Genomic DNA, 70740 nt, shown 5'->3' on the forward strand with positions numbered 1-70740 from the left:
GGTAAAAGTCGTAAACGATTTTCATATAAATTTTGTGTACGGGAACGCAAAATGTGTAAAAGTGGAAAATTGTAAAAACTTTTTTTAATTCTGGAACAGAGCTATAAACTCAACGAGTTCCCATGAACTCCACCAGTTCCTATGAACTCAACGATTTCCAATGAACTCCACCAGTTCCTATGAACTCAACGATTTCCAATGAACTCCGAGAGTTCCTATGAACTCCACTAGTTCCTATGAACTCCACTAGTTCCTATGAACTCCACTAGTTCCTATGAACTCCACGAGTTCTTTATTATGAACTCCACGAGTTCCTATGAACTCCACGAGTTCTTTATTATGAACTCCACGAGTTCTTTATTATGAACTCCACGAGTTCCTATGAACTCCACGAGTTCCTATGAACTCCACGAGTTCCTATGAACTCCACGAGTTCCTATGAACTCCACGAGTTCTTTATTATGAACTCCACGAGTTCCTATGAACTCCACGAGTTCTTTATTATGAACTCCACGAGTTCCTATGAACTCCACGAGTTCTTTATTATGAACTCCACGAGTTCTTTATTATGAACTCCACGAGTTCTTTCTTATGAACTCCACGAGTTCTTTCTTATGAACTCCACGAGTTCTTTCTTATGAACTCCACGAGTTCTTTCTTATGAACTCCACGAGTTCTTTCTTATGAACTCCACGAGTTCTTTCTTATGAACTCCACGAGTTCTTTCTTATGAACTCCACGAGTTCTTTCTTATGAACTCCACGAGTTCTTTCTTATGAACTCCACGAGTTCTTTCTTATGAACTCCACGAGTTCTTTCTTATGAAATCCACGAGTTCTTTCTTATGAACTCCACGAGTTCTTTCTTATGAACTCCACGAGTTCTTTCTTATGAACTCCACGAGTTCTTTCTTATGAACTCCACGAGTTCTTTCTTATGAACTCCACGAGTTCTTTCTTATGAACTCCACGAGTTCTTTCTTATGAACTCCACGAGTTCTTTCTTATGAACTCCACGAGTTCTTTCTTATGAACTCCACGAGTTCTTTCTTATGAACTCCACGAGTTCTTTCTTATGAACTCCACGAGTTCTTTCTTATGAACTCCACGAGTTCTTTCTTATGAACTCCACCAGTTCTTTCTTATGAACTCCACGAGTTCTTTCTTATGAACTCCACGAGTTCTTTCTTATGAACTCCACGAGTTCTTTCTTATGAACTCCACGAGTTCATTCTTATGAACTCCACAAGTTCTTTCTTATGAACTCCACGAGTTCTTTCTTATGAACTCCACGAGTTCTTTCTTATGAACTCCACGAGTTCTTTCTTATGAACTCCACGAGTTCTTTCTTATGAACTCCACGAGTTCTTTCTTATGAACTCCACGAGTTCTTTCTTATGAACTCCACGAGTTCTTTCTTATGAACTCCACGAGTTCTTTCTTATGAACTCCACGAGTTCTTTCTTATGAACTCCACGAGTTCTTTCTTATGAACTCCACGAGTTCTTTCTTATGAACTCCACGAGTTCTTTCTTATGAACTCCACGAGTTCTTTCTTATGAACTCCACGAGTTCCTATGAACTCCACGAATTCCTATGAACTCCACGAGTTCTTTCTTATGAACTCCACGAGTTCTTTCTTATGAACTCCACGAGTTCTTTCTTATGAACTCCACGAGTTCTTTCTTATGAACTCCACGAGTTCTTTCTTATGAACTCCACGAGTTCTTTCTTATGAACTCCACGAGTTCTTTCTTATGAACACCACGAGTTCTTTCTTATGAACTCCACGAGTTCTTTCTTATGAACTCCACGAGTTCTTTCTTATGAACTGCACGAGTTCTTTCTTATGAACTCCACGAGTTCTTTCTTATGAACTCCACGAGTTCTTTCTTATGAACTCCACGAGTTCTTTCTTATGAACTCCACGAGTTCTTTCTTATGAACTCCACGAGTTCCTATGAACTCCACGAATTCCTATGAACTCCACGAGTTCTTTCTTATGAACTCCACGAGTTCTTTCTTATGAACTCCACGAGTTCTTTCTTATGAACTCCACGAGTTCTTTCTTATGAACTCCACGAGTTCTTTCTTATGAACTCCACGAGTTCTTTCTTATGAACTCCACGAGTTCTTTCTTATTAACTCCACGAGTTCTTTCTTATGAACTCCACGAGTTCTTTCTTATTAACTCCACGAGTTCTTTCTTATGAACTCCACGAGTTCTTTGTTATGAACTCCACGAGTTCTTTCTTATGAACTCCACGAGTTCTTTCTTATGAACTCCACGAGTTCTTTCTTATTAACTCCACGAGTTCTTTCTTATGAACTCCACGAGTTCTTTCTTATTAACTCCACGAGTTCTTTCTTATGAACTCCACGAGTTCTTTGTTATGAACTCCACGAGTTCTTTCTTATGAACTCCACGAGTTCTTTCTTATGAACTCCACGAGTTCTTTCTTATGAACTCCACGTGTTCTTTCTTATGAACTCCACGAGTTCTTTCTTATGAACTCCACGAGTTCTTTCTTATGAACTCCACGAGTTCTTTCTTATGAACTCCACGAGTTCTTTCTTATGAACTCCACGAGTTCTTTCTTATGAACTCCACGAGTTCTTTCTTATGAACTCCACGAGTTCTTTCTTATGAACTCCACGAGTTCTTTCTTATGAACTCCACGAGTTCTTTCTTATGAACTCCACGAGTTCTTTCTTATGAACTCCACGAGTTCTTTCTTATGAACTCCACGAGTTCTTTCTTATGAACTCCACGAGTTCTTTCTTATGAACTCCACGAGTTCTTTCTTATGAACTCCACGAGTTCTTTCTTATGAACTCCACGAGTTCTTTCTTATGAACTCCACGAGTTCTTTCTTATGAACTCCACGAGTTCTTTCTTATGAACTCCACGAGTTCTTTCTTATGAACTCCACGAGTTCTTTCTTATGAACTCCACGAGTTCTTTCTTATGAACTCCACGAGTTCTTTCTTATGAACTCCACGAGTTCTTTCTTATGAACTCCACGAGTTCTTTCTTATGAACTCCACGAGTTCTTTCTTATGAACTCCACGAGTTCTTTCTTATGAACTCCACGAGTTCTTTCTTATGAACTCCACGAGTTCTTTCTTATGAACTCCACGAGTTCTTTCTTATGAACTCCACGAGTTCTTTCTTATGAACTCCACGAGTTCTTTCTTATGAACTCCACGAGTTCTTTCTTATGAACTCCACGAGTTCTTTCTTATGAACTCCACGAGTTCTTTCTTATGAACTCCACGAGTTCTTTCTTATGAACTCCACGAGTTCTTTCTTATGAACTCCACGAGTTCTTTCTTATGAACTCCACGAGTTCTTTCTTATGAACTCCACGAGTTCTTTCTTATGAACTCCACGAGTTCTTTCTTATGAACTCCACGAGTTCTTTCTTATGAACTCCACGAGTTCTTTCTTATGAACTCCACGAGTTCTTTCTTATGAACTCCACGAGTTCTTTCTTATGAACTCCACGAGTTCTTTCTTATGAACTCCACGAGTTCTTTCTTATGAACTCCACGAGTTCTTTCTTATGAACTCTACGAGTTCTTTCTTATGAACTCCACGAGTTCTTTCTTATGAACTCCACGAGTTCTTTCTTATGAACTCCACGAGTTCTTTCTTATGAACTCCACGAGTTCTTTCTTATTAACTCCACGAGTTCTTTCTTATGAACTCCACGAGTTCTTTCTTATGAACTCCACGAGTTCCTTCTTATGAACTCCACGAGTTCTTTCTTATGAACTCCACGAGTTCTTTCTTATGAACTCCACGAGTTCTTTCTTATGAACTCCACGAGTTCCTTCTTATGAACTCCACGAGTTCTTTCTTATGAACTCCACGAGTTCCTTCTTATGAAATCCACGAGTTCTTTCTTATGAAATCCACGAGTCCCTATGAACTCAACGAGTTCCAATGAACTCCACGAGTTCCTATGAATTTCACCAGTTCCTATGAACTCCACGAGTTCCTATGAATTTCACCAGTACCTATGAACTCCACGAGTTTCTATGAGCTCCACTAGTTCTCTTGAACCCGACGAGTTCTCTTGAACTCCACGAGTTCTCTTGAACTCCACGAGTTCTCTTGAACTCCACGAGTTCTCTTGAACTCCACGAGTTCTCTTGAACTCCACGAGTTACTATGAATTCCACGAGTATTTTTCGGACGCCTCGAGTTCACACGAACTTTCATGAGGTCCTGTGAACTCCAGCAGTCCATATGAACTAAATCAGTTGCAATGAACTGTATGAGTTCCTATGAACTACACGAGTTCATGGTGAAATCTACGACTTAACGAGTTTTTGGTGAACTCTATGCGAACGGTTAAACTCTGATCCTATCCCAATACAAGTAACTTTCTTCCATAACCTACCTCACATCATCATAGCTGCAACCCGATAAGCAAGATATTCATCATTGTTGATTTCCAGAGTTATAAATCAAAGTTTATTTGTTAATTTTGAACAATTTAAAGCGAGCACACAAATCTACATACATACAGACAAATATAATACAATTCACACACGCACACAAAGGCAAACATAAATCATGCATTAATGAATAGCCGCCATCATCTCCCACAATGAAAGCTTTTTACAAACTGTTGAACAATTCTCGGTGGAAGGCAGCCGAGCTGAATTCGACGTGCTTTAGGTTTCATATTTTTTCACATTAATGACAGTTTGGCGTTTACGCTTACGTTCACTGGCGTAGTGATAGAAATTTTCACTGTGATTTTCTTCGTTTCCATTCAATGTGGCGGGGGTAGGGCCAAATTTGGTATTGGTTCTGAAAAGGCAAGGAAAAGTAGGGGTTATGAGAAGGTAGGAAAGCAGTAAATTATGGTGGAAGGCCCATAAGGAAGAGATTCAAGTCTTAGTATATCTTTCAACCTTGGTCTTCCACATGTTTTGGTTTGTCTTGAAAGCTTTATGGGACTTTAACGGAAAACTTTGAAGTATCGCTGGATTCAATACCATGAGGTTCTATATTGAAATACATACTTAAACTATGTACAAAGTATAAATTAAATTTTAAAACTCCCACTTGAACATACCCATAAAGCTTTCAAGCTGTAATTTAGGATGTAAAAATATGCTTACTTCATTTTCTGTTTGTTTTTAATGTTATAAAATATAATTCGTATAAAAAATAGATTATTTTTTGGGGCGTTTGGAACATTCCAAAGTTTTCCGTTATCGTGTCCGATTTTCATATTGCATTAGGAAAGAATTTTGATAATGTTGTTCATAGATTTTTCTATAAGCAATAAATATTTGCATAAATAATATACTCAAATCTACGCCACAACACACAAAAAGCTTACATGGTCTGTTTCAAATGGGCAATATCTTCTTCGAGGCGGCCGATTTTCTCCTCCTGTTGCACCCGCAACATTTGACTACGTTCGTTACTCTCCTCCAAAAGCTTCAGCATGTGTTCTTGATTTGAAAGTTCCAATTGTTTGTTGTTGATGTTCGTATAGAGATTTTGAAATTCTTCCGATTTGGCTCGCAACTCATTTTGTAGCTATGAAAATGAATTCAATTTTGGAACGAGGAATGCTTTGGAGTTATCTCGCTAACTTACCTCATTTATGATGCTGTTCTTTTCACCCACCTGGGCCATAAGTTCCTCCAAATGTATCCTTTGATTGGTTTCATTTGTTTGCAGAGAATTCACCAAATCGCTGCGTATTTCCAACAGTTGTTGATCCCTTTGTATTTGTTCTTCCAGTTTGGTAAGATTAAATTGGCATTTGGACAATTCCACTTTAAGCTTTTTAATTTCACGACATTTTTCCGTTTCCGATTGACGTAATTTTGCAACCTAATTTATATTAGGAAAGAGGAAATGAAAGGGGGGAAAAGAATAAAAAATCTACTGCTAGGAGAAGTCATATCCGATTTTCTTATGAACTCCACTAGTTCCTATGAAATCCATGAGTTCCTATAAACCCCACGAGATACTATGAACTTCAAGATTTCCTATGAACTTCTCGAATTGTTATAAACTCTCCGAGATTTTATGAACTCTTTGAATTCCTGGGAACTTCACGAGTTCGTGTTCCTATAAACACCATGAGTTGAAATGTGAACTTTACTGAGTTCATAAGAACTCGTGTAGTTCAGAAGAACTCGTGGAGTTCACAAGAACTCGTAGAGTTTACAAGAACTCGTAGAGCTTACAAGAACTCGTGGAGTTCATAAGAACTCCGTGGAGTTCATAAGAACTCCGTGGAGTTCATAAAAACTCGTGGAGTTCATAAGAAAGAACTCGTGGAGTTCATAAGAAAGAACTCGTGGAGTTCATAAGAAAGAACTCGAGGAGTTCATAAGAAAGAACTCGTGGAGTTCATAAGAAAGAACTCGTGGAGTTCATAAGAAAGAACTCGTGGAGTTCATAAGAAAGAACTCGTGGAGTTCATAAGAAAGAACTCGTGGAGTTCATAAGAAAGAACTCGTGGAGTTCATAAGAAAGAACTCGTGGAGTTCATAAGAAAGAACTCGTGGAGTTCATAAGAAAGAACTCGTGGAGTTCATAAGAAAGAACTCGTGGAGTTCATAAGAAAGAACTCGTGGAGTTCTAGTAGGATAAGAAAGAACTTGTCGAGTTCATAATAAAGAACTCCTGGAGTTCCTTAGAACTTGTGGAGTTCTTAAGAACTTGTGAAGTTCAAAAGAACTCGTGGAGTTCCTAACAACTCGAGGAGTTCATAAGAAAGAACTCGTGGAGTTCTTACTAAGAGTTGTCCAAGACTTCCAGTCGAAATCGAGCTAGACTTCTATTGGGTGTTGTGCCAAACCTTCACTATACATCGTGTCAGATTTCTATTAGAAGTCGTCTCAGACTTCTACTACAAGTTGCAAAGAACTTCTACCAGAAGTCATCTCAAACTTCTAGAAGTTGTCTCAGACTACTTCTAGAAGTTGTCTCAAACATCTAGTAGAAGAAGTCTCCGACTTCACCTAGGAGATACCTCAGACTTCCACCAAGACTTATACTAGAAGTTGTCTCAGACTTATGCTAAAAATAATCGCGGACTTCCACTAGAAGATGCCTCAAACCTCAATTTGAAGTTATTCAAAACTTCTACTAGAAGCTGTCCCAGACTTAGTTTAGAAGTTGTCTCAGACTTTCACTGGAAGTTGTCCCAGACTTCAACTTGAAATCATGCCAGACTACAATTGGAAATCATGTCGAACTTCAACTAGAAGTCGTGCCATACTTCTTCTATAAGTTGGCTCAGACTCCTACTAAAAGTTGTTCTAGACTTCTTCTAGAATTTCTCTCAGATTACGTCTAGAAATTGTGTCAAAACTTATACTAGTAATCGTCTCAAACGCATACTAGTAGTCGTCTCAGACTTCACCTAGAAGTTGTCACTTCACTTCGGCTAGAAGTTGTCCCAGACTTCTTCTAGAAATTGTCTCAAACTTCTACGGGAAGTTGTCTCAGACTCATACTAGAAGTTGTCTCAAACTTCTACTAGTAGTCGGTTCAGACTTCTACCAGAAGTCGTCCCAGACTTCTTCTAGAAATTGTCTCAGACTTCTACTAGAAGTTGTCCCAGACTTCTACTAGTAGTCGTCACAGACATCTACTACAAGTTGTCTCAAACTTCTACTAGTAGTCGTCTCAGACATCTACTACAAGTTGTCTCAGACTTCTTCTAGAAGTTGTCTCAGACTTCTACTAGAAGTTGTCCCAGACTTCTTCTAGAAATTGTCTCAGACTACTTCTAGAAGTTGTCTCAAACTTCTACTAGTAGTCGTCTCAGACATATACTACAAGTTGTCTCAGACTTCTACTAGAAGTCGTCCCAGACTTCTTCTAGAAATTGTCTCAGGCTACTTCTAGAAGTTGTGTCAAACTTCTACGGGAAGTTGTCTCAGACTCCTACTAGAAGTTGTCTAAAACTTCTACTAGTAGTCGGTTCAAACTTCTACTACAAGTTGTCTCAGACTTCTACTTCAAGTTGTCTCAGACTACTTCTAGAAGTTGTCTCAATCTTAACTAGACTTCAAGAAGAAGTCATCCAAGACTTATGTATATTAGAAGTTGCCTCAGACTTCTGCCAAAAATAAAATCAGACTTCCACTACATGTAGTCTCAGACTTCCACCAGAAGTTGCTCAGACTTTTACTAGAAGTTGTCCCAGTCTTCTAGAAATTGTATCAGGCTACTTCTAGAAGTTGTCTTAAACTTCTACGGGAAGTTGTCTCAGACTCCTACTAGAAGTTGTCTAAAACTTCTACTAGTAGTCGGTTCAGACTTCTAATACAAGTTCTACTACAAGTTGTCTCAAACTTAACTAGACTTCAAGTAGTTGTCTCAGACTTGTGCTAAAAATAAAATCAGACTTCCACTGCATGCAGTCTCAGACTTCCACCAGAAGTTGCTCAGACTTTTACTAGAAGCTGTCCCAGTCTTCTAGAAATTGTGTCAGGATACTTGTAGAAGTTGTCTCAAACTTCTACGAGAAGTAGTCTCAGACTTTCACTAGAAGTTGTCCAGACTTAAATTTGAAATAGTGCCAGACTTCTATTAAAAATCATGTCAAACTTCAACTAGAAGTCGTGCCATACTTCTTCTAGAAGTTGTCTCAGACTCCTACTAGAAATTGTCCTAGACTTCTTCTAGAACTTGCATGAGACTACATCTAGAAGTTGTCTCAAACTTCTATTAGAAGTCGTCTCAGACATCTACTACAAGTTGTCTCAGACTTGTTTTGGAAGTTGTCTCAAACTTCTACTTCTCTTCTACTAGAAGTTGTATCAGACTTCTTCTAGAAATTACATCACACTACATCTAAGAGTGGTCTCGAACTTCCAGTAGAAGTCGTCTTAGACTTCTACTCCAAGTTGTCTCAGACTACTTCCACAAGTTGTCTCAAACTTTCACATACAATTAGAAGTTATCCAATACTTAATACAGATTTCTGCTAGAAATGATCTCAGATATCCACTAGATGTAGTCTCAGACTTCCACCAAAAGTTGTCTCAGACTTCTTCTACAAAATGTGCCAGACTTCCATTCGAAATCGTGCCAAAATTCCACTCGTATTCGAGCCAGACCTCCACCCGAAGTCGTGTCAAGCTTCAACTAGAAGTCTTGCCGGATTTCTACAAGAAGTCGTTTCAGACTTCTTCTAGAAGTCGTGCCAGAAGTGATAAACCACTCCAGGAAGACGTGCTAGATTTCTGCTGAAAACCATTCTGAACATTTACTTAGGATAATCTCTTAAAACAACTTCTAGCCTTCAAAAAGGGAAGATCAGTTGGAAAATCTTCTGAACCAGACGTGCCCTTCAATTACTCCTTGAGTGGACTTTCCAGAATTTAATGCAATATACATTGTAGTCTTCATATAGGAACAAACTCTTACCTCCATTTGAACATCCTTAGGCTGATCCGATTTGAGTTTTTCCAGAACGGCATCTTTTGCGGAGAGTTGTTCTTTTAAATCCCTGAAAATAAATGGTTGTCTTTATCTATTATTTCCACAAAAACAAGGTAATTTTTTGGTAAACCTACTTTATTTCTTTCTGCGCAGCTTGGAACTTTGCCTTCATGTCCTTGTTAGTACTCAACTCCTGCAAGAGAGATAAATAGACGTTATAGGTGGGGATACACCAGTTGGAGCTTTCGATCAATCGCTTAGACGATGTGTTACTCTTTTAACAGACGCTAAAGTATTTCATGAGAATTGTTCATGTTTAAGTGTAAGAAGAGAGAGAGAGAGGCAAGAGAGTGTTTTATCTGCGCCCACTCACTCGAAAATGTCTTATTAGATATTTTGGCGCCCGACGTAAGACTTATGGAGGAAGTTTTGCGATAATAGCACTACCAGTTAACAACAATAAAGGCCTCGACACATAAGATGTCATATCTTTTAAAAGGCTAAAGACGAAGTTCGACCTAATAAAAAAGATTTCAGAATCACATTTGAATTAGGTCGAACTTGATCTTTAGTCATTTACCAGATATGACTTAAGCAAGAATGCTATGCTTCTTATGTGTCGAGGCCTTAATTTGTGTTAAGGCCTCGATACATAAGTTGTTTAAGTAATTTCTGATAAAGGGCAACTTAGTTGCGAATTCTGGTCAGTTGTTCTTTATTCTCTTTGCAGTAATAACTTAAGCTAGAATGATATGCGGCTTATATACCCTTCTAGAAGACGCTGGAATATTTCATGGCAATTTATTGGCAAGAATGGAGAGGATTTTATACGAGGCAATGTATCGAAAATCGATAACAATATCATTTGACATAAATTCCTTCAAATGGTCGAATATTATTTGTGCGGCAAAAATCTGTCGAATATGCCTCCTAATTAAATTTCACACACATTACAATTATTAATAGAATTTCCAGAAATTACCCCTTTCAAATTGTGGTTATTTTTTTCAAGCGTTGATTTCTCCAGCTCCAACTTTTCAATCTTTTGTCTTAGCCCCTCAATTTCCTTAGAACTTTCAGCATTATTCGACGACGATTGTTCTTCCAATTTGCCGGTTAATTCCTGTACTTCATTTTGTAATTTCTTTATGACCACAGTTTTGGTTTCATTTTCAAGTCTCTCCACTTTGAATTGCTCTTGAAGTTGCATAAAATTATTTTGCATGGCGTGGGTACTAAAAGGAATGGGGGCAATGCTTTTGTAATTATAGTGAAATCAAATAAAGCAAAACCCACCTTTCTTGACTTTTCCGAAGACTTTCCTTTAATGCATTGATTTCCTCTTCCTTCTCTGTGTCCACATCCAGAGCTTGAAGTTGGGTTTTAAGGAAAATATTTTCTTGTTCGTAGATTTTCATTTTATTTTGTAACTGAAACATAAGCTCTGAGGAGTGCCGAATTTTTCGAAAATCATCTTTTAAATTTACCTCTGTAATTTCAAATTTCCTTTGGGCAATTTCTTCAATTTTCGTAGAAGCAAATTGATTCTTCAGTGCCATTAAGTCTGTTTCATGTTGTTGCTTAAGTTCCAAGATTTTGTTTTCTGAAGCTACAACCATATCTTTATATTCCTAAAAGCAAATTTAGAAGAATTTTGTTAGGAATTATAAACCCAAATAGGCTAGGGAAAGTTGAAGAAAAGTCTATAGAAGCACCATTTCTTTCAGAAAGATGCTATAGAAGCACCCTTTCTTTCAGAAAGATGCTATAGAAGCACCCTTTCTTTCAGAAAGATGCTATAGAAGCACCCTTTCTTTCAGAAAGATGCTATAGAAGCACCCTTTCTTTCAGAAAGATGCTATAGAAGCACCCTTTCTTTCAGAAAGATGCTATAGAAGCACCCTTTCTTTCAGAAAGATGCTATAGAAGCACCCTTTCTTTCAGAAAGATGCTATAGAAGCACCCTTTCTTTCAGAAAGATGCTATAGAAGCACCCTTTCTTTCAGAAAGATGCTATAGAAGCACCCTTTCTTTCAGAAAGATGCTATAGAAGCACCCTTTCTTTCAGAAAGATGCTATAGAAGTACCCTTTCTTTCAGAAAGATGCTATAGAAGCACCCTTTCTTTCAAAAAGATGCTATAGAAGCACCCTTTCTTTCAGAAAGATGCTATAGAAGCAACCTCTCTTTCAGAAAGATGCTATAGAAGCACCCTTTCTTTCAGAAAGATGCTATAGAAGCACCCTTTCTTTCAGAAAGATGCTATAGAAGCACCCTTTCTTTCAGAAAGATGCTATAGAAGTACCCTTTCTTTCAGAAAGATGCTATAGAAGCAACCTTTCTTTCAGAAAGATGCTATAGAAGCACCCTTTCTTTCAGAAAGATGCTATAGAAGCACCCTTTCTTTCAGAAAGATGCTATAGAAGCACCCTTTCTTTCAGAAAGATGCTATAGAAGCAACCTTTCTTTCAGAAAGATGCTATAGAAGCAACCTTTCTTTCAGAAAGATGCTATAGAAGCAACCTTTCTTTCAGAAAGATGCTATAGAAGCACCCTTTCTTTCAGAAAGATGCTATAGAAGCACCCTTTCTTTCAGAAAGATGCTATAGAAGCACCCTTTCTTTCAGAAAGATGCTATAGAAGCACCCTTTCTTTCAGAAAGATGCTATAGAAGCACCCTTTCTTTCAGAAAGATGCTATAGAAGCAACCTTTCTTTCAGAAAGATGCTATAGAAGCACCCTTTCTTTCAGAAAGATGCTATAGAAGCAACCTTTCTTTCAGAAAGATGCTATAGAAGCACCCTTTCTTTCAGAAAGATGCTATAGAAGCACCCTTTTTTTCAGAAAGATGCTATAGAAGCAACCTTTCTTTCAGAAAGATGCTATAGAAGCACCCTTTCTTTCAGAAAGATTCTATAGAAGCACCCTTTCTTTCAGAAAGATGCTATAGAAGCACCCTTTCTTTCAGAAAGATGCTATAGAAGCACCCTTTCTTTCAGAAAGATGCTATAGAAGCACCCTTTCTTTCAGAAAGATGCTATAGAAGCACCCTTTCTTTCAGAAAGATGCTATAGAAGCAACCTTTCTTTCAGAAAGATGCTATAGAAGCAACCTTTCTTTCAGAAAGATGCTATAGAAGCAACCTTTCTTTCAGAAAGATGCTATAGAAGCACCCTTTCTTTCAGAAAGATGCTATAGAAGCAACCTTTCTTTCAGAAAGATGCTATAGAAGCAACCTTTCTTTCAGAAAGATGCTATAGAAGCACCCTTTCATTCAGAAAGATGCTATAGAAGCACCCTTTCTTTCAGAAAGATGCTATAGAAGCAACCTTTCTTTCAGAAAGATGCTATAGAAGCAACCTTTCTTTCAGAAAGATGCTATAGAAGCACCCTTTCATTCAGAAAGATGCTATAGAAGCACCCTTTCTTTCAGAAAGATGCTATAGAAGCACCCTTTCTTTCAGAAAGATGCTATAAAAGCAACCTTTCTTTCAGAAAGATGCTATAGAAGCAACCTTTCTTTCAGAAAGATGCTATAGAAGCAACCTTTTTTCAGAAAGATGCTATAGAAGCACCCTTTCTTTCAGAAAGATGCTATAGAAGCAACCTTTCTTTCAGAAAGATGCTATAGAAGCAACCTTTCTTTCAGAAAGATGCTATAGAAGCAACCTTTCTTTCAGAAAGATGCTATAGAAGCACCCTTTCTTTCAGAAAGATGCTATAGAAGCACCCTTTCTTTAAGAAAGATGCTATAGAAGCACCCTTTCTTTCAGAAAGATGCTATAGAAGCAACCTTTCTTTCAGAAAGATGCTATAGAAGCAACCTTTCTTTCAGAAAGATGCTATAGAAGCAACCTTTCTTTCAGAAAGATGCTATAGAAGCACCCTTTCTTTCAGAAAGATGCTATAGAAGCACCCTTTCTTTCAGAAAGATGCTATAGAAGCAACCTTTCTTTCAGAAAGATGCTATAGAAGCAACCTTTCTTTCAGAAAGATGCTATAGAAGCAACCTTTCTTTCAGAAAGATGCTATAGAAGCACCCTTTCTTTCAGAAAGATGCTATAGAAGCAACCTTTCTTTCAGAAAGATGCTATAGAAGCAACCTTTCTTTCAGAAAGATGCTATAGAAGCACCCTATCTTTCAGAAAGATGCTATAGAAGCACCCTTTCTTTCAGAAAGATGCTATAGAAGCACCCTTTCTTTCAGAAAGATGATATAGAAGCAACCTTTCTTTCAGAAAGATGCTATAGAAGCAACCTTTCTTTCAGAAAGATGCTATAGAAGCAACCTTTCTTTCAGAAAGATGCTATAGAAGCAACCTTTCTTTCAGAAAGATGCTATAGAAGCACCCTTTCTTTCAGAAAGATGCTATAGAAGCACCCTTTCTTTCAGAAAGATGCTATAGAAGCACCCTTTCTTTCAGAAAGATGCTATAGAAGCAACCTTTCTTTCAGAAATATGCTATAGAAGCACCCTTTCTTTCAGAAAGATGCTATAGAAGCAACCTTTCTTTCAGAAATATGCTATAGAAGCACCCTTTCTTTCAGAAAGATGCTATAGAAGCACCCTTTCTTTCAGAAAGGTGCTATAGAAGCACCCTTTCTTTCAGAAAGATGCTATAGACGCACCCTTTCTTTCAGAAAGATGCTATAGAAGCACCCTTTCTTTCAGAAAGATGCTATAGAAGCACCCTTTCTTTCAGAAAGATGCTATAGAAGCACCCTTTCTTTCAGAAAGATGCTATAGAAGCACCCTTTCTTTCAGAAAGATGCTATAGAAGCACCCTTTCTTTCAGAAAGATGCTATAGAAGCACCCTTTCTTTCAGAAAAATGCTATAGAAGCACCCTTTCTTTCAGAAAGATGCAATAGAAGCACCATTTCTTTCAGAAAGATGCTATAGAAGCACCCTTTCTTTCAGAAAGATGCTATAGAAGCACCCTTTCTTTCAGAAAAATGCTATAGAAGCACCCTTTCTTTCAGAAAGATGCAATAGAAGCACCATTTCTTTCAGAAAGATGCTATAGAAGCACCCTTTCTTTCAGAAAGGTGCTATAGAAGTACCCCTTCTTTCAGAAAGGTGCTATAGAAGTACCCCTTCTTTCAGAAAGTTGCTATAGAAGCACCCTTTCTTTCAGAAAGGTGTTATAGAAGCACCCTTTCTTTCAGAAAGGTGCTATAGAAGCACCCTTTCTTTCAGAAAGGTGCTATAAAAGCACCCTTTCTTTCAGAAAGGTGCTATAGAAGCACCCTTTCTTTCAAAAAGATGCTATAGAAGCACCCTTTCTTTCAGAAAGGTGCTATAGAAGCACCCTTTCTTTCAGAAAGGTGCTGTAGAAGCACCCTTTCCTTCAGAAAGGTGCTGTAGAAGCACACTTTCTTTCAGAAAGGTGCTATAGAAGCACCCTTTCTTTCAGAAAGGTGCTGTAGAAGCACCCTTTCTTTCAGAAAGGTGCTGTAGAAGCACCCTTTCTTTCAGAAAGGCTCTATAGAAGCACCCTTTCTTTCAGCAAGGTTCTATATAAGCACCCTTTCTTTCAGCAAGGGTCTATAGAAGCACCCTTTCTTTCAGAAAGGTGCTATCGAAAGGGTCTATGGAATTTACGCAAAGCTTCCCAGAAATGACGCAAAGTTTTACTCAAACATTGTGTTTTCGGCTTAAAAGCCCGAACTAGACATTAACTACCCCTTTGAAGTCCCATATGATGTGAATCTGCCTTTACAAACAGAAGTTTTTGGATTTTCTCCATAAACAAATGTGGACTTCTATTTTTAGACTTTTCGACACACAAAGTCGACTAACCGAGAGTCGGTCTACATATCCCTAGCATCTATAAGAAATCGTTGCAAGACTTCTACGAGAAGATGCACCCTTTCTTTCAGAAAGATGCTATAGAAGCACCCTTTCTTTCAGAAAGAAGCACCCTTTCTTTCAGAAAGATGCACCCTTTCTTTCAGAAAGATGCTATAGAAGCACCCTTTCTTTCAGAAAGAAGCACCCTTTCTTTCAGAAAGATGCACCCTTTCTTTCAGAAAGATGCACCCTTTCTTTCAGGAAGATGCTATAAAAGCACCCTTTCTTTCAGGAAGATGCTATAAAAGCACCCTTTCTTTCAGGAAGATGCTATAGAAGCACCCTTTCTTTCAGAAAGATGCTATAGAGGCACCCTTTCTTTCAGAAAGATGCTATAGAAGCACCCTTTCTTTCAGAAAGATGCTATAGAAGCACCCTTTCTTTCAGAAAGATGCTATAGAAGCACCCTTTCTTTCAGAAAGATGCTATAGAAGCACCCTTTCTTTCAGAAAGATGCTATAGAAGCACCCTTTCTTTCAGAAAGATGCTATAGAAGCACCCTTTCTTTCAGAAAGATGCTATAGAAGCACCCTTTCTTTCAGAAAGATGCTATAGAAGCACCCTTTCTTTCAGAAAGATGCTATAGAAGCACCCTTTCTTTCAGAAAGATGCTATAGAAGCACCCTTTCTTTCAGAAAGATGCTATAGAAGCACCCTTTCTTTCAGAAAGATGCTATAGAAGCACCCTTTCTTTCAGAAAGGTGCTGTAGAAGCACCCTTTCTTTCAGAAAGGTGCTGTAGAAGCACCCTTTCTTTCAGAAAGGCTCTATAGAAGCACCCTTTCTTTCAGCAAGGTTCTATATAAGCACCCTTTCTTTCAGCAAGGGTCTATAGAAGCACCCTTTCTTTCAGAAAGGTGCTATCGAAAGGGTCTATGGAATTTACGCAAAGCTTCCCAGAAATGACGCAAAGTTTTACTCAAACATTGTGTTTTCGGCTTAAAAGCCCGAACTAGACATTAACTACCCCTTTGAAGTCCCATATGATGTGAATCTGCCTTTACAAACAGAAGTTTTTGGATTTTCTCCATAAACAAATGTGGACTTCTATTTTTAGACTTTTCGACACACAAAGTCGACTAACCGAGAGTCGGTCTACATATCCCTAGCATCTATAAGAAATCGTTGCAAGACTTCTACGAGAAGTCGAATCAAACATCTACGAGAAGTGAATTCTTCGAGAAGTCTTATAGGATTATATAGAAAGTTCTATTATATATACGACAAATGAATCCTCATAAAGGAGGTCAACCCGACTAAAAGTTCAAATGCAAACAAGGCTTAGCACACAGTAGACTCTCTATGTTTTGTATCCGACTAATCGAAACCTCAATAAGTCGTTGTAAAATATCCGAAGGGATATAAGAGGAATATCCCATATATATTTTAAAACAGGTCTTCTGTCGATTAAACTTACCTTTAATTCCTTCTTCAAGTTGGACATCTCTGAATCAGGTAATGGGGGTTCTTTATAGGATCTGCACAAATCATCAATATAGCTGAACAATGCTTTCGTATTTGAATCCTAGAAGAAAAATAAATTTTAATAATGGAAATGTAAAATCTGCAAATCAGCTGAGCATACCTGTAAATCTCTTATCTTCTCCAGGCTAGCAGTGTCACTCTTGGCTTCTGTGTTACTCGCCATAAGTTGTGTAAAACTTTCATTCATATACTGCATGATTTTCTCTTTGAAATCATTAACCGAATTGGGAGCTGTCAAATGAGAAAATTTTAGAAGGCAATCACATGGTCAGTCGGCCTTAAACTTACCAAGTTTTGGCAGTTCTTTTTCTGTGTCTTTTAACAAAAGTTTGTGTTCACCACCCTGACGTACTAGGCTAACTAACTTATATTCATAACGTTTAGTGGGATCGGTTTCGGAAGTTTGTAGCATAGTTTCGGTTTTGTTAAGGAATTCACTTTGTAATTCGACCAGTTGCTTTTCCAGAACGTCTAAAGAATTTTGATCACCTGCTGTGGAGGTAATTTTACGCAAATTTGATTTGAGTTCAGGCTTTTGGTTGCCAGTCGCAGTGCTACCTGCTCGGGTTGCTGCAATGTTTGCTGAAAATAGAAGGCATACGAGAGGTTTTGAAAGATTTGGATCAAAATTACGATTATGACAGGCAAACACTCACGATCATCGGAGTCGAAGTGTCAAAAAATTGAACTGAAAAGGTGGAAAAAGCTTTCTATTTTTAGAAGAGAATCAAAAGTTGATCTTATGGGCGCCGAGTCCACGACTATAATGGAAGATTTAGTGTACCTCCTTTACCGTCAATATTCCAATATTCCAAACAATTTTCAAATTTTCTTTATGATATTTGAATAGCCTTAGGACCATCTTGAAAGATTTCGGTTGCCTCGTTTATATTGTACCGGTCGATATTAATTGCATATACGTCAACTCGTCCACTTGATAAACCTTTTTTTTCAATTTTAAGAAATAAAAAAAAAACAAACCAGCCCCTCTCTATTCAGTAACTTTTTAACGACTTTACTCATTGTTTATTTTAAAACAATTTCATTTGTTTGTTTTGTAGTTGTTACAAAAGAAATTTTAACAACTTTTCAATCGTTTTAAGTTACAGAATATGTCTTCAGAAGATTCATTGTAACGCCGAAAGTGGTACCAGATGGCGCCCAACGTGAGGCACGAACTTAAGATTCTGAAATTTCCTATTAAAATTCCCGAAGAAACTAGGAACACTTCTTTCATATCTCTTTGATTGAACCGGCATTCATATTAGCTCAAGCATATGCCTCGAGTCCGAACAGCTAGTCTTAAAAAAATTTCCACATGACTGAAGAATACTCAGGAAATTGGCTTACATTTCCTGAGTATTCTCCAGTCATGTACGAAATGGGTTATTGCCAACGTTGAATAATTATTTTTGATTTTGTCTGTTGGGAATTCTGTAACTCATTTTTCGAGTTACCGACAAAAATCGGTCAAATTAAAATGGTTTTAATTTCGACAATAAGCGAAAATTTTTGGTGAGTTAACAACCAAAATAAAGTTGTCGCTAAGCTTCAGTGTTGTCAACTTTTATTGATATTTTTCATTCATAATTTTGCGTTTTAATATTACCGATTTTTGTCGGTAACTCAAAAAATGAGTTACATAATTCCACTACTGCCCCCCTATTCCGTAACTTTTTAACAACTTTACTCATTGTTTAATTTACAACAATTGCTTTTGTTTGTTTTGTAGTTGTTACAAAAACAAAAGAAATTTTAACAACTTTTTAACGACAGTCGATATTGTTATTTTTTCGAAAAACTCATTTTAACAACATATGGTATGTTCCAGAACTGCAAGAATCTACTATTTTTTACTATTTTCTCCGATAACATAAAGAAGAAAATGTTATCGTAGTAAAAAATAGTAGCTTCTTGCAGGTTCTGGAACAGAGCTAAAATTAACAACCTTTGTATTCTGTAAACAAACTTTAACAACTTTTGTTAATAATGTCGTTATGAAAACAACACAAAAATAGTAGTTGCTATAAAATCGTCAAAAATATTCAATATTGGATTTGCCTTTGGTTTGTGTGTATGTTTTGTTTATAAATACATTCAAAATTGAAAGCTATTGAAAGTTTATAGACAATTTGTCTACATTTTTACAGAATAGCACAATCGTTACTGCAAACAATTTTTAGTGTCGACAACGTTGTCGATCCGACGATTGTTAAAAAGTTACAGAATAGGCCTACTGGGGGCCTATTCTGTAACTTTTTAACAACTTTACTCATTGTTTATTTTACAACAATTTCATTTGTTTGTTTTATTGTTGTTACAAAAACAAAAGACATTTAAACAATAACAAAAGTTGTTAAAAGTTACAGAATAGGCCTACTGGTCTGGGAAACAACTACGGACATTCAGTGTGCCAGGTAGGTGCTATATGTTATGACTGCCATGGTCAATGGCGCCCAACGTGAGACACGAACTGAAGAGCTGTTGAAATGAATATGAATCGCATGTTCTATCACTTGGGGAATTGAACTCACAGAAGAACAACATGTCTTTTCGTAGGAGACCATTAGGACTCTCTATAGAAGTCGAAAAGATCTTTTTAGAGCCTTCTTAGAGAAAATAGTATTCTTTGAGACTAAAATGTCCTTACTTTTAAGGACTGAAAGATTATTTTATAGAATAATGGAAAATCTTCATGTGGAAAATCTTTTGATTTGATCGTATAGATCAGAACCTCTTCTTATAGCAGAATTGATGGGATTCTTAGGGGAGGGATATTCTCGTGAAGAAAACCAGAAAATATTCCTATAGAAAATGCTAAAGACTGAAGCAGCCTTCCAAAGCTCCTTACGTTCAAAGGCACTACAAGTCATGTCTGAGTTATGTATCGCCGAAAAGTTCATTCGACTTTGTAAGATAACATTAACTAATACCCGGTCGTCAGCCTTTCTAGAAGAAAGGCTACTTCTATAGACCCTTTCTCAAAGAAAGGGTGCTTCTTTAGACCCTTCTCTAAAAGAAAAGGTGCTTCTATAGACCTTTTCTCGAAGAAAGGGTGCTTCTATAGACCCTTGCTCAAAGAAAGGGTGCTTCTATAGACCCTTGCTCAAAGAAAGGGTGCTTTTATAGACCCTTTCTCAATGAAAGGGTGCTTTTATAGACCCTTTCTCAATGAAAGGGTGCTTCTATAGACCCTTTCTCAAAGAAAGGGTGCTTCTATAGACCCTTTCTCAAAGAAAGGGTGCTTCTATAGACCCTTTCTCAACGAAAGGGTGCTTCTATAGACCCTTTCTCAACGAAAGGGTGCTTCTATAGACCCTTTCTCAACGAAAGGGTGCTTCTATAGACCCTTTCTCAACGAAAGGGTGCTTCTATAGACCCTTTCTCAAAGAAAGGGTGCTTCTATAGACCCTTTCTCAAAGAAAGGGTGCTTCTATAGACCCTTTCTCAAAGAAAGGGTGCTTCTATAGGTCCTTTCTCATAGAAAGGGTGCTTGTATAGGTCCTTTCTCAAAGAAAGGGTGCTGGTATAGGTCCTTTCTCAAAGAAAGGGTGCTTGTATAGGTCCTTTCTCAAAGAAAGGGTGCTTGTATAGGTCCTTTCTCAAAGAAAGGGTGCTTGTATAGGTCCTTTCTGAAAGAAAGGGGTGCTTAATATACCCTTTCTCAAAGAAAGGGTGTTTCTGTGGACACTTTCTCGAAGAAGGGGTGCTTCTATAGACTCTTTCTCAAAGAAAGGGGTGCTTTTATATACCCTTTCTCAAAGAAAGGGTGCTTCTATAGACCCTCTTCAGAAAGAAATGGTGCTTCTATAGACCCTCTTCACAAAGAAATGGTGCTTCTATAGACCCTCTTCAGAAAGAAAGGGTGCTTCTATAGAAACTTTTCTCAAAGAAAGGATGATTCTATAGACCCTTTCTCAAAGAAAGGGTGCTTCTGTAGACCCCTTCTCAAAGAAAGGGGTGCTTCTACAGATCCTTTCTCAAAAAAAGGTCGCTTCTATAGAATCTTTCTTAAAAAAAGGGGGTGCTTCTATAGACCCTTTCTCAAAAAAAGGGGTGCTTCTATAGACTTTTTTCTCGAAGAGTGTTTCTATAGACCCTTTCTCAAAGAAGGAGTCCTTCTATATACCCTTTCTCAAAGAAGGAGTCCTTCTATATACCCTTTCACAAAGAAAGGGGTGCTTCTATAGACCTTTTTCTCAAAGGGTGCTTCTATAGACCCTTTCTCACAGAAAAGCTGCTTCTATAGACCCTTTCTCGAATAATGGGTACTTATATGGACCCTTTCTCAAAGAAAGTGTGCTTCTATAGACCCTTTCTCAAAGAAAGGGTGCTCCTATAGACCCTTTCTCAAAAAAAGGTCGCTTGTACAGACCCTTTCTCAAAGAAAGGGTGCTCCTATAGACCCTTTCTCAAAGAAAGGTCGCTTCTATAGACCCTTCCTCAAAGAATGGGGTGCTTCTATTGACCTTTTTCTCAAAGGGTGCTTCTATTGACCTTTTTCTCAAAGGGTGCTTCTATAGACCCTTTCTCAAAGAAAAGCTGCTTCTGTAGACCCTTTCTCGAATAATGGGTACTTCTATGGACTCTTTCTACAATAATGGGTACTTATATGGACCTTTCACAAAGAAGGGGTGCTTCTATAGACCCTTTCTCAAAGAAAGGGTGCTTCTATAGTCCCTTTCTCAAAGAAAGGGTGCTCCTGTAGACCCTTTCTCAAAGAAAAGTTGCTTCTATAGACCCTTTCTCAAAGAAAGGGTGCTCCTGTAGACCCTTTCTCAAAGAAAGGGTGCTTCTATAGATCCTTTCTCAAAGAAAGGGTGCTCCTATAGACCCTTTATCAAAGAAAGGGGTACTTCTATAGACCCTTTCTCAAAGAAAGGGTGCTCCTATAGACCCTTTCTCAAAAAAAGGTCGCTTCTATTGACCCTTTCTCAAACAAAGGGTGCTTCTATAGACCCTTTCTCAAAGAAAGGGTGCTCCTGTAGACCCTTTATCAAAGAAAGGGGTACTTCTATAGACCCTTTCTAAAGAAAGGCTGCTTCTATAGACCCTTTCTCAAAGAAAGGGTGCTTCAATAGACCCTTTCTCAAAGAAAGGGTGCTTCTATAGACCCTTTCTCAAAGAAAGGGTGCTTCTATAGACCCTTTCTCAAAGAAAGGGTGCTCCTATAGACCCTTTATCAAAGAAAGGGGTACTTCTATAGACCCTTTCTCAAAGAAAGGGTGCTCCTATAGACCCTTTCTCAAAAAAAGGTCGCTTCTATTGACCCTTTCTCAAAGAAAGGGTGCTTCTATAGACCCTTTCTCAAAGAAAGGGTGCTTCTATAGACCCTTTCTCAAAGAAAGGGTGCTCCTATAGACCCTTTATCAAAGAAAGGGGTACTTCTATAGACCCTCTCTCAAAGAAAGGGTGCTCCTATAGACCCTTTCTCAAAGAAAGGGTGCTCCTATAGACCCTTTCTCAAAAAAAGGTCGCTTCTATTGACCCTTTCTCAAAGAAAGGGTGCTTCTATAGACCCTTTCTCAAAGAAAGGGTGCTCCTGTAGACCCTTTATCAAAGAAATGGGTACTTCTATAGACCCTTTCTTAAAGAAAGGCTGCTTCTATAGACCCTTTCTCAAAGAAAGGCTGCTTCTATAGACCCTTTCTCAAAGAAAGGGTGCTTCAATAGACCCTTTCTCAAAGAAAGGGTGCTTCTATAGACCCTTTCTCAAAAAAAGGTCGCTTCTATAGACCCTTTCTCAAAGAAAGGTTGCTTCTATAGACCCTTTCTCAAAGAAAGGGTGCTTCTATATACCCTTTCTCAAAAAGAAGGTCGCTTCTATAGACCCTTTCTCAAAGAAAGGGTGCTTCTATAGAAACTTTCTCAAAAAAAAAGGTCGCTTCTATAGACCCTTTCTCAAAGAAAGGGTGCTTCTATAGACCCATTCTCAATGAAAAGCTGTTTCTATAGACCCTTTCTCGAATAATGGGTACTTCTATGGTTCCTTTCTCAAAGAAAGGGTGCTTCTATAGACCCTTTCTCAAAGAAAAACTGCTTCTATAGACCCTTTCTCGAATAATGGGTACTTCTATGGTTCCTTTCTCAAAGAAAGGGTGCTTCTATAGACCCTTTCTCAAAGAAAAGCTGCTTCTATAGACCCTTTCTCGAATAATGGGTACTTCTATGGTTCCTTTCTCAAAGAAGGGGTTCTTCTATAGACCCTTTCTCAAAGAAAGGGTGCTTCTATAGATCCTTTCTCAAAGAAAGGATGCGTCTATAGACCCTTTCTCAAAGAAAGGGTGTTTCTATAGACCCTTTCTCAAAGAAAGGGGTTTTCTATAGACCCTTTCGCAAAGAAAGGGTGCTTCAATAGACCCTTTCTCAAAGAAAGGGTGCTTCTATAGGCCCTTTCTCAAAAAAAAGGTCGCTTCTATAGACCCTTTCTCAAAGAAAAGCTGCTTCTATAGACCCTTTCTCGAATAATGGGTACTTCTATGGTTCCTTTCTCAAAGAAGGGGTTCTTCTATAGACCCTTTCTCAAAGAAAGGGTGCTTCTATAGATCCTTTCTCAAAGAAAGGATGCTTCTATAGACCCTTTCTCAAAGAAAGGGTGCTTCAATAGACGCTTTCTCAAAGAAAGGGTGCTTCTATAGGCCCTTTCTCAAAAAAAAGGTCGCTTCTATAGACCCTTTCTCAAAGAAAAGCTGCTTCTATAGACCCTTTCTCAAAGAAAAGCTGCTTCTATAGACTCTTTCTCGAATAATGGGTACTTCTATAGACTCTTTCTCGAATAATGGGTACTTCTATAGACTCTTTCTCGAATAATGGGTACTTCTATGGTTCCTTTCTCAAAAAAGGGGTTCTTCTATAGACCCTTTCTCAAAGAAAGGGTGCTTCTATAGATCCTTTCTCAAAGAAAGGATGCTTCTATAGACCCTTTCTCAAAGAAAGGGTGCTTCTATAGACCCTTTCTCAAAGAAAGGGGGCTTCTATAGACCCTTTCTCAAAGAAAGGGGGCTTCTATAGACCCTTTCCGAAAGAAAGGGTGCTTCTATAGACCCTTTCCGAAAGAAAGGGTGCTTCTATAGGAATGGTCTATAGAAGAGTGGCGCCCAACGTAGTGCAGAAAACCAAGATTCTTAAAAAAAATCGAAAAAGCTTTAGAGAAAGTGAAAGGAAAGTAACAGATGGCGCCCAATGTAATACATGAATCCAAAATCCTGAGATTCAAAATCTGCGCTCAACACACGGATTGGGCTTGGCTCCTATGACCAGCTCAAGGTCTATTTTACAGTTACAGTTCGAAAGGATAGCAAATTGCTGGCTTTGTTTTATGGTAAAACTTACCGCTGCGACTATTAGTTTTAGCCTCAATTTTAGCTTGCCGCCATGTTGAAGCCTTTCCTTTGATTGCTGACGTCGTTGCCAGACTTGTTTTCGATGCAGAATTCAAAGTTTTCTTTTCAAGGTTATCAGGTTTTAACATTGAACCCATTTTTGTTTTATTGATAGGTGTGGATGATCTTGAGACTGGAGATGTTGGTGATTGTGCCATAACTGCACTTGTGGGGGTTGTTGGTCTCGATGATTGAGCTTGTGGTGAAGTTTGCTTTGGATTTGTGGACTTTAAGGACAAAGTTTTGGGCTATAAAAGACAAAAAAAGAAGAATTTTCAAACTTGTCACAAAAATGTGTAATATATTACCGCTGATTTATTAAACGCTGGTATTTTAGAGGCGGGATTCGTCACCGCTAACTGGAAAAAGAGGTTTGTTCATGAATTGAAACATTGCCATGAGGTGAAAACTTACATTTCTAGGTTTCCCTTTGACTGTTGATTTGACATCTACTGATTTTGTTTCCTCTTGTCGTGATACAGAAATTTCCGAGGCCATTTTCTTAACGTTGCTTTTAAATTTATTTGAAGTTCCTGGGGGGGTTTCCTTTGGTGCTGTTAAAATTGGGATTTTGTAAAGCATTACTAGCATTACAAGTGATACGCAGAAAGATGGGAAAATTGTAAGAGATTTTGGGAGAGGGAGGTTGGAGATGAAAATGCTCATTCTTCTCCTTTTCAGAAAATGTTTCCGTTAGTCCAGAAATACACTAGGCAAAATTTCCTTGCGGCAATTGTCGGTTCATTGATGAGAAAAGTGAGAGGTGGGACATATGGGAGTCCTTCGACTCTCAACAACCTCGCTCACCGACAAATCGAAAGTTGATTCCAAAATCAATTTTCCATATGTACGGCAATTATCAGATTATAGCCAAGAATTAGACCCTTCTTTGCTATAAGCTGATAATTGCCGTATACATATACATATGAAAAATTGATTCTGGAATCAACTTTCGATTTGTCGGTGAGAGGTTGTTGAGAGCCGAAGGACTCCCATATGTCCCACAGAACAATTTATTTCTCAGTATATTCACTCGCAAAAAAACCTGACAATTTGTCGCACTTGAAATTGCCCAATGAAGGTCAATAAATATGGAATTTTGAATGTCTTACTTGTTTTAACATTTTCAAGACTCATCCGACTTGGAGTTTTTTCCATAGTTTCTAACGAAATTTATTACCGAATTTTAGAGAGATTAACAAATATTGTTTTGCAAATAGAAAACGACACGACACGATAATAACAAGCGTTAAAATTTACAATTACACAAAAATTGAAATACAAAAAGAAAAATATTCTTTTTTGTATTAATTATTGACAAATAAGTTTTGGATCATTGACAAGTAAAGCAAGGTAATATATTCTGAAATATGCCCGTTTTTACATGGAGGTAATTATCTTTCCGTTACCGTACATTTTGAATAAAGTTATGTGTGTACCTCATTTTTCACAGTACGCTCTTTTACTGCTTTTACCATTAAAAAGTACAGGAAAACGCAATAAGTAAACAAAAACCAGGATCTAGTACTGTTATTAAAGCTGGCAAACTATCGATAGTCGGACTATCGTTTTGCTTTGTTTATAACGGACTCGGATGCAACTATGTTTCAAATAATTCGCGATAGATAACCCAAATAATTTGTTTTAGTGGCCGCCGTAACCTTTGTTTTACGACAGCAATCAAAACGATAGTCGGACTATCGATTGTTTGCCAGCTCTAACTGTTATGTTTTGTACATGGCACAATTACCCAGGTAGTGGCATCGTAAAATTTTGAATATGTTATGTCAAAACTTTCTTTATGTTGTTGGGGAAATTACAACAAAAACAATTTTTTTATAAAGGGATTTGACTTTTCATATTCGATCAGCTGGTGTGATACCACTACCTGGTAGTTCTGCCATGGTTTTGTATATAAGCGAACGTTTACATCTACGAAATCAACTCGATTTCTACTGTCACTTCCATTGCTTATACGTCAAATGAAATCAAACGTATACGTAAAAGAATTGACAGTTGAAATCCATTTAATTTCGTAAATGTAAACGTACTATAAGGATGAATAGGTTAAGACTGAAACGTCTAAATCGGCTATATGCTATGTGCCTTTGATAGAAAAAATCTAAAAACTATTTTATGCCAAACTCATCTATAAGTTTTTCAAAAGTTTACAAATTTCACTAGCATATGAATCATTGATATGCTCACAATGAATTCACCAGCTGACTACAGGCTCAGAAGTTTAATATTGGTTCTCCAGCTCAAAAAGAAAAAACACTAGCTTACTATAGATTCCCCACTGCCTTTGAAGCTCATTAGCCACCAAGCATCAGTTGTAAAGTGTTTGGGCACATGTTGTGAATATGAAAGTGTAAACAAAAGTACAAAATACCGGAACTAAAGCTGTTGTCAGTGAACGTGAAACGAACGTTTAACACCAAAGAGGGTGTCTGGCAAGGCTGCTGTCACCTAAATATTAAGCCACACATTCAACATGTGCTCGACAAAATTCTTCTCTCTGGACATCCCCATGAGAATCACTGGGAAGGGAAAGCTCAAACTGTCAAACAACAGACGCAAACACAAACGACGTACGGACTGACTGGGAGACTGGCAGACAATCATTACCTACTTACATTTCAAAATTCATTCATTCATCTCCAATGAGCAGAAAATGCATTGCACTTTCAGTTGACCATTAACTATTGAGGATCCAACATAGAAACGCGCATCCCAACCTAAAACGAACAACAATCAACATCATCAAGTGAGTCTGTCTGAGTGTGTATTTACCGGAGGGTGAATTTGATACAAAATTATTAATATTAATTAATTCAATTGTAACGAAAAGAATTTAAATTCAAATGAATTGAAGCATCTCCTCTGACAGTGGCTTTAGTATTTCTAAATTGGGAACTGATCGACAGTTAGGCGCGAATAAAAATAGCAACAGCGAGTGAAAAGACGCAATAATTATTGGAATTTTCATAATTTCACAATTTCCAGAATCCATAGAAGTGAGTAATTGAAATAGAAATAAAAAAAATTTTTCTAATCTATAAAGATAATCGAAATGGGGACCGGGCCTGCATTGCAGGGGGGCCCTTAGCAACAGCTAGCTGTGAGTGACGTTTTCTCTTTTATTTACAACTAAATTTGTTTATACTTTTTTGTTTTGAGCCTGAGATTATTTAACTGGCACTTTGGATTAATTGTTCCGTATAAGTGATTTGTAGTGATTTATAAGAATTTCTATAGCCAGTTGGAAACAAATATTGAACCGGTAAACTGCTAGAAAGCCGTGTTTAAGTGACTTGTTCAAGTTATAGTAAGTGAAACTATCAAAAACAAGACAAACTGGAGAACTACGGAATTTATTCCGGACTTTTTGGGTGCTAGAAAATGCACAGTGGGCCAGTGAACTAATAGTGAGAAGGTTAACTTACGACAACGTGAGAAACTTATTTTGAATTTGTGAAGTTAAAGAACTACTAGTGTTACCTACTAGTGAGCCGTGGAACTGCTGGTAAGGCGGTGAACTACAAGCTACTCGGCGACCTATCAATAAATTGGCAAACTATCAGTCTCTTGACGAACTATTAGTTATCTAGAAAACTACTTATAAGCTGGCGAACTATTAGTCCCAATTTACATTAGGCGAGTTTACTTGCGGCAATTGCCAGTTTGTAGGTGAGAGAGGGCATTGAGAGGCAAAGGGTTACCATATGCCTCACCTCTCTCTCCATCAAACTGACAATTGCCGCAAGTAATCTCGCCTAATGTAAATTGGGACTTGGTGATAAGAAAAATTTCTTGAGTAAAAACTTGGGTGACTTCCGAAACGTCAGTTGCTTTGTATTCGTGCATTAAACTAGAGGTTCTTAAATCGAGTTCCCCACTACTGCAATTCCATAAAATTACTCTAGTATGCAACTCGACCTTAGAACTCCTAGTTTCATGCACGAATACAAAGCGGAAGTCAGCTTTCGAACTACTGTTTACCTAGGTAAATACAAGGGAGCAGGAGAACTACTAGTGATCTAACAAACCACTAGAGAGCTGGCATGCTACTAGTGAGCAGGAGTACTACAATAAAACTGGCGAATTACTACTGAAGTGACAAACTACAGGTGAACTGCCGAAATACTACAGAGTAGGCGAACTACTAGTAAGCAGGAGACCTACAATTAAAGTGACGAACTACTATTGTTGGTGTAAACTACTGTTGATCCGGTGATCTGCAAAAAAGCAAACTACAGGTGAACTACCGAAATACTACAGAGTAGGCGAACTACTAGTAAGCAGGAGACCTACAATTGAAGTGACGAACTACTATTATTGGTGTAAACTACTATTGATCCGATGATCTGCAAGAAAGCTGGCTAACTATTAGTGAACTGGGGATTACTAACGAACTACTAGTGAGCTAGTGAATTACTATTGAATTGGTGAACTACTAGTGCATTGGTGAACTACTACTATAGCAGCAAACTACTAGTAAGTCGAAGGTCACACTAGAGTGGTTTCATTGAAACTTTTAGGTGTTTATAGATCGAGTTCCCCACTACAGTAACTTCATCATATCACTCTACTGTTGAACTCGACCTAGGAGTCCTTGTTTTCATGAAATTGTTTCAATGAAACACTCTAGTGTGACCAAGGACTAATCTACCGAAATACGCGTGAACTGGGAACAACTAGTGAACTGCCGAACAAATAGTGAGCTGGCAAACAACTAGTGAGCTTTTGGCGAACTACAAAAGATCAGGCGTACTACTGGTGAGCTGGAGAATTACAAGTGAACTGGGGAACTATTATAGAGGAGACAGACTACTGATTATTCGATGAACTACTGGTGATATGGTGAACTACTTCTGGAATGATAAACTTCTATCGAACTAATAGTGAACTGGCGAACTACTAGTGAACTTCTAGCGAGCAGGTGAATTACAATTAAGCTGGCGAACTACTATTGAAGTGGCAAACTACTATTGAAGTGACAAATTACTGTGATCTGGCTAACTATTGGTGATCTACAAAATTACTAGAGAGATGTCGAACTACTAGTGAGTAAGAAAACAACAAGTAAACTGGCAAACTACTATTGAGGTGACAAACTACTTTGCCGAACTATTAGTGAACAAGAGAAGTACAATAAAACTGGCATCCTACTAGTTAAATGGCGACTATTATTGAGCTGTAGTGGGATTCTGTAATTCATTTTTGCTGTTACCGACAAAAATCGGTCAAATTAAATCGCAAAATTATGACTAAAAACATAAAGAAAAGTTGGCTTCACTGTTTGTGTCGGTAGAGGCTAGCGACTACTTTTTATTCATCGTTAACTTACCGAAAAATTTCGTTAATTATCGAAATTATAAGCATTTTAATTTTACCGACAATTATTGATAACAGCAAAAATGAGTTACAGAATCCCACTACTGTTGTACTAATAATAAGCTGATAAATTACTAGTGAACTACTAGTGAGCGGCAAATTCGTGGTAATCTAGCGAACTGCCGAAGTAATTATGAGATTGCAAACTACTTAGTGAGCTTTTGGACTTCTAGAGCTCAAGCGGAATACAAGAGTGCTGGTGTACTACCAGTAAGCTGGCAAACTACTGGTGAGACCGAGAACTTGAAGTGAACTGGAGAAGAACTATAGAGGTGACAAACTACTGATGATATGGCGAACTACTTCTCAGAACTACTTCGGAAAATCTCGAACTACTAGTTAGCAAACGAACTTTTAGTGAGCAGGAAAACTACTATTAAAGTAGCGAACTACTATTATGGTGGCAAGCTACTGTTGTTCTGGCGAACTACTGATGATCTGGCGAACTAATGGTGCGACGGCGAACTACTAGTGAACTGGATGCAGTTAGTGAGCTGGTGTACTAATAATGAACCTGCGAACTACTAGTGATAAGGTTAAGTAAGTACTAGCGAAATGGCAAAATAATTTTAAGTCACCGAACTACTTGTGCACAGGCGAACTACTGGAGTCCTGGCGAACTACATGAGCGCTGGCGTACAACCAGTAAGCATAAAAAACTACTTGTGAGCAGAAGAACTACAAGTGAAACGGCGAACTACTATTGAGGTGGTAAACTACTGGTAATTCGGCGAACTACTGGTGATCTGACGAACTACTTCTGAGATAAGGAACTACTTCTAAGAAGGCAAACTACTATTGGATTGTTAATGAACAGGCGAACTACTAGTAAGCAGATGAATTTCTAGTTAGCAGGAGAACTATAAATCTGGGGAACTACTTTTGTGGAGACAAACTACCGCGTTGATTTGGCGAACTACTAGTGACCTGTCAAAATACTACTGAGCAAGAGAACTACAATAAACTACAAAGGAACTGCTCTTGAGTTGGCAAACTACTAGAGAATATGATGAATTATTGAGATCTAATAGTAAGCATGTGAACTAATGCTGCGCTAAAGAACAATCTAGTTCAAAATAGGCTCAAGAATTTTAAAGGTAGAAACACATTGAAATTCGCCGCTTTATCACGCTCAGTTTCATGTAAAAGACTAAGCTGCCTTGCCTGCTTACCTTGCTTACTTCTGATAAAAGAATAAAAAAGAAAGTTCGAAATTTCGTCGGCCTTCTTTATTCTTTTATTTTTATTATGTCAAAAATGAAGCAGGAAAGCAAGGCAATCAAGGGGTGAGTACATAAGCTGCCTTGCCTGCTTACCTTGCTTGCTTCTGATAAAAGAATAAAAAAGAAAAGGGCAACCCAGTTCGAAATTTGCTCGGCCTTCTTTATTCTTTTATTTTTATTATGTCAGAAATGAAGCATGAAAGCAAGGCAATCAGGCACAGCAGCTTATGTACGCAGGCCTTAAAGGCCAAGTACTACCTATTTCAAATGAATTAGGTAGTACTTGGCCTTTAATCTTTGACATGAAACTGAGCGTGAAAAAAAGCGGCGTATTTAATTCTGTTCACACCTTAAGGCCTCGGTAGAGCTTGGCATGTTTCGTCAGCTTCGTATGATGGCATATTTGTACAAGAATAAAAAGGCCAAGAGTAACATTGTTCGAAAATGACTTTGACAGTCCTTTAAGGCCTCGACACATAAGAAGCATGGCATTCTTGCTTAAGTCATATCTGCTAAATGACTAATGACCAAGTTCGACGTAATTCAAATGTGATTCTGAAATCTTTTTATTAGGTCGAACTTGGTCTTTAGTCATTTACCCGACATGACTTACCCCCTGTTTTTGTAACTTATTTTTGTTCGTTCGTCTATATTCGTAATAATTTAGGCATCCATAGCTCAGCACCCAGAAGGCATACATATCTAATTTTTCGTATACCCGTTCCATGTATCGTTAAGAATTCCTCATTTAAAAATCAGCGCTCTACATTTGCGCTAAAGCGAGTAAATCGATTTACAAAAATTGACAATTCGTGTGAGAAGAATAAAAAATTTTACAAAAACAGGGGGTAAAGCAAGAATGCCACGTTTCTTATGTGTCGAGTCCATTAAGGGCTGCGTACCATAAGCTGCTTTGCCTGGTTGCCTTGCTTTCCTGCTTCATTTTTGACATAATAAAAATAAAAGAATAAAGGAGGCCGAGCAAATTTCGAACTGGGTTGCCCTTTTCTTTTTTATTCTTTTATCAGAAGCATGCGAGGCAGCTTATATACGTAGGCCTTTACGGCCTCGTCACATAAGCGGCATGGCTTGTTAAGTAAGCATCATCGGTTGGCATATTCGTAAATGAACAAAAGGAAAATGATAACATAGTTACCATATGTTACCATTTTCCTTTTGTTCATTTACCAAATATGCCAACCGGTGACTTCAGCCAGACAGAAATCCTCTTATGTGACGAGGCCTTTATTTATATACGAATATGCCTGCCTGCGAATTAAGCTAAACAACCAAGCTTCTTATGTACCGAGGCCTTTATAGTGAATCAAATGTGAGCTGCTAAGCTTATGGCCCATTATTACATCCTTTCTGTAGTTAAATTTTGGCCGGTATCGGACAGATAACCCGTTTTTTGTTTTTACATGTTTCCTTTAATAATAAGTGTCAGATAAATTAAAATTAGGTTTAGAAAAATTTGAAAGCACATCCAACCAATCAGATTTGAGTAAATTTGATGTGTACAGTCTTTTTGCTTGATATTGTCATATTTTTACAAAATGTAACATTTATTTCAAATGGTAGATGTAATAATAAATCTCTGGTAATGTTAACTTTATTACCTACTTTTCTTAAAGTAAGGTATAACAAAAATGGACTTTAAAGACAAGATGTAAGAATCTTCAAATTTTACCACTTTTTACTCGAAAAGCGTTCCTTGACTTCAGACACCATACAATTCATATGGGAGCAATTTACAACTTTTGCTACTTTTGCCAGTTTTACCATTTTCATAAGTAAAGGAGCAGACCATTTATTGGAAGTGGTCGCAATTTTCAGAGCACTTTCCGAAGTACACCATCCAGTAACGTATGTAGGGGTTAGTTAGTATCAGCTTGATCCAGCCGTTACACAAAGCTATTAATCGCAGTCCAAGAACATGTGTAACGACATTAGTGTCTGTGTACGTAACTTTAAGTGAATCAAACGGTGGTGCTGCACGCGAACATTCCTGTACAGTCATTCTATAATACTCATGTGAAATACAGAGAACTGGCGAAGTTATTGTGGACTGGAAAACTTATAATAAGCTTAACAAGTTCTGTTGGGCTTGTGAATTTATGTGAGTCAGTTATATAATATGTAACAATTTCATAGACTTATTTAAAGTTAGATAACTAATAATGAGCTGAGAAACTGTTGGAGATCTGCGGAACTGACGGTGGGCTGATGAGCTATAAGTGAACAGTTGGCCTTAAGGCCTGCGTACATAAGCTGCTCTGCCTGAAGGCCTGCGTACATAAGCTGCTCTGCCTGATTGCCTTGCTTTCCTGCTTCATTTTTGACATAATAAAAATAAAAGAATAAAGAAGGCCGAGGAAATTTCGAACTGGGTTGCCCTTTTCTTTTTTATTCTTTTATCAGAAGTAAGCAAGGTAAGCAGGCAAGGCAGCTTATGTACGCAGGCCTTGATTGCCTTGCTTTCCTGCTCCATTTTTGACATAATAAAAATAAAAGAATAAAGAAGGCCGAGGAAATTTCTAACTGGGTTGCCCTTTTCTTTTTTATTCTTTTATCAGAAGTAAGCAAGGTAAGCAGGCAAGGCAGCTTATGTACGCAGGCCTTTATATTCAGGCATACTTATAACGATTTCGTGAAAGGAGAGTTCCCGAAGAAATACATAGGCTTCTAATGAGTAGTTGAACCATTTCGGAGAGTCTTTTGTTCTACATATGTTTAATGTTCAAGTTTTTCTTATTAAAACGCTAATTGCTTTGCTATTGACAAACATTAGATTTCCGTTATAACTTGTATTGTCATTAACACAACATTCACCATCAAATACGATATTCATTTCAGGTCAGGCAGACACTCAACAGAAAATAAACAAAGCGAACTGAGCAATTACACAAATTTCCCCAACATATGGTGACAGTGAAAATGAATTGGTTGGCGTTGGCTATTTCCATATCAGCAACACTAAATATTGCGTTGGCATGTAGTCGGGTGCCATATGGAACAACGGCGGCTAAATCGCCGGTAGATGAAAGCTATGCCCTGGTCATTGCCGGCAATCCTCAGACATATATACCGGGACAAAAATACAATGGTAAGTGGAAGAAAATCTAAAAAACCCCTCTTTAATAAGGAATGTCTTCTAAAATCTTTTCCCCATTCCTTTAGTTTCACTTGTGGCCTCCAATGACCAAGTTTTCATTAGCTTCATGTTGGGTGTGGAGTCTGAAAATGGCGGTATAGATGCCATGGATGTTGTGGGCACCTTTGAAATAGCCGATTTGGCGGAGACTCGTTTCAGTCCACGCTGTGCCAATTTGGTGGAAAATACCAACACCAATGTTAAACAACGTGTCGATGTGGTATGGGTTGCTCCGGCTGCAACTGGTATGGGTTGTGTTTTGCTGCGAGCCACTGTAGTCCAGCATCGTGATGTTTGGTTTATGGATGATGGTTTCCTAACGAAAAAACTGTGCGAAGAAGAAATCGATGACATTGACAGCCAACCAACAATTGTGGATCCATGTTGTGCCTGTGATGAGGCCAAATATGAGCTGACATTTGAGGGTAAATGGTCGAGGCATACCCACCCCAAAGATTTTCCGGCAAATAGTTGGCGTACAAGGTTCAGTGATATTATTGGGGCTTCCCACACCGTGGACTATCGTTTTTGGCAGTATGGTGAACTGGCCAGTGAAGGTTTAAGGGAAATTGCTGAACATGGCTCAACAAGGACCTTGGAAACAGAACTAAAAGATAAGGTATTTACAACGTGATTATGGTTTTATTAGAATAAATAATATTTGCATTTTCCAGAGCGATCAAATCCGCACAATTATCAAGGCCCGTGGCATTGCCTATCCTGATGTTACGGGCAAAACCCATGCTGTCTTTCGTGTGGACTCTCAACACCATTTGATATCCTTTGTTTCCATGATTGATCCATCACCAGATTGGATTGTTGGTGTATCCGGCTTGGAGTTGTGTTTATCGAATTGTAGCTGGGTTGAAACCAAAGTCTATAACTTATATCCCTGGGATGTGGGTACGGATATGGGTCCTTCTTATATGGTAAGTAGGAGAGGCACAGGGTTTTGGATGTGACTACTAATTGTAATTAATTTTTAGTCTGCTGATCAACCCCAAATCCCTCCCGATGTTGTTCGACGCATAAAATCAAATTCTCCCAATGATCCACGTTCACCATTTTATGATCCCAGTGGAGCACCCATGAAACCTTTGGCCACAGTGTATTTGAATCGCCGCAGACTTTACGAGAAAACCTGCGACAACACAGAATGTAAGTAGATTTTTGTTTAGGTGGATGCGCTACACACGGATAGTGTATATCTAATTCTCTATTAGTACTCTCGAATCGAAGCAATGAGAAAAATCTTCAGCTCGCCGCAAAGATCTCCTGTAATAGTTTTTTCCACTCGCGATCTTTCTCTCACCTAGAGAGGCGATTTTACCATCGCCTATGGAGGCGATATTCCAAAAGAGGTTATTCCCTGCAGGCTTATAGATACGATCTTCTGCTATCCTGTAAAGGCGACCTTCTACTATAGAGGCGATCTTCTGCTCGCCTACAGATCTTCAGTTTGCTTAGAACGGATATCTTCTGTTCAGGTGATATTCTATTCATCTATGGGAAGACCTTCTGCTCGACTTAGAGCGAGTGTGTGCTAAAGGCAATCTTTTGCTCGTCTATTAGCCAGGCTGAGTTGAAGTTTACCTATGGAAACTTCTATTCAGCCAGGCTGAATTGAAGTTTACCTTTGGAAACTTCTATTCAGCCAGGCTGAATTGATGTTTACCTTTGGAAACTTCTATTCAGCCAGACTGAATTGAAGTTTACCTATGGGAACTTCTATTCAGCCAGGTTGAATTAAAGTTTACCTATGGAAACTTCTATTCAGCCAGGCTGAATTGAAGTTTACCTATGGGAACTTCTATTCAGCCAGGTTGAATTAAAGTTTACCTATTCAGCCAGGCTGAATTGAAGTTTACCTATGGAAACTTCTATTCAGCCAGGCTGAATTGAAGTTTACCTATGGAAACTTCTATTCAGCCAGGCTGAATTGAAGTTTATCTATGGAATTGAAGTTTACCTATGGAAACTTCTATTCATCCAGGCTGAATTGAAGTTTACCTATGGAAACTTCTATTCAGCCAGGCTGAATTGAAGTTTACCTATGGAACCTTCCAGGCTGAATTGAAGTTTACCTATGGAAACTTCTATTCAGCCAGGCTGAATTGAAGTTTACCTATGGAAACTTCTATTCAGCCAGGCTGAATTGAAGTTTACCTATGGAAACTTCTATTCAGCCAGGCTGAATTGAAGTTTACCTATGGAAACTTCTATTCAGCCAGGCTGAATTGAAGTTTACCTATGGAAACTTCTATTCAGCCAGGCTGAATTGAAGTTTACCTATGGAAACTTCTATTCAGCCAGGCTGAATTGAAGTTTACCTATGGAAACTTCTATTCAGCCAGGCTGAATTGAAGTTTACCTATGGAAACTTCTATTCAGCCAGGCTGAATTGAAGTTTACCTATGGAAACTTCTATTCAGCCAGGCTGAATTGAAGTTTACCTATGGAAACTTCTATTCAGCCAGGCTGAATTGAAGTTTACCTATGGAAACTTCTATTCAGCCAGGCTGAATTGAAGTTTACCTATGGAAACTTCTATTCAGCCAGGCTGAATTGAAGTTTACCTATGGAAACTTCTATTCAGCCAGGCTGAATTGAAGTTTACCTATGGAAACTTCTATTCAGCCAGGCTGAATTGAAGTTTACCTATGGAAACTTCTATTCAGCCAGGCTGAATTGAAGTTTACCTTTGGAAACTTCTATTCAGCCAGGCTGAATTGAAGTTTACCTGTGGAAACTACTATTCAGCCAGGCTGAATTGAAGTTTACCTATGGAAACTTCTATTCAGCCAGGCTGAATTGAAGTTTACCTATGGAAACTTCTATTCAGCCAGGCTGAATTGAAGTTTACCTATGGAAACTTCTATTCAGCCAGGCTGAATTGAAGTTTACCTGTGGAAACTTCTATTCAGCCAGGCTGAATTGAAGTTTACCTGTTGAAACTTCTATTCAGCCAGGCTGAATTGAAGTTTACCTGTGGAAACTTCTATTCAGCCAGGCTGAATTGAAGTTTACCTGTGGAAACTTCTATTCAGCCAGGCTGAATTGAAGTTTACCTGTGGAAACTTCTATTCAGCCAGGCTGAATTGAAGTTTACCTGTGGAAACTTCTATTCAGCCAGGCTGAATTGAAGTTTACCTGTGGAAACTTCTATTCAGCCAGGCTGAATTGAAGTTTACCTGTGGAAACTTCTATTCAGCCAGGCTGAATTGAAGTTTACCTGTGGAAACTTCTATTCAGCCAGGCTGAATTGAAGTTTACCTGTGGAAACTTCTATTCAGCCAGGCTGAATTGAAGTTTACCTGTGGAAACTTCTATTCAGCCAGGCTGAATTGATGTTTACCTGTGGAAACTACTATTCAGCCAGGCTGAATTGAAGTTTACCTGTGGAAACTACTATTCAGCCAGGCTGAATTGAAGTTTACCTGTGGAAACTTCTATTCAGCCAGACTGAATTGAAGTTTACCTGTGGAAACTACTATTCAGCCAGGCTGAATTAAAGTCTACCTTTGGAAACTTCTATTCAACCAGGCTAAGGCCGAGCCAATTTCGATCTAGGTTGCCCTTTTCTTCTTTATTCTTTTATTTTTGTTATGTCAGAAATGAAGCAGGAAAGCAAGACAACCAGGCGAGGCAGCTTATGTACCCAGGCCTATAAAGCCCTGAGTACATAAGCTGCCTCGCCTGCTTACCTTGCTTGCTTCTGATAAAAGAATAAAAAGAAAAGGGCAACACAGTTGGAAATTTGCTCGGCCTTCTTTTTTATTCTTTTATCAGAAGCAAGCAGGCAAGGCAGCTTATGTATGTAGGCCTTCAGACCTGTATTTTCTGCTTCGTTTATGCCAACTTGTTTTTCAAGAGCTGCATTTTGAGCTCGTAAATGCTGTTTTCTGTTTGCGTGGGGGTCAATTCAAATAGTTTCCTACAGTCATAGCTGGATATAACAAATCTGTCCAGTGGAAGCTGTCCTTAACTGCGTTTCATTCAAAGTTCTCTTTCTTTGCAGCTGAAAATGAACCCATCGAATGTGCCACCCATCATTGGTCCGCCTGGGATGAATGTTCAGCCAAATGTGGCCACGGCACTCAGTATCGTACAAGAGAATTTAAAAATCCAGCTGCAGCACAAAGGTTACGATGTCGCACAAGTTTGCGTGAGGAACAATCATGTATGGGACGTCAGTGTGAATCGGAAAATGCAGATGTTGAAGAAACGGTATATGCCCCAGCATCCGATATGCCGGAATGTGCAGTTTCTGATTTTGGTGAGTGGTCATCATGTTCGGCATCATGTGGCAAGGGATTTGAAACTAGGAGAAGACGTTACCTGTCCCGGGGAGCTAAAAAGAAGTGTCAGGTATGCAGTGGGATATTACTTTGGATAATAACCTTTAATATTTGTATGTCTATTGTTTTTATTCTTCCTCTCAGCCCATATTACGTTTGAAATTGGAAGAAAGGCGGCCTTGTCATGCATCGAATTGTGGTGGTGACATTGGCGATGATGATACCGGCGAGAATGGTGGTGGCGATGCTGAGGACAATGAAGTTGATGGTACCAGATCGCTGTTTGGCAACATTGATGATAATATTCGTTATCGAGATCTGGAAAGTTATAGCCATCAATTGGACGATTATATACCACCCGAATGTGGTGTCTCACATTGGTCAGACTTTTCACCATGCCTGGGTCCGTGTGGTGGCAAGGGTACCAGTGAGCGACAACGGGTTGTTTGGAACAAAGATGAGGTATATGGAGTGCGGAATCCCAATCGAGATCCTTCAGTCGATCCCTGTCGCCACATAAAACGCCGTGAAGTGGTGACCTGCAATACCCTGAACTGTGACGCCATTGTACCGCCTCAGTGCTATGAAGTTCTGAAACCCAGTCACTGTCGCGACAGTGATGTGGCCAATTATTGGTATTATGATCACATGTCCGATCAGTGTGCCATCTTTTGGACGGATAAATGTGATCGAAATCGTAACAAATACAAATCCAAAGAGGAATGTGAAGAGACCTGTCGTATGCCACGCAAAAAGATGGAATTGCAGCAGGAAAATATCCAAGCAGATCCCATCGATTGTGTGGTGAGTAATTGGATGAGCCATGCCTGCAATGTGACCTGTGGTGAGGGTGCACAAATAAAAACACGTAAAGTTTTACGTTCGCCCAAATATGGTGGCAAGCCATGTCCCAAACATTTGGTGAAGATTGAAAAATGTTATCAGCGTTGTGATGATATCTACTCGGTGGGAGGTTATGTACCGCAGAGCAATGATGAACGACGACGCCATCACAGCCATGTGAGACCGGAACCAGTGCAGATAGAGGAGAAAGATGAATGCCGCTATTCGGAATGGTCAGTGTGGACACCGTGCACCGCCACATGCGGTGACAACTCATTTCGTCAACGGACCCGCACTCTGCTCAACATTGAAATGAGTTATAAGTGTAAAGATCGTGTCATTGTTGAGAAGTGTAAAATGTTACCATGTCCGCTGAATAATAACGAGGAATGATTTGTATGTGAAGTATAGAAATCTTATATAGGGCATTATAATGGTTTTATTTATTATTGCATATGCATCTTCAAATAAATTTTAGTTAAAATTTAAAAAACAATGTTTTTTTCTTTGTCGAAGGTCACAGGTGGTTTCCTGAAAAAACTGCGTTAATTTAGGTGTACTTAGATCGAGTTCTCCACACTTTGTTTCACGAAACCACTGTGTGACGTTCGGCTTAAAGAGTGGAGAAAATTGAATAACGAGAAGATTTCAAAAAGATTCAAAAATTATACGCTCACATATTAAGGTGATCTTTAGTTGCCGATAGAGGCGATATTTCGCTCGCCTATAGTGACAATCTTTCGCTAGAGAGATCTTTATCTCGCCTATAGAGGTGATCATTAGGTTGTCTATAGTAGCGATCTATAGTCGTCTATTTTGGTGATCTTTAAGGGCCTTTCTACCCCGTTTGCACTTAACCGAATTTAATAAATCCACTGGGTCTCAAATGTCAATTCCATAGCGCAAATGTCAAATAAATCCTCATAAAGAAGGTTAAGCTTCCTTGTTTGTTGTTGTTGTAACAGTGTTTGTTATTATGTTTGTATGTTCGTTCTTCTGTTCAATCTGGCTCTGGGTCTATCTCCAGTTCCAGGAAAGTGGCTGCTTCGATGGGATGTGACCACAGATCCACTGGAGTTAGATGAGTAGGTTTGGCTGGGCAGTTGAAAAGGTGTTTTGTGTCGTGCGGGCCCATGCCACATACTGGGCAGATGTCTTGCACTGCGCGGTCGATTTCCGCTAATCAGCTGCAAGAGATGGGGGATGTATTTCGAGGACTTTATTCACACTATAATTGCTTAAGGCCTTGGCAACTGCATCCGTGTGAATACTATTTAAACCTGCTCGATATGCTTGTTGATCTAGGGGTTCTCTCCTGTATCGTTGGACCTCTCCCTCTAGAGCATGGATATCCTTCCTGATCTGCCTGTATGTGCCGGGCGTACCCACAAGATGGTGATTGAGATGGCTCACACGGTAACATCCAAACAGGTACTGCAACGAAAGCATCTCATTGTGTTGCTTTACTGGAAGAATCTTTGCCTCCTTATGTAGATGGTCCACTGAAGATTTGAGGAGGCACCCTGTTGCTGTTCTCAGGGCGGTATTCTGGCAAGTTTGAATAATAATCTCGGGGACCAGACTGGCGCCGCATACCTTACCACAGACCGACCTATCGCGTTATATGTGGTCAACAAGGTTTCTTTATCTGCACCCCAAGTGCTGCCGGCTAGGGACTTGAGGACCTTGTTCCTCCTTTTCAGTTTGTCGCAGATAGCTGTGGCGTGCGCGCACGACGTGAAAGTAGTGTCGAATGTGACCCCTAAAATTTTGGGGCAGTTTGTGGTCGGAATTCTGCTACCGTCTACCACGACATTCAATTCTCTTCCAAACTGCGCTGTCCATGTGGTGAACAGAGTGGCTGTTGATTTTGTGGCGGAAATCTGCATATTCCTCGAATGGAAAAAGGTGGTAAGATCGGTTAAATAGTTGTTCAGTCTCTCACAGATGTCATCAGGATTGGTACCCGACGCCAGGATCGTGCAATCATCCGCATACGTTACGATCTCGATGCCGTCTGGAGGATGCGGAATACAGAAGAGGTAGAGGTTAAACAGTTCCGGAGATATCACCCCAACTTGGGGAACTCCCTGTTTCACTCTAGGGGGTTTGGACTTCTTGTTCCTGAATTCCACGTACGACTGGCGTCCACACATATTATTGACTATCCAACGTTTCAAGCTTGACCGGAGGGTTGTCTGCTCAATGTCCTCAAACAGCGTGGAGTGCCTGACTGTATCAAAGGCTTTTGATAAGTCAAGCGCCATCATCACTGTTCTATTGCACGGCCTTCTCTAGTTGAGTCCTTGGCAAATATCTGTGGTAATGGCGTGCAGCGCAGTTGTCGCGCTGTGCTGCTTAGGGAATCCATGCTGATGATCGGCAACTTGATAGCTATTTCTGATACTGGGGAGGACTAAAGGGGTGAGTACATAAGCTGCCTTGCCTGCTTACCTTGCTTGCTTCTGATAAAAGAATAAAAAAGAAAAGGGCAACCCAGTTCGAAATTTGCTCGGCCTTCTTTATTCTTTTATTTTTATTATGTAAGCAATAAGCAAGGCAATCAGGCAAGGCAGCTTATGTACGCAGGCCTTAAAGGCCTTAAAGACCTGCGTACATAAGCTGCCTTGCCTGCTTACCTTGCTTACTTCTGATAAAAGAATAAAAAAGAAAAGGGCAACCAAGTTCGAAATTTCCTCGGCCTTCTTTATTCTTTTATTTTTATTATGTCAGAAATGAAGCAATAAGCAAGGCAATCAGGCAAGGCAGCTTATGTACGCAGGCCTTAAAGGCCTTAAAGACCTGCGTAGATAAGCTGCCTTGCCTGATTGCCTTGCTTTCCTGCTTCATTTCTGACATAATAAAAATAAAAGAATAAAGAAGGCCGAGGAAATTTCGAGCTGGGTTGCCCTTTTCTTTTTTATTCTTTTATCAGAAGTAAGCAAGGTAAGCAGGCAAGGCAGCTTATGTACCCAGGCCTTAAGGCCTCAAGGGTCTTTGCTACGGGCGACAAAAGCGAAATCGACCTGTACGATTCACTTTAGCTGGCATCCTTGCCGGGCTTCCGTAGCGGGAACACCCTGCCCATTTTCAAGACTTCGGGAACAATGAGGGTGGATAGCGACAAGTTGAGAACTTCAGTGAGATACTCCACTCCCGCCTCATCCAGCTGCTTCAGCATTACCATGGAGATTCCATCAGGCAACATCATCCATTGTAAACTGTGGTGGTTCCTCCCCGGCAGGAAGAGATCTGATGCGACGTAATACTCTTCTCTTCGCCCTGTCACTCTCGGGGTGCTCGACAAACTGTCGATTGAAATAACTTGCGCACCTCTTCGGGTCAGTCAACGTAACGTCGCCAAACGTGACTGAGGTCCTATCTTCCCTTCTTCCAGGGTTCGAGAGTGACTTAACCGTTGCCCACAATTCCCCTATATCAGCTCCAATATTGCAACTCTTCAGGTAATTTAACCACTTGTTCCGCTTATGCTCGCCGACCAGCCTGTTAACTTCCAGTGTCAGCTCCCTGACTCTGAATCGGTTGGTCTGCTAATGGAGACAATTATGGGGAGAAGGTCTGATCCAAGGGAAATGACGGGTTGCCAGGTAACGTCATTTGTCAGACCAGGTGACACGATGGTTATGTTTGGCGAGCTGCGACACTCTCCTCTAATTCTGGTAGGGGCGTCCTCATTGACCGTGCAAAACGTAGTGCTGTCAATCTGCTCAGCCAGCGCTGTACCTCTCTGGTCGTTTTCGAGGGCCGAATGCCACATCTCATGATGCGCATTAAAGTCCCTCAGGACCAGACGATTATGACCTTGCAAAAGAGGGCTAGTGTTAGGCACGTAATCTGAGATGCAGCTATTTCTCGGCGGGATGTATACGTTCATCAGCTCTATCTCGGCTGTTCCACACCTGACTGCTACCCCGATACATTCCATGTACGGGTCATTAGAGACAGGCTCAAGCGAGATAGGTCTGTATTGGACAGACTGGTGCAATAGGAAAGCTAATCCGCCAGCTCCACTTCTGGTGCGATATTTCCTTAGCACATAGTAACTATCACAATGTTGTATGCTACAGTTGTTGTTGAGCTTGGTTTCTTGCACCGCACCGACCTTGATGTTCTTCCGACTCATGAAATCTACTATTTCCTCGTTCTTACCTCGAAGTCCATTGCAATTAAATTGCAAAAAGGATGCATTCTCTGGGATTGGGACAACAACGGCTGGTGTTAAAGGCCGCATGTGCGGTCGTTGTCGAGGGGACTGCGGGGGAGTTTCCAGAGCAACCCCTTAGATGCACCCACTCCTGACATCTATTGCATCTCATCGAAGTTTGGATGTGGGTGAATATGCGGGAGAGACAAACTGAGCACAGATACATTTGTCCTGGGTTTTCCTCCGTCCCGGCACGGACCAAAAGAATTCGGAGCAGGTATTCCTGGATATGATGCTCCCAACACAGAAAACGAAACAAATACAAACATATGTACACTGAGGTGGTAGCCGCTGACCGGAACGATGATTTTGTGTTGTTCCGGGTCAATCCGGTACGAGAAATCCGCTGCCGTGGGATTGTTAAGCTTCCTCGCCTTCTTGTCTTGCTTGCTTGCACTAGGTTGCCCTTTTCTTTTTTATTTTTTATTTATTTATTTTTTTTTTTTTGTCAGAAGCAAGCATGCGTAAATTTCGAACTGGGTTGCGCTTTTCTTTTTTATTCTTTTATCAGAAGCAAACAAGGTAAGCGAGGCAGCTTATATACCTAACCTTAAGGCCTCGACACATAAGCGGTTGGCTTTCCCGCTGAAGTCATTTCTGGTAAAAGACCAAGTTCGACCTAATTCAAATGTGGTTCTGACATTTCTTTATTCCTTTCCCAGAAATGACTTCAGCCAGAAAGCCAGCCGCTTATGTGTCGAGGCCTTTAAGGCATCACGAGCAAATACTCGATCGAATCAAATGTCGTAATTAGGCCCCTGATCGTCTATACATGCAATCGTGCTGCTGTCGATAAAGACTGACAATTGCGATTATTCTGAACGAAAATTCCCCGTGTGTTTTGTCTTTCCGCCATTTCAAGTTAAAGCAGAAGTGAGAAAACTCACGGGGTATTTTATTTTCTCCACAGACAATATTTTCTCTTCTATATGATCAAATTTTCCACCCGCCAATAAAAGCAATCTTCTGCTCACCTAGAACGTTAAGTCCTCATTTTCTCTTGTTCTCCGGAAACTTCTCGTCGTTTTGTATCCCCGACTATTTTTGTTTTCTGACGAAACTTTCCTTCAAGTGTAAACAAACCCAGTTTGACCCACTTATCAGCAATAAATTATCAGTCAGCAGATTTTTTTATTATTAAATTTAGATGCAACCAAATTAATTTAAAACAATAGCCAATAAATTTTACGACTTTTCATGTGAGAATAGAACTCACAACTCTTGGTTGGGGTCATTCACCGCTACCGCAGAGAGGCAATTGTACTATCAACATATTCGGAAATATTCAATCATTGATGATGGCTATAAAAAAATATAATTACGACACAATTCTAATTGAAGCTCGTGCCTCCAAGAGACATTCAGACACACATTTTTCAGTCGGTTTGTGATTCCCACACAGTGTCTTGCATGGAATTCACGCCTTCAATGCGGACAAGACACGCTTCCCTCAACACATTTCAATTTAATTGAATGGCGTCAAAACAAGAAAATTAGCCGGCGATTTGATCTGATTGCGGACACTTTGTTGACTGGAGCAAGTTGCGTAGAAAAGTAATAGAAATGTTGTAGAGGAAAAAAGGGGAGGAGAGGATCATTTAGGGTCTAAATGAAGATGACATAGTTTCCGTTTAATTGAATTCAATAGACCAAAATGTTGATCGCTCGCTCGCAAACTATTCAAAGTAGTTGTGGCAGAGTTCTATTCATTTGAATTCAGTTGTTGGCATCGTCCCAAACGCTTAAGATCTAAAATTACGTTATTCGCATTCGTGGCGGTTTTAAGGATATTTATTTTTTTTTTTTTTTTGTGAAATGAATCCTTGTGGAGTGATTTTGTGGTGTCTCTTGATATTTGCTGTAATCAATGTGTGTTTTTCGGCCTGTTATCGCATACCCCAGGGTGCCACTGGCGATCGTTCACCCGTCGATGAAAACTATCAAATATTAATTGATGGCAATCCCTCAACATACCTACCCGGAAGAGAATATAATTGTAAGAGGAATAGGAGGCATTGCTAAGTAAATCCTGGCGGCAAAAGTGTGGAAATTGAAATTTTTGTGGGCATTTTGAAGGAATTTGGATATTACTATTTTGTGCGAAGTCAACCTAAAGAATTTAATAATCCTACTTATGGGTGGATAATAAGTTTCCTGCATATGTCGATAGAACATCGTCATATTAGGCCACCAGATAATGGTTTTTAAGGGATAGCAAGGTGTTGACAAAAAGCTAAGGATTATTAGTGGCGAAAATGTGGGAATTTTTGACCAGTTTAGAGGAATTTTGATAATAAAAGATCTAATAAGACCTATTTTTGTCAGAAGTCCTACCTAAAGGAATTTAATAATGAATGTGTGATAGCAAAGTGGTTTCCCTCAAATGCAGGTTGAAAGTTGCATTGTGATCTTCTGCACACTTATAAAGACGCTCCTTTGCTGGTCTATTGTATGATTGGTCCGTAAGTTAAGGTCAAAAATCAATTGATTTTTCTTGTTTGCGTCGCTTCATTTCTGGTAAAAGAATAAAGAACGGACGGGATGAATTCGAAATAGGTTGCTTTTTTCATTTATTCTTTTACTATGGCTAAGCCAAAAAAGCAAGCAACGAGCTGATTGAGTTTCTACCTTTATGGCGGCGTGCTCATGAGGAGCTGTGTGCGAACTTTCTAATAATTTTTTCGGCAGCTTAACGGCACTATGGAATAAAAATTAAGTTGTACTCAATCAAGTACAACTCTCATGGTCCTGTGAACATTTCCTTTACAACCTTCCTGTAACGAATTTTGTCATTGCTTATCTAAGTCCCGGTCCACACTATACTGATTTCATTGAAAAAATTTCATGAAATTCATACATTCATGCAATTGCAGTCATGCAATTTTTTCAATGAAATCACTTTAGTGTGGACGCGGACTAAGAATCCTGCTTCGTTCACAGTTTGGGCGCCATCGCAACTATTTTGTCATTGCTTAACTAAGATACCTGGTTTCGAGCGACACATTGGGCTTCGTGACCGATCAGTCATAAGACCATTGATTTATAATAACAAATTTGTAACACAAAGGACTTTCATGAGAGGGACACCGTGGTGCAATAACAAGCTCGTCCGCCTTGCACGCTGAATGCACGCGTTTGATTCACAGGTCAGACAACATTAAAAGTCATTGTTAAACGGTGGCAAAAATTGATCTGCGTAATGCTATGTCAACATTTCCTAAGTATTCTGTAGCCATGTAAAACTTCTAGTGAGACACGCTGTTCGGGACCGGTCTTACATCACTGAGCTGATGTAAATCGTAGTGATATGAGAAAAGTCTTCCTAGCTTTTCTGGGGTTGTATGTATGCAATGACAGGATCTTGAGTTTGTGACGTTGGGCGCCATTTGTTAAGACTATTGGCGCTTGAGTGAATCTGTTGACTCAACTGAAGGCTTTTTATATTGAATGAAATTTATATTGAATAGCACACCTGGTTAAGCCTGAGATTCTAATGTCAGTGCCTTGCCTGTGCCCTACATTGGGCGCCACCTGTTAAGAATCATAGAATGTATAAAAGAAAAAAACACCTTCGGTAGATCATCAGATTCCTAATGTTAGTGTATTGGGAGCATAGGGAGGATTTCGTCTCTTTCGTGAACCTCGGTGGCATCCAACGAACACGGCGGTCAATAAAATATGAAGAAGTCAATAAAATATGAGAATTTCATACGCTAACGCCTGTGCTAGCGAAAACTTTATTATATCCTCAGCCTTTAGGGCAAAATGTGCCTCATCGAAATAATGGTTTTAGACCCCAATTATGTTTGGACGAAATGTGTTTCAGACAATTTGGAGTTGATTTAGCAATGTCCGTCCGTCTGTCTGTCTGTCTGGCTGGTGCGCACGATAACTCTCGAACGGATGAACCGATTCGATTCAAATTTTGGCTTTCGTAATATTTTGTCCAAACTTAGTTTAAGTTAGAAGATGAGCTATATCGGTTCCAAAATGTTCGGAAATTTGGTGGCATGATAACTCATGAAGGGAGCAACCGATTTGGTCCGTACTTTGCACATCGTGAAACTTCTACAAGACTTACACTAGCGGTCATCTGAATAGGTTTGATTTTTTTTTCTTTTTATATGTTAAGGTATCTTCTGATGTGTTCGTATTACAGATCCATACTATATAGTTTTTGAGAGTCCTATACTATGCCAACATTCCCAAGAAAAAACTTCACGGTGTTGCCATATTTTCGGAAAATATCCCAATTATAATAAAAAATGTACAAAAAAGTGTCCAATTTTTGCGATCATCAGAATAGGTTTGAATCAAATAAAATTGAAAAATTGTACTACACGAGCAAATATTGCGCAGTTTTTTGGTTTAGTTTAGTAAAATGGAATATTCTGATAAATCCTACAACAAATTTGACCCGCTTTATTTACAACGTGGGTTCGATTCTCAACATGGAAAAGTTACCAAGAACTTTCAGATAAAATCAAGAAATATTCCAATAAAAACGTTTTATAAACTTGCTTTAAATGACTTTTTGATTTCGTTAGATCTCTTCTGAGCTTCGAAATTTGTCTGAAAGCAAATACCAAGGGTAGCCATATTATTATAATCGATAAATTAGAAAGGTCATTGAAAATAGTTGGTATTTGAGTTCAAGTTTCATTTTTTAACTATCCTTGCAGTACAAATTTAAGTATTATCATGCTCACAAATCCACCATAGTTAACCACATGTATCATAAATGATCGAAAATTTGTCTGGAAGAATGTTTCTTCGACGACAATAAAGTGGAAAATTGTAAATCAAATTTATGTAAAAGGGGCATCATATCGCCGACTTTTTTAGTGCTGTATAACCTCAGTAGTCCATTCTTTTGTACTTATTCGTGTTTGTTTTATGACTTGTGAACAGAAAAAAACTTTTTGACCTGAATATACAGGTATTACAGCACTAAAAAAGTCGGCGATATGATGCCCCTTTTACATAAATTTGATTTACAATTTTCCACTTTATTGTCGTCGAAGAAACATTCTTCCAGACAAATTTTCGATCATTTATGATACATGTGGTTAACTATGGTGGATTTGTGAGCATGATAATACTTAAATTTGTACTGCAAGGATAGTTAAAAAATGAAACTTGAACTCAAATACCAACTATTTTCAATGACCTTTCTAATTTATCGATTATAATAATATGGCTACCCTTGGTATTTGCTTTCAGACAAATTTCGAAGCTCAGAAGAGATCTAACGAAATCAAAAAGTCATTTAAAGCAAGTTTATAAAACGTTTTTATTGGAATATTTCTTGATTTTATCTGAAAGTTCTTGGTAACTTTTCCATGTTGAGAATTGAACCCACGTTGTATATAATGCGGGTCAAATTTGTTGTAGGATTTATCAGAATATTCCATTTTACTAAACTAAACCAAAAAACTGCGCAATATTTGCTTGGGTAGTATAATTTTTCAATTTTATTTGATTCAAACCTATTCTGATGATCGCAAAAATTGGACACTTTTTTGTACATTTTTTATTATAATTGGGATATTTTCCGAAAATATGTTGGCATAGTATAGGACTCTCAAAAACTATATAGTATGGATCTGTAATACGAACACATCAGAAGATACCTTAACATATAAAAAGAAAAAAATTCAAACCTATTCAGATGACCGCTAGTGTAGATGAGGTTCCAATATGGACTCAATCAGCCCACTCCTTCTGGTACCTCCCACACAAATTTTCGGATAAGTTCAGTTTAGGACCTGCTCTCGGATCGCTTTGATTTTTGTTGCAACAACTTGTATTCATTTTCCTCCATACGACGGTACATGTTTCATCAGGGGCAAGTCCATACTTCCTGAGAAAATGTAGTTGTTGGAGCGCAAGATAACTCTCGAACGGATCTGTCGATTCGGTCCAAAATTTGGCCTTCGTAATATTTTATCAAAACATAGTTTAAATTCGAAGATGGGCTATATCGGTGCACTGCTTCAGGTACCTCCCCCACAAAACTTCAAAAATGTTCGGAAAAATTTTGCGCACGATAACTCTTGAAGGGAGTGACCGATGTAATCTCTACTTTGCACATCCTAGTATATCTACCAGATATATATCAGGTTCGAATATGGACTATATTTGTCTACTGCTTCTGGTACCTCTCACACAAAATATCGGATAAGTTCACTTTAAGACCTGCTCTCGAATCACTTTGATTTTTCTTGAAGCGATTTGCGTTCGCTACCTCCATTACGACGGTAAAAGTTTTTTTCAGGGGCAAGACAATATTTCTTGGGAAAACAGCCCGAAAGGTGTAAAAAAACCCTATGTCACCATATATGGCGGTCTGAGAGCATGATAACTCTCAAACTGTTCAACCGATTTGGTCCAACATTTGGTCTTCGTCATATTATATCCAAACTTAGTTTCATGGGCAATATGGGTCCACAACTTTCGGTACTTCTCCCCAATATTTAAAAAATATCACTAAAATGTTAGGACGATATCATTTGAATGGGGCAACCAATTTGGTCCAAACTTTGGATCTCCTAATATTTGATCAAAATTTAGTTTAACTTCTAAAATCGCCAATATCGGTCCTCCCTAAAGGTACCTGCCCTACAAAAGTTAAACATTTGTGTATTAGTGCAATTAATTCCCAATCCACGTTTTTGTCGGCAAGTGCAAATGTCTAAAAAGGGCCACAAAATTGTGAAGAGACCTTAAATACATTCGATCTGTCCGGAGGTGAGAGTTTCGCTTCACATTGGCTGAGGGTATATATCTGTCGGCAAAGCCGACTGACACTTTTTTACTTGTTTTTATATCAGTTACTTTTTCAATATTTTTCAATAATAAGGCTTGGGTACATAAGAAGCCTCGTCGCCTGGCTTTCTTGCCTTGCTTAATTTTTGACATAATAAAAATAAAGAAGAAAAGCGCAACCTAGTTCGAAATTGGCTCAGCCTTCGTTATTCTTTTATTTTTATTATGTCAGAAATGAAGCAAGGCAAGGAAGCCAGGGGGCAAGGCTTCTTATGTACCCATGCCTTAATATTGAAAAAGTAACTGATATAAAAATATAGTTTTCGCTAGCACAGGCGTTAGCGTATGAAATTCTTGACATCAGAGTCTTGGCTTCGTGGTCTACATGGGACGCCACCTAGTACGAATCTTATGCTTGGTTTAGATTTACGAAATTCACTCGATTTCAACTGTCAATTCCATTGGTTAAACGTCAAATGAAATCGAATGGATTTCAGATGAGTTTTCATTTGACGTATACGCAAAGGAATTGACAGTTGAAATTGAGTGGATTTCGTAAATGTAAATCAAGCATTAGGTGATGACAAAGAAGTTTTATCCGGTTTGCCTGCAGTATAGGAGGAGTATTTTCAAATTAAAAACTTAAAAAATATGTTTTTATTATTTCTACAAAAACTCTGTAAAATTTTAATACTCGATGTTTTTGTTCGAGCACCAAGTTGGGCGCCACATATTACAATTTGTTGATCATTCGTAGAGAGGATTTTCCGGCTTGCCTGAGGTCCACATTTTCTCAAATTTATACATAATTTATTTGACAGATATTCAACAAAATTGGCAACTTATTAAATCATGTTTGATGTAAATGCGGTTTAACAATCCACAATCCTAAAGGTAGAAGTACAATGAAATACGCCGATTTTTCACGCTCAGTTTCGTGTAAAAGGCTAAAGGCCAAGTACTACCTAATTCAAATGAATTAGGCAGCATTTGAATTAGGTAGTACTTGGCCTTCAATCTTTTACATGAAACTGAGCGTGAAAAAGGCGGCGCATTTCATTTGCGTTTCTACCTTAAAGGCCTGGGTACATAAGCTGCCTCGCCTGCTTACCTTGCTTGCTTCTGATAAAAGAATAAAAAAGAAAAGGGCAACCCAGTCCAAAATTTGCTCGGCCTTCTTTATTCGGCCGAGGAAATTTCGAACTGGGTTGCCCTTTTCTTTTTTATTCTTTTATCAGAAGTAAGCAAGGTAAGCAGGCAAGGCAGCTTATGACGCAGGCCTTCAAGGCCTGCGTACATAAGCTGCCTTGCCTGATTGCCTTGCTTTCCTTCTTCATTTCTGACATAATAAAAATAAAAGAATAAAGAAGGCCGAGCAAATTTCGAACTGGGTCGCCCTTTTCTTTTTTATTCTTTTATCAGAAGTAGAAAAAATACAAGGTAAAGTTAATACTACAACAAATACAACTCGAACAACAACCACAAAGGAATTTGTTTTTGTTTGCAACGTTACTGCCAGTTGTATTTGTAAACAAAACAAGGAAATGTCTATAAATGATTGGAATTTAAAAAACTAATAATTTTTCACATTTGGTTGAATATTTTGGAAAACATGAATGAAAATTCGTTACATTTTCAATTTTTATGTTTCCACATCATTCCACTAAATGCATAAATTCTCGCAGAAAGTAGAATTCTTGCAGACAAGTTTGGGGTCGCTGGAAATTCATAGAAAAAGGAGAAGATGTTTCAATGTTTTGTTTTAGAAATCAAAGAAGCACATGTTTATTAAGGCTTTATTTTTTTAAATTTTAACAAAATACCTCACATATTAACAAACGTTGTATCGCCTCTACAAGCGGGGATTTACTGCGCGGCTTATCGTTCCAACTTGGAGGAGGTTACATATCATTAATATGAAGAAGTCTTTCTGGGAAATGGTTTTTTCCGAATGATATATTTTTTTTTTCTCAAAAAAATATATGTCCCAAATGTACATCGAAATAGAAATCTTTATATATAAAACTCAATTGTCGTTTGTTGGTAATTGAATCAGTTGAAAACGGCTAGAGCGATTTGGATAATTTTTTGTGGAAATGTTAGTCATAGTCCAGTTTAGGTTTTTATGCAAAGAAAAATTGGCCACGCCCACTTTTCCGCCCACTTTTATAGATATGTTATATCTACGGAACTACTCAATAGATTTTCCTGAAATTTGCAGGGAACGTAAAGTGATGGCCCCCGTTTGAAATAGGCTACGTATTTGGTTAAATTTCGGATCGGGCGGGGTACCTCCCCTATGCCCTATTTTTGTAAAAATTCAATATTTGCAACAATTACAAATGTATCGCCTTGAAAATTAATTTCCGAGTCAATGGCGATTGTGTCTCCGACCTTACGTGCTTATTTGGGGCATTAAGACTGGACAAAGCCCACTTTTTTAAATATGTTATATCTACGAAACCACTAAATCGATTTTCCTGAAACTTTCAGCGAATGTACAGGGTTGAACCTCGATAAAAATAGGCTACATATTTTTTGACCTTCGTATCGGGCGGGTACCTCCCCTATGCCCTATTTTTGTAAAAATGCAATATTTGCAACAAATACGAATGTATCGGTTTGGGAATTTATTTGCGAGTCAATGGCGATTGTGTCTTCAACCTTACGTGCTTATTTTGTGACCTAAGATCCGACCACGCTCACTTTCTAATTAGGTTATATCTACAGGGGATTTTCAAGAAAATCGCGATTTGTCTAAACTCTTAAATCTTTATAAATAAAAATCAAATATCGTTCTTTGGTAATGGCATCAGTTGAGAACGGCTGGACCGATTTTCGACCTGGGTTTTTATGCAAAGAAAATTTGACCGCGCCCACTTTTACGCTCAATTTTTTCAATTTTCTATTTTTATCATTTCAAAAAAACTACTGAACCGATGGTCCTCGCTTAAAATAGGCTACAAATTCAGTTGAATTTCGGAAAGGGCGGGGAACTTCCCCTATACCCTACTTTTTTAAAAATGTTATATTTACAATAATTACGAATGTATCTATTTGGAAGTTAATTTGCGAGACAATTGTGGTTGTGTCTCCGACCTTACCTACTTTTTTAGGAACCACAGACTTGACCATACCCACTTTTTAAAATATGTTACATCTACAAAACTACTGAACCGATATTCGTGAAAATGTCAGGGAATGTACAGGCATATTTTCTTGAATTTTGAAGAGCGCATATTTAAAAAAACGCATTACCTTTATGAATAAAAATCAAATGCTGTCATAACCCAACTTAGGTTTTTTGGAAAGAAAAGTTTACCACGCCCTCGAAAACAGGTTACATATTTTATTGAATTCCAGAGGGGGCGGGGTACCTCCCCTATGCGATATTTTAAAAAAAACGTTATATTTGCAAAAATTATGTATGTGTCGGAATAAAAATTTACGGATTAATCTACAATCTATGTACTTCTTTGGGGCCTATAGGCCCGACCAAGATTGTTTTTTTAGTATGTCATAACTCCAATACTGCTGAAGGGATTTCCATAAAATTTGCAGCAAAAGCTCAATGTTTGCCGTTGTTATGTGGGGTACCTTCCCCATGCCTTTCTGTTAAACGCTATATGTATAAGCCAAACTTATGATTATATCGGTTTCAGCATACATTTTGGTAGGCAATGAAGTTGTGTGCACCCTAGGACCAGACCAGGCCCACATTTTTCATATGTTCTATCTTGAAAACTGATGACCACGCCCACTCTTTTCAAAACATTATTTTTCCAAAACTACTGAACCTAATTTTCAGAAAATATTCAGGAATGTCCCGTGGTCCAAAATGCTATATATTTGTAGACGAATTTCGGGGCCTATTATATTATAATCGGTGTATTTGTTAAACTTATGAGTGCATCAGGTTGCAAATTAGTTTTCGAGACAACGGTAGTTGTCCCCCGATCAAGAAAAACTATATATTTACAAATGTACTTAAATGGTGAGGTTCAACGGTCCATCAGCCATGAAAAGCTAAAACATATTGGTCTAAATAAGCGGGAGAATTCGATTTAATCATTTTTTTAACTTTTATTATTATATCGCCTTATAGCCCGTTTCCACGGTACGTCGTTCGTTCTCTATTCGTTGTTCGACCCATAACTACGAATAAATTACTTATTTCCCCACACAAAATTTTGTGAACGAACGACGATTTTTCTACGTTGTTCGAGTAGAAATACTCTCTGAACGACGATAAAATATGTCCCATCCCTAACAAATGAGAGAATTTATCGAAAAAAATAATTATGACATGTCTAAATTCAAAATTAAAAAATTTGTTGAAAGCACAAAAGTTTTTAGAAAAAAGGAAAAAGATGAATGAAGATTAATGAACTAAACATTTTATACAGATGCAGAAGGAAGATGGTTGTGTTTCCTTCTTAATACCACACACATTTCTTGTCCATTAGTTCAAAATCGCGTAAAAAATCAGAATCAAAATGGAAACAAATAACTGAAATTCTGTATATACAAGCAATGTTTTGACGTGTGTCTCTCTCTTTAATTTTGAAAATAGAAACATATAAAAATGTATTGAAAATACCAAAATTTTCAGAATTAGTGGAAAATATGAATGAAATGTGTGTAGTTAAATAAAGACGATACATTTGAAGGAAAGTCTATTGTTTTTCCTATTCATTTAATGCAAATTTTATGTGTTTTCGGTTCAAATTTTCGTGAAAACAAGGAAACAAAAATGAAGGGAAATTTTGTTTATGTTTCTGTTAATTACGAATGGTGTCGTGGAAACGGGTTAATTCGTGTACGTCGTTCGACAGGCGAACAACGTAATTGAAACGCTCGTGTGAACATAACATTAGGATAAAGACAATGACATGGACGAAATAAATCCTTAAAGGCGAAAAATCCGACAAAGTCCGTAAGAGAAAAGAAACGTTACAGACAAAATCTGTTGATAAATTTAAAATCCTTCTCGGTTTGACAATGGACCGAAGAAGTGAGGTAGAAAATACTTTTGAATTAAAACTCATTACGACGGGCCAGCAACGCGGACCGGGATCTGCTAGTAAATGTATAAAATGTCATATGAAATTTGACACTAACGTTACAACCAAGTTCAGTCAGCTGTGTATTGCTGCTACCTTTTCTTATTCTACCATGGATTAATCAGCTGTTCAACTCAGCAGTTTTATTTTATATTAGGGCCGTTCACACTTCTAGATTTGTCCACAACCTCTTTTGCCGTTGGAATTTTTGTTGAGAATTTCTATGAAATAAGAATTGTATTTTAAAAGTTTCCGTTCATTTAAAGTGTCTCTATCCTGTCCGGATGGTTTGAAATTTTTAACATTCACATTGCTCGTGGAATCGGAAAATCCTGCCCATAACGCACGCTCTGAACTATTGGGTAAATTTGAAATCATCAATCCTGAAACGAAATTCAGTAATCTCTGTGAAAATATGATTGAGAGTAGTAATAGTAATATGAAGCATAGGATAACGGTAACCTGGATTGCGCCAGATGACCCTGAAAGTGGTTGTATATTGTTCAAGGCGGCAGTGTTGCAACATCGCACAGTGTGGTTTATTGATGACGGCTACTTGACCAAGAAGTTGTGCAGGGAGAATGTTGATGATATCCATAGACAGTTGCCTGCGGTGGATCCTTGCTGTGCCTGTGATGAGGCAAAATATGAGGTTAGTTACAAAAAGACAAGTTTTCAAACATAATTTATACTGTCATCTAAAACAAATGGTTAATTTATTTGACAGATATGCCGGGATTGACAACTTAAATGACAACTTTTATTAAAAGTTGTTTGATGTAAATGCGATTTCATTTTAAATGTCAATTCCATTGCGCATACGTCAAATAAATTATCGTCAAAAATCTAGTGGAGTCTGATTTGACGTTGACGTTATGGAATTTACATTTGAAATCAAGTAGATTTCATAAATCTTGACGTACTATAAGTTGCCATTCATAGTTGTCAAGTTGTCAATTCCATTGAATATCTGTCAAATAAATGATGTATTTTCCTGTCATCTAAAACAAATTAGTCGTCTATTTGACAGGTATTAAATGGAATTACCAAACCAAATGATGTAAATGAGACCTATAGTAGGTTTAGATTTACGAATATCCACTCGATTGTCAATTCCAAATGTCAATTCTATTGCGTATATGTCAAATAAATCTTGGTCATAAATCTAGTGGAGTCTATTTGACGTATTTGACGCTATGGAATTGACATTTGAAAATGAGTGGATTTTTGTAAATCTAAACGTACTATAGGTCTCATTTTCATCATTTGGTTTGGTAATTCCATTTACTGCCTGTCAAATAAACGACGAATTTGTTTTAGATGACAGGAAAATACATTATTAATCGTTTACATCAAACATGATTTTATAACATGCTTATTTTAAGTTGTCAATTCCATCGAAAATCTGTCAAATAAACGAGGCATTTGCCCAAATGCAAATAATTTAAACTGCATTTACAGATTGTTTTGGAACGCCATTGGTCCCGCAACACCCATCCCAAAGATTTCCCCTTGGAAGCATGGCGCACCAGTTTTGGCACTGTTATTGGGGCTTCGCACAGTGTTGACTATTCATTTTGGAGTTATGGCACACCGGCTAGCCAAGGTTTGCAAGAATTGGCGGAACATGGTGCCAGCAGGGCCTTGGAAATGGAAATAAAAAATCACAGCGAGGTAAATTTGTGGGAAGAAAGTAATAAAAAAAAGTTCTTTATAGTTTCTCTTCTTTAGACCGGTAACATACGGACCATAATCAAAGCCCCTGGCATTAAATATAAAGCCAATTTTGTGGGCAGAACCTTGGCAACGGCACGAGTTGGCCCAAAACATCACATGATTTCATTGGTAACGAAAATTAATCCCTCACCAGATTGGATTTTGGGTGTGGCCTCAATGGAATTGTGCACCGAGAATTGTAGATGGATTGAGGAGAAGGAGTTGAATTTATATCCATGGGATGTAGGCACCGATTCGGGACCATCTTATATGGTCAGTTATTATTTTTTTTTGGTTTTGGGAATTTTTTTAAAATGTTTGAATGAATTTTGTATTTTTATTTAGTCTCCCGATCAAGCCCAAAAACCTCCAGATGTTGTAAGACGCATAACCTCCTCATTTCCCAGCGATGAACATTCACCGTTTTACGATAAATCTGGAGCACCCATGAAACCACTGGCTACCCTAAGGGTTACACGGAAAAGGACATATGGTCGATGTTTTGATGGTAAGTGGCACATGTCTTTTGGGGGTATAAAGGATACCAGGGATAACAAGGTGATGAATGGAAGGCATAATGTGCGAGATCGGCAGAGGTTCTTGTGGATACAGAGATTCCTTTCGAGATAACGAAACGCTTCTCAATTTATATGAAAATCAAAACAATTTAGAACTTCCCCCAGGTAAAGTAAAGTATTTGGAGTTTCTATCCAATGACTTAAGCGAGAGTGCCAGCCGGTTATGTGTCTTCGTCCTAAGCGATAAAGAAAGGACAGTCACAGCCACAATTGAACTCTGTGGCAATTTGCTTTGATTCTTAAAATTCCAAGTCAGACTTATTCCAGAAAGCCAGCCGTTTTATAATGTCTCAAGTTCCATTCATGTGGTCCCCACTTATGTAACATGATACCTCCTTCTAATCCCCCTAAATTTCAGAACAACAACCCCTTGAATGTGAGACCCATCCTTGGACTGATTGGAGTGAATGCAATGTCAAATGTGGCAGTGGTAGCCAATATCGTGTTCGAGATTACAAAGATCCCGAGGTGGCTAGAAAAAAGAATTGTCAAGAAATTCTACGGCAAACCCAAGAATGCAGTGGACCTTGTCTTGAACAAAATGTTGGAGGAATGTCATCATTGGCCAGCAATTCTCGTTATGGCAATATGCCGGAATGTGAGCTAACACCCTGGTCCTCATATTCAGAATGTTCAAATAAATGTGGCATGGGTACAAGAAGTCGGACCAGGAGTTATGTTAATGCGTATGCCACCGAAAAGTGTCAGGTATGGTGTTTACAAAATATATATCAGCTCTATTCCCTTTTAATTATTGTCCCTTCCTCATAGAATACCGCTTTACCCCCCGAATTGATACAAACCGAGCCTTGTGAGGGTACCTATTGTGGTGGCAATATTCACAACTCAGCTGGGAAACGAAAAAACCAACCCAAAGGCTACAATAATCGCCAGCTAGACTATGAAATGGAACCAAATGAATATGATCAGGAACAAAATCAGGAATATGGAGCCGGAATTGGAGGCTTTATGGACTCAAGTGATTTGAGATCACAGGTTAATAAACCACCCACCATGATGAATGAGGATCTTAACAAGCCGCGACCATTTGAGAATTTAAATACAATTTATGGCAGTGAAAGGCTAAGGGGAAATCCGTCCTCCTATGCACCCGAAGACAATAATCCGCAAATAACTGGAGATTTTCCATTTGAGAATCCAAGATTTAAACAAAATCACATGCAACAACTGAATTCAAGACCTAACAATCTTTATACCACCTCCACAACTCCTCGCAATTTCCGAGCCTTTCATTCTACCACAGAATCTTCATTTGGTTTCATTCCAAACAAAATTTATGGCATTAGTGGCATCCGTGATGATGCTACCTTAGAACAAGAAGAGGAAAGGGAAAAAAGTTTTTGCCTGCAGAGACCTGTAGTTTCTCCGGAACCCTGTAATGCTCCCAGGGTATTTTTCAAAAACTATTGGTTCTATGATGCCTTCGATAGCCAATGTAAAATTTTCACATCCGACAATTGTGATCAGAATCGTAATAAATTTTTCAGCATGGAATCGTGTGAAGCTGCGTGTGGTGGTATTCAAGTTGAGCCAGAAACGGAATATGGTTATAGGCATCTTGGCGGAGGTTTTACAAATTCTGGAGGCATCAGAAATAATGGCAGGTGGAAAAATGCATGGTCGTAGTTTGGAATTTGTAGATTTTTTTTGTAGAAATAAAAATTTATTTTTTTTAATTGTTGTACTTTTTTTTATTATTTTCCCCGGAACTCACCCGAGAAAATGGTAACTGAAACTGAAAAACTTATTTTTTTTAAGTTTAAATTGAAAAAAAATTGTGTCCGTTTAGTTCCGCTACTGCAGTAAAACCGAAAAAAAACGTTTTTATCATCACCTAAGATTCGTAATAGGTGGCGCCTAATGTAGACCACGAAACCAAGACTCTGATATCAAGAATTTCATACCCTAACGCCTGTACTAGCGAAATCTTTAATGTTACATCAGTTAACTTTTCAATATTATGCATATTTTAATGACCACCATGTTTGATGAATTCCACCTTGGTTCACGAGAGAGAGGAAATCCTCTCCATGCCCCAAAGACAATACGATTAAGAATCTGATGATCCACCGAATTTGTTCTTTTTTCTTTTATATGTATATTCCAATATTCTAAACAGGTGGCACCTAAAATATTCCTTAGTCCCAATTTACATTAGGCGAGTTTACTTGCGGCAATTGTCAGTTTGTTGGTGAGAGAGGGTGCTGAGAGGCAAAGGGTTACCATATGCCTCACATCTCTCTCCTACAAAATGACAGTTGCCGCAAGTAAACTCGCCCAATGTAAATTGGGACATATTTATATTAGGAAATTTTTCTTGCGGCAATTGTCAGTTTATAGGTGAGAGAGGGTGTTGAGAGGCAAAGGGTTACAATATGCCTCACCTCTCTCTCCTTCAAACTGACAATTGCCGCAAGGAAAATTGCCTAATGTAAATATGACATAGGGCACGAACGCAAGACTCTGACATTAGAATCTCATGCTTAACCAGTTGGGCTAGTAGACTCTTAAGGCCTGCGTACATAAACTGCCTTGCCTGCTTACCTTGCTTACTTCTGATAAAAGAATAAAAAAGAAAAGGGCAACCCAGTTCGAAATTTCCTCGGCCTCCTTTATTCTTTTATTTTTATTATGTCAAAAATGAAGCAGGAAAGCAAGGCAATCAAGGCCTGCGTACATAAGCTGCTCTGCCTGATTGCCTTGCTTACCTGCTTCATTTCTGACGTAATAAAAATAATAGAATAAAGACGAAATTTCGAACTGGGTTGCCATCAGTTGGAAATTGGGTCGGCCTTCTTTGTTCTTTTATTTTTTTATTGAAGCAGCAAAGCAAGGCAATCAGGCAGAGCAGCTTATGTACGCAGGCCTTTAGGCCTTTAAGGCCTGCGTACATAAGCTGCTCTGCCTGATTGCCTTGCTTTCCTGCTTCATTTCTGACATAATAAAAATAAAAGAATAAAGAAGGCCGAGGAAATTTCGAACTGGGTTGCCCTTTTCTTTTTTATTCTTTTATCAGAAGTAAGCAAGGTAAGCAGGCAAGGCAGCTTATGTACGCAGGTCTTTAAGGCCTGGGTACATAAGCTGCTTTGTATGGTTGCCTTGCTTTCCTGCTTCATTTTTGACATAATAAAAATAAAAGAATAAAGGAGGCCGAGCAAACTTCGAACTGGGTTGCCCTTTTTTTTATTTTATCAGAAGCGAGCAATATAAGCAGGCAAGGCAGCTTATGTACTCACCCCTTTAGAGATTCAGAACCCTAAAAAGTGTTACCGAAAATGTGAAAACAAGGCTTTCTATTTGAATGAAATCGAAATCGCGTTATGACCATCTTAAGAGCTGTCGCCGACCATAAGATTGTCAAAAACCAGTTAAATAGTTGCGGGGTTAGGTAGCTGGATGAAGGCTCTATTAAATTTGAAGAAATACAAAACGATGTTCAACACGTTCATGAAACCGCAGATGGGCCAAAAGATTCACTCAAGCGCCAATAGTCTTAACAAATGGCGCCAAACTTCACGAACTCAAGATCCTGTCATTACGCACATACAACACCAAAGAAGCTACCAAGACTTTTCTGATATGAGACCGGTTACGAACAGCGTGTCTAATGACATCACCTGTGGATAACTTTTACATGGCTGAAGAATATTTATAAAATTTTGAGATAACATTATGCTAAAGGTTTTTTTATGTTGTCTGACCTGGGAATCCAACGCGTGCAACGTGCTTGTTATTGCACCACGGTGTGTGCCTCTCATGAAGGTCCTTTGTGTTATAATTTTGTTATAATAAATCAATGGCCTTATGACTCGTCGGTCACGACGTCCAACGTGTGGCACGAATCCAGGATTCTTAGATAAGCAATGACAAAATGGTTGCGATGGCGACCAAGCTGTGCTACGAAGTAGAATTCTTAGATAAGCAATGACAAAATTCGTTACAGGTAGGTTGTGAAGGAAATGTTCACAGGACCATGAGACCGCAGTAACAGATGGCGACCAATGTTGGACAAAATCTTGAGATTGATATGCTCTGCCGATGGTCTAATCTGACTTTTCCTTTATTCGATTCCTCTCGATTTAACAATATTTCTTGATAATATTTCAATGAAGTAATGACTTTCCGAATAGGTGGCGCCCAACGTACTGCACGAGCCCAAGATTCTCAAATTAAGATTGCGAATGAAAATGGTCACGGGAATGGTAAAGGAAATGTTATTTTGAATTTGAAAAGATAAAAATGATGTTCCGACTAGAAGCTGATACAAGTTGGGCTTCTCTTTTTATAGATATTTGATTCTCTTCAATTTAACAATATTTCTTAAAAATATTTGAATGACTTAATGGCCGTCCTAATAGGTGGTGCACAACGTGGTGCACTACCCTAAGATCATCAGCTTAAGAATATTAAAATTGCAATTGGGAAGATGAAGAGAAGGTTTGTTTTTAGAACTTGAAAACAAGTTAAAGTGGCATTCCGCCTAAAAGTCATAACAGATGGCGCCCAACGTGGGACAATAATCTCAAATCATGCCATTAAGATTCTGATATTATAGATATTATATTCTCATCAACTTTCCGATAAAAACTATTCCAATAGCGCAATGACATTTCTGGTAGCTTGCGCCAAAAACGGTGTACGAACCCAATATCCTCAAATTAAGAATGTCAGAAATATCTACTGGGAAGGTGAATGACAGATTTTTTTTTTTTTGAATTTGAAAAAGTTCAAATAGAGTTTAGCCAAAAAAAATTTAACAGATGACGCCTAACGTGGTCCTAGAATCCAACATCTTGATATTAAGATTCTGATGATGCTAGTTAGGGTCTTCCTTTTATAAGCATTATATTCTCCTCAATTTTCTGATATTTTTTAAAACTATTCCAATGACGTAATGACAATCATAGTGGCAGGCGCCCAACGTTGTACACGAACCCAAGATGCTCAGATTAACAATGCCAAAAATCGTTACTTCGAAGACGACGGAAAGGTTATTTTGAATGGCTTTCTCCCTAAAAGTCGTAAAGGCAAGAATCCAAAAAATTCCGATATATACATATATATATTTTTTAAATAGGCTAATGACGTAATTACCCGCACGGGCCCTAAATCCTCAAAATAAAAGCCTGGGTACATAAGCTTCCTCGTCTGCTTTCCTGCTTCCTTTCTGCTTCCTTTCCGATTTAAGGCCTACGTACATAAGCTGCTCTGCCTGATTTCCTTGCTTTCCTGCTTCATTTTTGACATAATAAAAATAAAAGAATAAAGAAGGCCGAGAAAATTTCGAACTGGGTTGCCCTTTTCTTTTTTATTCTTTTATCAGAAGTAAGCAAGGTAAGCAGGCAAGGCAGCTTATGTACGCAGGCCTTTATACTCTCCTCTTAAAGCCTTAATTTTTACCTCAATTTTCCGATATTTTTATAGCTGGCATATACATAAGCTGCTTTGCCCTGCCTTTCCTGCTTCATTTTTGACATAATAAATATAAAAGAATAAAGGTCGCCGAGCAAATTTCGAACTGGGTTACCCTTTTCTTTTTTATTCTTTTATCAGAAGCAAACAAGGCAACCAGGCGAGGCAGCTTATGTACGTAGGCCTTAAAATTTTCAGATTAAGATTTCCAAATTGACTACTAGGAAGATGAAGAAAAGGTTGTTTTAAATAATTGGTGCTCCGCCTAAAATGTGTTACAAATGGCGCCCAACGTTGAGCAAGAATCCAAAAGCATGAGAAAAGACCTGCGTACATAAGCTGCCTCGCCTGATTGCCTTGCTTTCCTGCTTCATTTCTGACATAATAAAAATAAAAGAATAAAGAAGGCCGAGCAAATTTCGAACTGTGTTGCCCTTTTCTTTTTTATTCTTTTATCAGAAGCAAGCAAGACAAGCAACCGAGACGGCTTATGTACCCAGGCCTTAAGAATCCGATGCTATCCTCTTATAGCCTTAATTTTCTCCCCAATATTCTGATATATTTTTTTAAATATTCCAACGGCGCCCAACGTTGGGCACGATCACAAGATCCTCAAATTAAGAATGTTAAAAATGGTAACTGGAAAGGTAAATGAACTGTTTGAATTTGAAAAGTTATTACGTTCCGCCTAAAATTTGTAACAGATGGCGCCAAACGTGGGAGTAGCATCCAAAATCATGGGATTAAGAATCTAATCTACCGCTGATGAAAGTTAGGCTTCTCTGAATGACAGGTTCTTAAACACCTTAAAAAGGCGCCACCATAAGCACACCCACCTTGTACACTACATGTTCGCTTTCGATTCCCAGGCCAGACAACATCACATTTTCAACAGTGGCCAAAATACCACTCAGCGTAATGTTAACGACATTTCCCTGAATCTTCCAGCCATGTAAAACTTATCTTCAAGAGGTGACTTAAAGGTGTGAACAGAATGAAATACGCCGTTTTTTTCGCGCCCAGGTTCATGAAAAGATTAAAGGTCAAGTACTACCTAATTCAAATGCTGCCTAATTCATTTGAATTAGGTAGTACTTGGCCTTTAGTCTATTACTGTCTATATTATTGAAACTGAGCGTGAAAAAGCGGCGTATTTCATTGTGTTTCTACCTTAAGACACGCCGTTCTTACTCGCCTATAAAAAGTTGGTTACATTAAGCTAACATGAATCGGGGTGCACACATTAAGAAGTATCCCATGTCCCCTCCGCTCCAATGGGTGAAATCAAGCAACACCAAACGTGCCTATTCTGCCTTAAGGGTAATAATCTATAAAGAATATTTCTCAATATCCTTAAATCTTCTTGAGGACACCTTTGAGGCTATGTGGTCAGGGAATCCACAATCCAAAGACTCACCCCCCTCCCTAAGATTGGCTTATTATGGAGAATTGGCCTCATCTGCTATGCAAGAATTCGCTGAACATGGTTCTTTGGGGGCTGTAGAACAACAGTTCAATGATTATTTTAAGGTTAGGTTATGAAATTTTAATTTTCCCCTACTTCAAGGTGATGAAGGTCACATCTAAGGTGATGAAGGTCACATCAAAACTAGATGACACGTACATTACGGCGATGACCAAGGAGCCCCTTTTTGGCATTTGTCGGGACAGTTTTTTTTGGCATTGTTTTTATGCCTTAGCTCTATCATAGGGTATTTGAAATACCATCATCCTCCCTTAACTTCGCTATTCTTGGCAACCTTGAAAATATGATGACGCCGACGTCTGGACAAGTGATAAGGAAATATATTTTGTTTGCTAATTCTCTCTCAACTCTCCCGTTCTCAGCTCACAATCAAAGATTTGCGTATGAAACGCAACAAAAGCACACTCTGGCACGATTAAGCGTGAGAGCATAACGTTTTTTATTCCAGTTTAAGCCAGCCACTACAATCTTGACAATAATCGCACGCTGTCGTTAGTTTAGTTAAAACTTTGGACGTGTAAACATCGGCCGCGAAGAGAACAAAACGCAATTCACCGTTAATCTGTTATTATGGAAAATTGGAAAGCCTATTTCCTATGGATTTCAATAGCAACAACAATAGCTCTACCAGGAAATGTTTTTGCCGTATTGTGCAGTCGTTATCCGCAGAATACCTTGTCGCCAAAGGCCCCGGTTGATGATAATTTTGCCATAACAATAACGGGGAATGCCCAGACCTATTTACTGGGGCAAACCTACAATGGTAAGTTGGCCGCCACGTGATGACACAAGGCACGACGTCATAACGTCTAGGCCTTTTTAAAAACTTAAATATCTTCAGATGTTGTCAAGATCTTTTGCTTAAGTCCATATTTTCAATGCGCTGACCTTGAACTTAAACTTATAAAGTGTGGTTTGCAGCAAATACAGGCACGCCAAGCCGGCATTGGGTGCGTCGTTTGAAATGTTTAGTGATTAAAAATATACACACATACTACGAATACTCAAGAGGAAAACAAAACAAACAACATTGTGAAGATAATTTTAAGGCGTCTTGGTGATAAGCGTTTTCGGCGTCCCCCTTTTTTTTGAAGTAAACAATAAGTTTTTTGTTTTGTTTGACCGACCGTTACGATGTCTTCTTTCATTAATGCAGAACTTTCCATTAGTTTCGTTACAAGCTTACAATGGCCGCCGCTTTATAAGTGCAAAATTGGCATTGGAAAATGAAAATGGTGATCTAGTGATGAACTCCGATTTGGGCCACTTTGAGTTAATTGACCCCGTGGAGAGTCGTTTCAGTGCGGAGTGTGTTAATATGATTGAGACAACAAATACAAACCCCAAAACTCGTTTGGATATGGCATGGGTGGCACCTACGGAGCCGGGATTTGGTTGTGTTCTTATACGAGCCACGGTTATTCATCATCGGGATGTCTGGTTTATGGATGATGGTTTGCTGACAAAGAGAATCTGTGAGGAGTCCGTTGATGATTTGGAAAGCCAGAAGAAAGATGAAGAGAGCAAGGAGTGTTGTGCCTGTGATGAGGCTAGATATGAGGTAAGGTGAAAAAGGAGAACTTTTATCTGAATTTGCATTGAAATTTTTTAACTTCGGCGTAATATTTAGTCGATGGTCAGATATACACCGTTTCAACATGGCGAACGTTGAAAATAGGACATGTTTTATTTTTGAGAGAGCGGAGCTCAGGAAGACAGAACTTAAGGCCTGGGTACATAAGCTGCCTCGCCTGCTTACCTTGCATGCTTCTGATAAAAGAATAAAAAAGAAAAGGGCAACCCAGTCCGAAATTTGCTCGGCTTTCTTCATTCTTTTATTTTTATTATGTCAGAAATGAAGTAGGAAAGCAAGGCAACAAGGCGAGGCAGCTTATGTACCCAGGCCTTTAAAAATTACTCACAAAAATCTGTAAAAATAATAAGAAGGCAGCCGCACAAGAAAAATGTCACATTTCCCCTCCTCTTTTTCACAAAAGTAGCGAATCACCATGTTGATACGAGCTGTGTTTGACCTTCGAGCTACATAACATTTCCCACTAACCTTGTATTTCCTTCAGATTACCTTTGAGGGTATGTGGTCCCGCAATTTGCATCCCAAAGATTTTCCCGCCAAAGGTTGGCTAGCAAAATTCAGTGATATTTTAGGAGCGGCTCACACCTCGGACTATCGTTTTTGGGATTCTGGTGAACAAGCCTCATCCGCACTGCAAGAATTTGCTGAACATGGTTCTTCGCGGGCTCTAGAACAAGAATTCAACAATTACTTTAAGGTTAGTTGTAGGAATAGACTATTTTTTCAAAAAAAAAAAAAATGATTTGTGTTTTTTAGGAAAAGAAAATACGCACCATTCTCAAGGCTCGCGGTCCATCATTTCCCTATTTGAATAATCCCACCTTGGCATGGTTGCGTGTAGATCCATCGCGGCATCAGTTATCTTTGGCTTCAAAAATTACACCCTCCCCCGATTGGATAGTTGGCGTTGCTGGCCTGGAGCTGTGTTTGGCGAATTGTACCTGGATCGAAGAGAAAGTTATTAGTTTATATCCATGGGATATTGGTACAGATGCTGGACCATCGTATACGGTGAGTATTAACGATAAAGGGTGATATTAGAGAGGGAAAAGGTAAAAAGTGTTTAAAATTTAAATGGGTCTATAGAAGCACCCTTTCTTTCAGAAAGGTGGTATAGAAGCACCCTTTCTTTCAGAAAGGTGGTATAGAAGCACCCTTTCTTTCAGAAAGGTGGTATAGAAGCACCCTTTCTTTCAGAAAGGTGGTATAGAAGCACCCTTTCTTTCAGAAAGGTGGTATAGAAGCACCCTTTCTTTCAGAAAGGTGGTATAGAAGCACCCTTTCTTTCAGAAAGGTGGTATAGAAGCACCCTTTCTTTCAGAAAGGTGGTATAGAAGCACCCTTTCTTTCAGAAAGGTGCTAGAGAAGCACCTTTTTTTCAGAACGGTGCTATAGAAGCGCCCTTTCTTTCAGAAAGGTGGTATAGAAGCACCCTTTCTTTCAGAAAGGTGGTATTGAAGCACCCTTTCTTTCAGAAAGGTGGTATTGAAGCACCCTTTCTTTCAGAAAGGTGGTACAGAAGCACCCTTTCTTTCAGAAAGGTGGTATAGAAGCACCCTTTCTTTCAGAACGGTGCTATAGAAGCACCCTTTCTCTCAGAAAGGTGGTGTAGAAGCACCTTTTTTTCAGAACGGTGCTATAGAAGCACCCTTTCTTTCAGAAAGGTGGTATAGAAGCACCCTTTCTTTCCGAAAGGTTCTCTAGACACAGCGTTTTTTTCTGAAAGGCGCTATAGAAGCACACTTTCTTTCAGAAAGATGCTATAGTAGCACCCTTTCTTTCAGAAAGGTGCTATAGAATCAGCCGTTCTTTCAGAAAGGTGCTATAGAAGCTCGTTTTCTTTCAGAAAGGGTATATAGAAGCACCCTTTCTTTCAGAAAGGTGCTATAGAATCAGCCGTTCTTTCAGAAAGGTGCTATAGAAGCTCGTTTTCTTTCAGAAAGGGTATATAGAAGCACCCTTTCTTTCAGAAATGTGCTATAGAAGCTCGTTTTCTTTCAGAAAGGGTATATAGAGGCACAATTTCTTTCAGAAAGGTGCTATAGACGCAGCCTTTCTTTCTGAAAGGCGCCATAGAATCAGCCGTTCTTTCAGAAAGGTGCTATTTTTCCAAATTGTATAATCCCCTTAATCCATTTGCGCTCAAATCCTTCTTCATGCCCCGGCCCCCAAAGACTTTTCTCACTTTGTCCAAAATTAGACATAACCATAAAAATATTTTTCCTATCTCTCATTCTTTCTTTGAGTATTCCTGAATTATAGCGACTTTATTATGATTATCTCTTCATTTCAGTCTCCCGATCAACCTCAATTACCACCAGATGTAATACGGCGCATGCGTTCCGACTTTCCATCGGATCCTCGTTCACCATTCTATGATCCAACAGGAGCTCCCATGAAACCTATGGCAATGTTGAGAATAAAACGCCAGAGATTATATGAAAGGAAATGTGCCGATGAAGAGTGTAAGTCTTATGACAGCTGTTATGGGTTAGATTTTACAGGATAGATTGTCAGTTTACAGCCTTAAAATTTGTAGATTATCTTTGATGGGAACTTATGCTTGGTTTACATTTACGAAATCCACTTGATTTCAACTGTCAAATCCATAGGTTAAACGTCAAATGAAATCCAGATGAGATTTCATTTGACGTTTGAGCTATGGAATTGACAGTTGAAATCGGGTGGATTTCGTAAATGTAAACTTAGCATTAAACATCGTTTAAGTTTATTTTATCGTTACGAAGCTGAAAAGTATGAAAATCACTGATCAAAAACTTCTAAAAGATATTAGATCTGTTCGATAACCCAAAAGTTTGTACAAAATGCTGTTCGATAACAAACTTGTTCAATGAATGAGAAGATGTTGCAAGTACCGAGTTCGTCTTCGGACGGCTCACCGTGAAGACATAAAATTACATGTAGAGACTACGCCTACGGGCTTTAAAACAAAATGGCGTCATGTTAGGCTATCGCTTGACATTTCGCTTTCGAAAATTAACCTATATAATTAGTGATTACGCCTACGGGCTTGAAAATAAAATAAATTTAATACTTACTGTTTGTTGTGGCGATATAGTCAAAAGGCTGGCCAAAACCACTTTAAAACCAAAACAAAACAAAACAAGGTTGCAAGAACTTGCAAATACTTTTTACTTGCGAAGTTATCGAACACGCCTATTATCTCAGGTTTCTTCTCAATTAACAATAGTCTCGGAAATGCTTCACTATGTGCATCAATAAAAATGTTCTAAATTATTAAAATCTGCATTAGAAGTCGTTAAAAGTTTGAGGTTAAGTTAGGCTATTCGCCTCTCTTTTCTCTACATCCAATGTTATTATCCCTTTTAGGAGATAATTTGCTTATCAGTAGATGATAGCTGTGTCTGGTTACCCTAAAATTTGTAACAATTTGTACCAATTGTTGCTGGAAGTCGTCTGTTAACACAAAAAACCAGCAAAAGAGAGCGATTCGAGAGAGACATTTTGACAGTTCTTTCACTGAGAGCTTGCAAATTCTTGCTGGACAAATTTCTTCTAGCAAGCACTTGCAAGCTCTTCTTCTTCCTGAAAACAATCAATCAGCTGTTTTTAGTTTTTTGTTGATTTATGTTTGTGAACATTAAAAACAATTTTATTGTGGAAATACGTAGTCTAATTGTATTGTTTTATGGAGAACAAATTTGTATAGTGGAAAAATACTTTTTTGTTTCATTATCTTTTTTATTTTTAATAAAATACAACGTGTTTGCTTCCTTTGTTGACGGACAAATTGTTCTGTTTTGGCAAGTCAGCTGATTGCTTGCTGGTTTTTGCTGGGAAGGTGTCTGTTTACTTTTTACAATTTTCTAGCAAAAGAGAATAAAAACCCCTTACTCTCTGAGAAAGTTCTTGCTGGACAATTCTTGCTGGGAAAGTAACCAGACAGACTTGATGTTTCACAGTAAAATTTTACAAATGTCTTCTTTCATTATCTGTATTAAATGTCTTTAGCAAGTTTAAGGTTATATGCTGCACAATCTTTAAAGGGTCCTTTTTTCTTGAATTTAAAGAAAATGACATTATCCTTCTTTAAAATAACATTCACTTCTCAGTAAACATTTTTCTGAAATCCTTTAATACACATTAGGAGCCTTAATATAGTTTGAGGTTATGTACTGTACATTTGTATTTACCATTTTCATCTCCTTTTCCTTTTAGCAAACAATTCCGATCAAATACCACGAGAATGTCACACCCACCCCTGGTCTGCTTGGAGTGAATGTAGTGCCGAATGTGGTATGGGTACCAGATCACGTTCTCGTGTCTATAAACAACCCGAAGTGGCAAGTATTTATAACTGTGATGAAATTGTCATAAAAAGGCAAGTAGAACCTTGTACGGGACCATGTTCAAAATCGGAGGATAATACACCATGGACACAGCAAGAAGAAGATGATGCTGATGAGGGTGATAATTTACTCAGATCCCTTAGGCCAATGATGAAACGTGGAGGTGGTGGTGGTAGATCTAATATAGATTGTACGGGTCAATGGACGGCATGGTCGGCCTGTAATGTCACATGTGGAGCTGGCTTTAAGACCAGGAGGAAAATTTTAGATCCCAGAATTCAAAGAGAATGTCAGGTAAGAACTGCGATAATCATTTAATAAAAGGAAATTAATTCAAATAATTGGCATTGTTTTTACAGGACGAGGAGTTGTTTGAATATGAAAAGTGCTTTGTCTCCAATGTTGCCTGTCGTCGCTATAATGTCCAGCCGGTCATAGCAGCAGGAAGTACAGACTTACAAACGAATTACGAAAA

The 70740-nt window shown here is 38.6% G+C and overlaps 4 protein-coding genes across 11 annotated transcripts in view; 3 read left to right on the plus strand and 1 right to left on the minus strand.

The window, feature by feature from the left end:
• Positions 1-4459: 4459 nt before the first annotated feature.
• Positions 4460-25540, minus strand: salto. Of its 4 annotated transcripts, none has more exons than XR_012408575.1 (16): positions 25269-25540; positions 24571-24710; positions 24465-24515; positions 24107-24404; positions 17063-17356; positions 16875-17005; positions 16707-16814; positions 10926-11069; positions 10735-10868; positions 10421-10673; positions 9573-9631; positions 9424-9505; positions 5626-5865; positions 5363-5565; positions 5139-5295; positions 4460-4824 (listed from the first exon to the last, which is right to left on the minus strand). XR_012408575.1 is itself a non-coding variant. In XM_073957379.1 (15 exons), the coding sequence occupies exons 1-15, from the start codon at positions 25312-25314 to the stop codon at positions 4686-4688; spliced, it is 2322 nt and encodes a 773-aa protein (XP_073813480.1). In that variant the 5' UTR covers positions 25315-25540; the 3' UTR covers positions 4460-4685. The 4 variants fall into 4 exon arrangements, 2 of the variants coding, with proteins under 2 accessions (XP_073813480.1, XP_073813479.1); XR_012408574.1 differs by having other exon boundaries at positions 24571-24740; positions 25269-25465; XM_073957379.1 differs by lacking the exon at positions 5139-5295.
• A 1287-nt stretch (positions 25541-26827) lies between these two features.
• LOC141387228 (spondin-1) lies at positions 26828-39564 on the plus strand. Of its 4 annotated transcripts, XM_073956580.1 has the most exons (8): positions 26845-26923; positions 27008-27173; positions 33633-33882; positions 33957-34549; positions 34605-34859; positions 34917-35088; positions 37949-38298; positions 38373-39564. In XM_073956580.1, the coding sequence occupies exons 3-8, from the start codon at positions 33699-33701 to the stop codon at positions 39462-39464; spliced, it is 2646 nt and encodes an 881-aa protein (XP_073812681.1). In that variant the 5' UTR covers positions 26845-26923; positions 27008-27173; positions 33633-33698; the 3' UTR covers positions 39465-39564. The 4 variants fall into 4 exon arrangements, with proteins under 4 accessions (XP_073812679.1, XP_073812680.1, XP_073812681.1 ...); XM_073956578.1 differs by lacking the exon at positions 27008-27173 and having other exon boundaries at positions 26828-26923; XM_073956579.1 differs by lacking the exon at positions 27008-27173 and having other exon boundaries at positions 26829-26927.
• Positions 39565-45014: 5450 nt separating this feature from the next.
• LOC141405081 (spondin-1) lies at positions 45015-59118 on the plus strand. Its single transcript, XM_073989065.1, has 7 exons — positions 45015-45292; positions 55394-55779; positions 56589-56801; positions 56859-57116; positions 57189-57351; positions 57780-58129; positions 58193-59118. Exons 1-7 carry the CDS (start codon positions 45112-45114, stop codon positions 59066-59068), a joined length of 2427 nt encoding a protein of 808 aa, XP_073845166.1. The 5' UTR covers positions 45015-45111; the 3' UTR covers positions 59069-59118.
• A 5718-nt stretch (positions 59119-64836) lies between these two features.
• The window catches only part of LOC141387594 (spondin-1-like), a 7165-nt gene continuing 1261 nt past the window's right edge, over positions 64837-70740 (plus strand). For both annotated transcript variants that reach the window (XM_073957493.1, XM_073957494.1), the window contains exons 1-7: positions 64837-65103; positions 65510-65901; positions 66419-66631; positions 66691-66945; positions 68228-68399; positions 70135-70559; positions 70625-70740. The exon at positions 70625-70740 is cut by the window's right edge. In XM_073957493.1, coding sequence (XP_073813594.1) covers positions 64911-65103; positions 65510-65901; positions 66419-66631; positions 66691-66945; positions 68228-68399; positions 70135-70559; positions 70625-70740 — 1766 coding nt within the window. In that variant the 5' untranslated portion in view covers positions 64837-64910. The remainder of the gene's footprint in view (positions 65104-65509; positions 65902-66418; positions 66632-66690; positions 66946-68227; positions 68400-70134; positions 70560-70624) is intronic.

The sequence above is a fragment of the Musca autumnalis genome, unplaced genomic scaffold, assembly GCF_047663935.1.
Source record: "Musca autumnalis isolate F117 unplaced genomic scaffold, ASM4766393v1 scaffold_5, whole genome shotgun sequence".
In the NCBI taxonomy this organism is placed as follows: domain Eukaryota; kingdom Metazoa; phylum Arthropoda; class Insecta; order Diptera; family Muscidae; genus Musca; species Musca autumnalis.

Bases quoted from the DNA above. Each gene is read 5' to 3' on its own strand.
- LOC141387228 (XM_073956578.1), top strand. From the start codon at position 33,699: ATGGTGACAGTGAAAATGAATTGGTTGGCGTTGGCTATTTCCATATCA. The intron at 34,860-34,916 runs GTAAGTAGGAGA...ATTAATTTTTAG, and splicing joins ATATGGGTCCTTCTTATATG to TCTGCTGATCAACCCCAAAT. The intron at 35,089-37,948 runs GTAAGTAGATTT...CTTTCTTTGCAG, and splicing joins AACCTGCGACAACACAGAAT to CTGAAAATGAACCCATCGAA.
- salto (XM_073957378.1), bottom strand. From the start codon at position 25,314: ATGGAAAAAACTCCAAGTCGGATGAGTCTTGAAAATGTTAAAACAA. The intron at 5,866-9,423 runs GTAAGAGTTTGT...AATATAAATTAG, and splicing joins CTAAGGATGTTCAAATGGAG to GTTGCAAAATTACGTCAATC. The intron at 4,825-5,362 runs GTAAGCTTTTTG...TTGCCTTTTCAG, and splicing joins GCCCATTTGAAACAGACCAT to AACCAATACCAAATTTGGCC.
- LOC141405081 (XM_073989065.1), top strand. From the start codon at position 45,112: ATGAATCCTTGTGGAGTGATTTTGTGGTGTCTCTTGATATTTGCTGTA. The intron at 56,802-56,858 runs GTAAATTTGTGG...TCTCTTCTTTAG, and splicing joins AAATAAAAAATCACAGCGAG to ACCGGTAACATACGGACCAT. The intron at 57,117-57,188 runs GTCAGTTATTAT...ATTTTTATTTAG, and splicing joins ATTCGGGACCATCTTATATG to TCTCCCGATCAAGCCCAAAA.